The sequence below is a fragment of the Vigna radiata genome, chromosome 5, assembly GCF_000741045.1.
Source record: "Vigna radiata var. radiata cultivar VC1973A chromosome 5, Vradiata_ver6, whole genome shotgun sequence".
NCBI classification, from domain to species: domain Eukaryota; kingdom Viridiplantae; phylum Streptophyta; class Magnoliopsida; order Fabales; family Fabaceae; genus Vigna; species Vigna radiata.
The window spans coordinates 638,450-710,538 of record NC_028355.1 but is presented as its reverse complement, the minus strand read 5'-3'; the positions used below and the strand labels follow the sequence as shown (position 1 = coordinate 710,538).

General features: G+C 28.2%; 7 protein-coding genes and 1 non-coding gene across 11 annotated transcripts in view; 4 read left to right on the top strand and 4 right to left on the bottom strand.

Annotated features, from left to right (window-relative positions):
• The first annotated feature begins 13,346 nt into the window (after positions 1 to 13,346).
• On the top strand, positions 13,347 to 13,958 carry LOC106760027 (zinc finger protein 6-like). Its single transcript, XM_014643465.1, has one exon. The coding sequence runs from the start codon at positions 13,347 to 13,349 to the stop codon at positions 13,956 to 13,958; it is 612 nt and encodes a 203-aa protein (XP_014498951.1).
• Positions 13,959 to 17,343: 3,385 nt separating this feature from the next.
• On the top strand, positions 17,344 to 22,485 carry LOC106760121. 2 transcript variants are annotated; one of them, XM_014643558.2, is made up of 6 exons: positions 17,344 to 17,585; positions 18,511 to 18,730; positions 18,873 to 18,940; positions 19,028 to 20,872; positions 21,528 to 21,651; positions 21,740 to 22,485. In XM_014643558.2, the coding sequence occupies exons 2-6, from the start codon at positions 18,610 to 18,612 to the stop codon at positions 22,396 to 22,398; spliced, it is 2,817 nt and encodes a 938-aa protein (XP_014499044.1). In that variant the 5' UTR covers positions 17,344 to 17,585; positions 18,511 to 18,609; the 3' UTR covers positions 22,399 to 22,485. The 2 variants fall into 2 exon arrangements, with proteins under 2 accessions (XP_014499044.1, XP_014499043.1); XM_014643557.2 differs by having other exon boundaries at positions 18,500 to 18,730.
• A 645-nt stretch (positions 22,486 to 23,130) lies between these two features.
• On the top strand, positions 23,131 to 23,202 carry TRNAP-UGG. Its single transcript has one exon. It is a non-coding gene; the product is annotated as a tRNA-Pro (tRNA).
• Positions 23,203 to 23,263: 61 nt separating this feature from the next.
• LOC106760198 lies at positions 23,264 to 25,114 on the bottom strand. The gene is made up of 4 exons (XM_014643661.2): positions 25,003 to 25,114; positions 24,653 to 24,909; positions 23,643 to 23,868; positions 23,264 to 23,568 (listed from the first exon to the last, which is right to left on the bottom strand). The coding sequence occupies exons 1-4, from the start codon at positions 25,079 to 25,081 to the stop codon at positions 23,435 to 23,437; spliced, it is 696 nt and encodes a 231-aa protein (XP_014499147.1). The 5' UTR covers positions 25,082 to 25,114; the 3' UTR covers positions 23,264 to 23,434.
• A 6,205-nt stretch (positions 25,115 to 31,319) lies between these two features.
• Positions 31,320 to 33,699, bottom strand: LOC106760228. Of its 3 annotated transcripts, XM_022780381.1 has the most exons (7): positions 33,540 to 33,699; positions 33,234 to 33,292; positions 31,926 to 31,985; positions 31,793 to 31,840; positions 31,628 to 31,693; positions 31,468 to 31,547; positions 31,320 to 31,382 (listed from the first exon to the last, which is right to left on the bottom strand). In XM_022780381.1, the coding sequence occupies exons 2-6, from the start codon at positions 33,279 to 33,281 to the stop codon at positions 31,494 to 31,496; spliced, it is 276 nt and encodes a 91-aa protein (XP_022636102.1). In that variant the 5' UTR covers positions 33,282 to 33,292; positions 33,540 to 33,699; the 3' UTR covers positions 31,320 to 31,382; positions 31,468 to 31,493. The 3 variants fall into 3 exon arrangements, with proteins under 3 accessions (XP_022636102.1, XP_014499181.1, XP_014499182.1); XM_014643695.2 differs by having other exon boundaries at positions 31,320 to 31,547; positions 33,540 to 33,690; XM_014643696.2 differs by lacking the exon at positions 33,540 to 33,699 and adding an exon at positions 33,375 to 33,464 and having other exon boundaries at positions 31,320 to 31,547.
• A 5,907-nt stretch (positions 33,700 to 39,606) lies between these two features.
• LOC106760128 (beta-D-xylosidase 1) lies at positions 39,607 to 45,549 on the bottom strand. The gene is made up of 6 exons (XM_014643566.2): positions 45,110 to 45,549; positions 42,363 to 42,644; positions 41,573 to 41,742; positions 41,038 to 41,486; positions 40,537 to 40,950; positions 39,607 to 40,442 (listed from the first exon to the last, which is right to left on the bottom strand). The coding sequence occupies exons 1-6, from the start codon at positions 45,518 to 45,520 to the stop codon at positions 39,850 to 39,852; spliced, it is 2,319 nt and encodes a 772-aa protein (XP_014499052.1). The 5' UTR covers positions 45,521 to 45,549; the 3' UTR covers positions 39,607 to 39,849.
• A 13,903-nt stretch (positions 45,550 to 59,452) lies between these two features.
• Positions 59,453 to 61,339, bottom strand: LOC106760177 (chitinase-like protein 2). The gene is made up of 3 exons (XM_014643638.2): positions 60,646 to 61,339; positions 60,363 to 60,522; positions 59,453 to 60,268 (listed from the first exon to the last, which is right to left on the bottom strand). The coding sequence occupies exons 1-3, from the start codon at positions 61,103 to 61,105 to the stop codon at positions 59,848 to 59,850; spliced, it is 1,041 nt and encodes a 346-aa protein (XP_014499124.1). The 5' UTR covers positions 61,106 to 61,339; the 3' UTR covers positions 59,453 to 59,847.
• Positions 61,340 to 71,561: 10,222 nt separating this feature from the next.
• LOC106760125 (calmodulin-binding transcription activator 5) overlaps positions 71,562 to 72,089 on the top strand; it is a 16,546-nt gene continuing 16,018 nt past the window's right edge. Inside the window, exons 1-2 of the mRNA XM_014643563.2 lie at positions 71,562 to 71,697; positions 71,850 to 71,997. Of these exons, the coding sequence (XP_014499049.1) occupies positions 71,934 to 71,997 (64 nt within the window). The 5' untranslated portion in view covers positions 71,562 to 71,697; positions 71,850 to 71,933. The remainder of the gene's footprint in view (positions 71,698 to 71,849; positions 71,998 to 72,089) is intronic.

The window sequence follows — 72,089 nt, the reverse complement described above, 5'->3', positions numbered from 1 at the left end:
TTGTTAAACAAGTTGAGTTAGTCTTACTTGAATTTACTTAAAAGGTCATTTAAAATTTTTTAATCGATTACTCTCTGTTTGGATTTTAAATAGGTGGTCCATTTTTAACCAAACTAGTTTTAAATCCTTCTTATACCAAGGGTTGTGTTTGTTTGAATATTTATTGAAATAGATTTAAAAATTATGAAAGAAATAATAAATATTTTTAAGTTTGTAATTAATTTTTTAATAAAATAATTGTGAAAAATGATTTATAGGTTTAGAAAATCAATGTGTTTCTAGAGAATATATGTAATAGAGTTTGAAAAAATATAAAAAGATAAAACATGTACAAAAATATGAAATACACTCTTCAAAAATATAAAATATGCATACACAATCATGTAGAGTAGACTTACTAAAAATATAAATTAGTTAAGATAAGACTAGTGTAACGTGCATTGTTATATTTGTCTAATGTGAATTTATTGAAGTTGTTTAATAAGTGCATCGATAAACTTGTCTAATGTGTATTGTTAAATTCGTTAAATCAGTATATGGATAAACTTGTGTGTAATGTATATTGTAAGACTCGTCTAAATAGATAATATAAAGAATATTGTAATACATTAATATACTCATCTAATGTGTGAATAAATGAACTCATCTAACATATATTGTTAGACTCATCTAATTAGTGTATGAACAAACTTGTCTAAGTGTGTTACAAAACTCATTTCATCTGTGTATGGCCATACTCATCCAATATGTATTCTTCGACTTATAATCAATATATATATATATATATATATATATATATATATATATATATATATATATATATATAATGACCAATGTTTTTTACTATACTCATCTAATAAATGTGTTAACAAACTCGTTCAATGTGTATTATTAGACTTGCCTATTGTTTCTCACCATACTCGTTTAATTAGTGTTTGAAAAACTCATCTAACATATATTGCAAGATTTATTTAATAAGTGAATAAACAAACTTATTAATGTGTTTTAATAGATTCATCTCATTTGTGTGTAGAAAGATTCCACTAATGTATATTGTTGAAGTTGTTTAATCAATATACGAACGATTTCTCTAATGTTTATTGTTAGACTCGTCTAATCAAAATACCGATAATGTTTTACATAATAAAAATGTAAAAAATATCCAACAACAAAAATATTAATATTATAATTTAATAATGAATATGTGATTTTCTGCTAACAATGTTTTTAAGACAAAATTACTATGTTCAACTAATATTATTTCAAGAAATAAAAGTAAAATATATTTTTAAAATTTAATTTTAATAAATGATCAAGTAATTAAAAATTACAAAAGGATATAATTAAAAATAATATTATTGTCTACCGCAATGGTCGACGGTGCCATCTACTTTTGTTGGTGGCGCCGTTTTGTATTGTTACCACAACCGAAGTTTAAATTTCGACCAATAATCATATGGTTTTGATCGTTTTGATAGTTTATTTATAATAGTGGTGACTCTTCAACAATGACATCTTTATCTACTAGATGTCAAAATATATTCTTCAACGACGATTTTCAAGAAGAGATTTACATGAAGCAACCTCAAATTTGTTGTTCAGGAGGAGTCTTAGAGGTTGGTATTGCGTTTTCTATGTCATCTTCGTAAATCATTTACAATTTGGTGTCACTCGAATGCAGAAGTAGATTTTTTCGCTAAGTCTTTATGAATTATATTAATGACATGCTTGATAACGATTTATGAGGATGAGTGTTAGATATATTATGTTTATCTTATATTTATTTTTTATCTTTAGTTAATTTACTATTTTTTCTTATTTGTATTTTTGGTTTAACCCATATTTTTTCTATTTTAAATAGATAACCTTTTGTATATATTCAACACAAAAAAACTAATCTCATACATAATTTTCAGTATATTGAATAAATATAAATATTAAAAAATATTAAAGGAGTTTAGAGTATGCTAAATTATCCTTACATTGTTCACTTTTAATATTTATTTTAGTTTTTTATTGTTGATGTTTATTTAAATATTAAAAATAAATGAAATTATTTTAAGTTAAAATCAGTCTAAACTTATTTATTTTAGTATTATATATATTTTACTCACTTTAACTTAAATAAATAAATAAGATTAATATTATATTAACATTATATGTTTTCAATATTTATTTTGTTTTTTTTTTTAAGTTAATATCTGTTTGAATACATGCAAATACTAAAAATAAATAAGTTTAATTTCCATTATTTGGGATCTACTAATTCAATTTATTTTATAAAAAAAAATCAAAAATAGGTTTATATTTTGTTTTTGTTTAAAATATTTATGTTAGATCAATATTAATATGACAGTGACATAAATATTTATTTATTAAAAAATTAAAAATAATTTTATATATTTTATTTAAAAATAGTTAATTTTTTAGATTGTATTAGAATGGGTTAAGTGTATGTTAATTGTATCATCATTATCATTGAACTAATTTGTCTATCTCATTAGAAACACATGCACTATAAACTTATATATTTACCTATTTTAATGTAAAAAAAAATATATAATAGTTATTATTACATTGTAGATAGCATTTATTTGTTTTTGTAAGTAACTTTTTATTATAAATGGTTATTTTAATTTAAAAATTAGTTGAATTAAAAAACAATCAAATGAAAAAAAAATGATTAAATTAAAAAAAACAATTACTTAAAGAAAAAAAAAGATAATTATTTTAATTTAAAACTCGAAACACCGATCTGCAGATTAACCCAAAATGCGACTGCAACTATTCTTCATCTTCAATCATTAATATTGCACCTAAGTCACTGTCATTCTCAGACTTCCACCACTCATTTCTTCTTCTCTTTCATATACAACCATATATAGTGTTGCTATCTCCACCATTTCCTTTCTCTTCAGCTACCACCCTTTACTATTATCAAACACTGTTCATAATGTTTTGTCCGTAAGACACAAAAACTCTTGTTTTTTCTATCTTTACGATCATTTTCATAATTATTCAGCAATGCTATCAACTACAAATATAACTTTTTGTTCATGATGTCGTCGGCTTTTAGAACCCTAACCCCGTCGCACAATCATAGTTACAAATTTTTTATGCCAATGTAAGTGTTGAATGAAAATGTATAAGGGTTTTGCTTGTGTCAATGATTTAGTTTTATCATGCAAAAAATTCAAATATGTGTATCTACTAATACCTATTTTTGTCATTTTAATTTTATTCTAATACAAGACACTTCTAAACACGTTAAAGTTAATTTAATAAAAAATATCATATTAAATTTTATTACAAAAATAAAAATCTAATTGAGACTGTACCGGAGAGGACGTCCGGACATTCCCAACGGACAAAGAGAAAGACGTCCGGCCATAAATCGATTCTTGATAGCGCCTAGATTTCCCTGGTGATATTTCCTGGGAAGTGCGTCCGGTATGACCGAACGTCCCCATTAACGGACAATTGGTTATTTATCGATAGTCAGCAATGGGTGACCAGATCATTATTAGAACATCAGTAATGAACTAAATAGGATTAGAAACAGTTGGGCCGATGTTGGGTTGTGATTAAGAAAAGTTAATTATCGGCCCATCACAAAAACTATAAATAAAGGTCGAAGGTAACAGTAGGTAGGAACATTTATTGTGCATTTATGCTGCTTTGATAATTTTCTCTTTCTATCTCTATAAATGGAATTGGGAACTGACTTGAGCGTCACAGTACTTTTAACAGGTACTCGGCCAGTCGAGATCAGCAGGAGCAAGAGCAGTTGAAGGCCGGACGACGGAAGTGCGATTGGGGTTTGAGTAATTGTGTAGGGAGATCCCATTTATCCAACAGAGACTTTTTTTTTTTTATAAACAATATCAATCACATTATTAGTGGACTCAATTATCATCAAATGAGACATGATATTAATGAATTGTTAACTAAATAAAAAATTATAGAACTATTATTAAATGTTTGTGTCTCTTAATTTGTGTATACAATGGCTTATATATAAAAAATTGAGATGTAAAGGCTTAGGCATGACCACTTTTGTGTGACAATGAATTGTTTGGGAATGAGGAAGAGCAACATAATCTCTTTTCATGGATGTTTCATAGTACTTGTGATAGGCCAACGAAAACCGATCATTGAATTGGCTGAGGAATATGTTGTTCCCATTGTGTGCCTCATTTTCCCAACTTCTCTTTCTTCATGTTCTTTCATTTTTTTTGTTAGTGTCTTAGGTTGTTGCATTTTCTGTTTATGTGTAGTGGGGTGCTTTAATTTACACCACACAATGTTGTGCACTCCATTTAGGGTATATCACTCAGATATTTATTCTTTTCACATTGTTTGCAACAAAATTCATCCATTCATAAGCCTAAGGCTGTATTTTTTATTTACTGTGTACACTACACATTTATTATTTATTTCATTTTTAAAATCTTCATTGAAAATCACTATACTAATATAGTGTAAAATTCTTTAACTTTATACTATTTTACTCTAAGCTTATATAAGGTTATCTGTTTGAAAGAATATTTTTATTTTTCTTAGGATAGATTTTGAAGTAATAATGAAAGAAAGGACTAAGAAGTAGAAAAATAAAGATAAATTCAAAATTTATAATGTTTAAGAATTGTAAATAATACGATCAATGATAAAAAAAAGTTAAGGTCTCTTATTCCTTTAATTTATTTATTGTATAAGAGAACTAATTTATTTTCTTCTCACCTCTTTATCTTTTTTTAGTATATTTATATTAAAATGTTAGATGGTACGAAAAATTTGGTGAAATTGATGAAATCTTCTCTCTTAATTAATTTTTTATTCATAATATTTGAATTTGTGAAGTTTTTCAAATGAGTCAATTTCACTAAGACCAGCACAATATTGGGGAAATCTTTTTATATTATTCTATAATCTTTCTTATTAATTTATTAAAGAACCAAAAGTGTTAGGTTTTTAAAGTTCGTTTCATTTCATAAATAACACAAAAAGTACTTCTAATTGTAATAAAATTACAAAGAGTATTTATATATTTTCTTGTTTTAAATTGTAATAAAATTACTTTTAATCGAATCAATTTTAAATTATTAAACATGTCTATAACATATATTTAAATTTAATCTCAATTAAAAAATTTACTTAAAAATATATATGTAGAGTAGAGTTTATTCTTATAAGTTATACAATTGTATATATATAATCTTTAGTACTATTCCGTTTGACATTTTATTTTAATTTTTAGAATATGATTCAATTAAAAAAACATATATATGTTATCCTTAATTTCGATTCTTAATTCATATGAAAGTGGTCTAATCCAACATGAAAGATGGAACCCTAATTCCATTAATGGTGGTGTATTCCTCTACTATCTTCTCTATATTTCATTCTCAGTTGTGTTTTGTCATCTTATAACTACCAATCCCTTCTTGACACTCTTAATCTGTATCCGTACTTCAACTTACACAAATCTTCAACCTAAATATCATTTGAAACTGTCATCGGTCAAATTTCCAACTTCCATTGTAACATGACTTTGCAACCTTAATTGAAACCAGAAATACACATATTCTTCAACACGAGGTAGGTGAAGAGGAACATGGTATTGGCTACCACTTTAGACAACTATTTTCTTTCATTTTTTTCGGAGAAATTTCATTTAAATAGTGTATTGTTAACAAGATTGAAGAGTTATTAGTTTATTGTGGTAGTGCCAAAAAAAGAATACAATAGAAAGTAGGACCCTTTTAGATATTCCTCTCTTTGAAACAATAGTCTTTTAAGTTTTTAGCATATAAATGAAGGAAAAAAAAATAACTTTAACCTTTTAGCCATTTTCGTGTCCCTTTTCGATCTAGATTTTGTATTGTTTTATTATTTTTAATTATATAAAAGTGCAAAAAAAAAAACTAACTTTTTAACTATTTATGTGTCCCTTTTCAATCCAGATTGTAATGTTTTGTTTATTTTTAATTATATACAACTTTACTAATAAAAAAACAATTTAGAAAAATAAAAAACTGTCGGTTTTGATAAAAAAAAAAAAAAAAAAAAAAAACTAAAATGATGCTGTTATTTTAGAATGGAAGCACTGCATATAGTGTTTTTTATAAAATGCTTATTGGATGATGAAAAAGGAGGCCAATAGAAGATTATATGCTTTTGTAAGGTTGATTTTCTTCAACTAGTTTTCATCATGGAGCGTATGAATTAATGCAAAATGAAGGAAATGCATAAGCATGTTTAGTCATAACAAGAGTTTTAATTTTTGCAAATTCAAGGCCAACAATTGAAAAATTTAGATTAAGAAAAGATGTAAGAGTAAGATCAATGAGAATTTCTTTTATCACCTTTAGTATAATAATGTTAAATGTGACAGTTGATTTAGGCCTGTTAGTACACTTAAATATTAATTCTTAGCTTACTTAGTATTTTATTTTAAAATGTAACTATAATTTCAAATGTTATTATTAATGTGTTTTCATTTTTAGTGAAAAGAAACATCATAAAATGTGGATTATTAAGGAGTTAAATTCAAGGCTAAATTCCAATTTTCATAAAAGCTATTTGGTGGAAATGGGTATAGAGGATCAATGATTGAACGTAGAAATTGATGTTTAAAATTGCAGGATTTCTCTGACACCCTTAAAGTGTCTATATGATTACCTACAATTGTGAATCCAAATAAAAAAATACATATATATCTTTCAAATTTGACATGTGAGGAAAAAGAAAAAGAAAAACATATTATCATATAAGAACAAATATTATTTCCTTAAATGGTTCCTTTTTATACTTATTAAAATAGAATTTCTTCATGTGTGTGTGTTTTTCTTTATTATTTTTTATGCCCTTGAAGTTATAACTTTTTCTTTCACTGAAAACCCTATTTTAAACACAAAAGACACTAGTAGAGATAAATATGTGAAGATTTAACTTCACTATCGAAAAGATTTGGAATATTGAAAATGGAGAGACTATTATTGTGATATAAGATCTTAGCTGACAAACATAAGGAGAGATATATATTAATTATATAAAGGAAAATAATGTTTTTCTTTTTCTCGTATAGGTATGGGAACTCCACCTCTAAAAAGTGGGTGGGGACATAAAAATTATTTTTGGAATGAAATTTAAATGAAGGAATGAAAGAGGGCCATGGGGTAAAAAGAAAAAAAAATGGAAGTTATATACATTAATACAATATAAAATAAGTATTTTTAGTTAGATTGAATTACATAAAATTTGTGGATTAATAAGTTCAATAAACTAATTTGATTGTTGAAAGTTTCACATCAATTAGAAATAAGACCAATTTATAATATTTAAGTGGAATATAAATTTTATCTTACAAATCAGTTTTGTGAAATTAAATTAAGTTTAAAACCTACTTTTTAACCTTTATTGTAGTATTATACGTTTGTTAATGTACATAATAATTGTTTTAAGACATATAACATTTTACAGTAAATTAGTTTTAATTAAAAGATTAATTACAAAATATTGGGACTATAAAGTATTTATTTTGATTTTGACCATAAACAGCATTGTTCCTATGTGAAAAAACAAAAACAAAAATGGCATATATTTTATTTAGGTAGTCCCATATTCCTTATCCTTCTGTGGCCAAAATGTTTTGTCCCCCAATCACCTCCCCTTGCCTTTTTAGGAGTGGAGATAATGCTTAAGAATTATTCATTTTTCGTATGAATTTGTTGAATTAGTGCAATAAAGAGAAATAAAGAAAAGAAAGAAAGAAGACAAGAAATGATATATTTTGTCCTTGTTCACCACCTTTTCTTAGAACTTCCAAGAAACTCAATATTCACACAATCTTAGTATCAATTCATTGAATTGGAAATAATAATTATAATAATAATAAATCATTTCTTATTAAAAGAAATTTAAAAAGAAAAATTAGTACGTATATGAGTTTGTTGTTTATGTATTTTATACGATTGAATATGAGTTCAAACATGATATTTAAAAATGAAATATGTTAAATATTGTGATTAAAAAATAAAAAATGACGATAAACCTAGTTGTAGCGAAAATTGATGAGTCGCATCGATAGAGTACCTTTATTATGTCATCATATAAATGTAGACACTTTTGGTTAGGAGGAGTCGTCCCCCACATGAGGACCTAGATTTGCTTCTTAGTGCTTTCATGGAGGTGCTGCTAATTCTTCACATGCGTTTTTTTTTTTTTTTTTTTTGTCTTTGTTATCATCATCCAAAAGCAGTTTCACCTTTCGAGAGATTATCATATATCCCACAAAGTAGGGGCACATCATAAAGTATACAGGAGAATACCAACACTCTTTGCATCGACATATTTTAAAAGGGTTAAATATGTTTTTAGTCCCTATACTTTAAGGACGATTTTGGTTTTAATCTATTTTCAAATTATAGTACAATTTAGTCCTTCAACTTTAGAAAATTCTGGTTTTAGTCTTTTTACCAATTTTTTTTAAATTTATTTGTTGTTTCAAGCACGTTTTCTAGCTAACATTGAAGCAAAAATGTGTCAAACAGTGTAAACAATTCAAATACTATAATGAAACGTGTTTGAAACCACAAATAAAATTAAAAAATTGGTAAAAAAAAGACTAAAACCAGAGTTTTCTAAAATTGAAGAACTAAATTGTACCATAGTTTGAAAATGGACTAAAACCAAAATCGCCTCAAAGTATAGGGACTAAAAACATATTTAACCCTATTTTAAAATGCAAAATTTTATAATTATTTAATTTCAGTTAATAAAAAATTATGTATTCTTTTTATGTCATTGTCATTAAAAGTGTCTTAATGTCGACACTAAAATATTTTAATTAAAAAATTAATTTAAATATTAGTAATAATTTAGTGTCAATTAAGTCAATACTAATTAAAATCAACTGAAACTAATAAATTAATATTAATGATTTTACAGTTACATGTGGAAGGCTCACATTTATAGTTATTTAGTGTCAATTTTTAAGTGTTAGATTTTTTTTATTTTTTATTTCTGATAACAAATATATTGAATAAAGATATTAAGTTGTTCAGTCATAGCTCATTCCCTTTTATGGTGTTGCAAAAAATATTACGAGGGATCAAAAAAGAGCACGAGTAAGTTAATTCAATACGTTATGAGTGTGCTTCTTTCTTCTTATTACACCTTTACCCTTAGTTTATTTGTTTGTAAATTCTTATTCATATGTACCTTTTTGTGTTTGAACTTTTTTTTCTATGTTTTTATAAAAAAGGATGAAACACTAACTATTTTCCATTAATATATAATTTATTGTTAATAAAAGAAATTTAATAATAGTTTTCATATTGAATATAAACTTGTAAATATCATTAGAATTAAATATATTTTTAGTATTAAAGTGAAAATTAGAATTAATTCTTTTCTGAAATTTGGGATTAATTTAATATTCTATATTTAGAATTGTATAAATATAATTTTTTTAATTAAATTTTATTAAATTTATTTGAGGTTTTAAACAGAAAAAATTATGTTAAATAATAAAAACAATTATTATAAAATATGTTTAAAATATGAATAAACTTAATAAAATTTGGTTAAAATGATTAAATACGCAATTGTAAAGTTAATTGATAAAAAATACAAATATTTTTTAACACTAAATTATTTTTTTCTTTCAAGAACATTTTATATTTGTTACTAGGTAAATATCTAAAGGATTACGAAGAGTCAATTTTAAGAAAAAAAAAAAAAGACAAAAGATGTAATTCTAATTTGTATTTTGTTAAAAGATGATCATTGTAAATGCAATTAACTTTAAATAACCTAATAATTATCTCAGAATTTAAATGTGGAACACATATTCATTAATTTTACTCTTTTTTATTATTCTTTTTAATTCAAGTGTTTTTCTTTAGTTATCACTGGCTACTATATTGTCTTAAAAGATAATCTGGTGAGTAATGCGATTTTTTTCAAATTTAATTGCTTTTTAAATATAATTATTAATTTTATAAAAAAATATATTATTAAAAAAATACCAAATTTTATTATAAATTCATAAAGATGTTTACCATGAAATATGGTATAGGTGATTGTCTTTTTGTAAGTTTAGATCTTTAAAAAAAAAAATCCAATATTATATATATATATATATATATATATATATATATATATATATATATATACGAAGGAGATCGGCTTCGTTATAATTATAATTTTAAGATAAACCCAAAGCAACATTTAATTTTATTATTTTTTATAATATATTTGTGACTGTTTTTCCTTACTTGAAAATTTAACATTGAAAAATTTGATAACTTAATTATAAAACATGTGTAGATACAGGTTTACTATTCATACGTTTAAACTTGATATTTTTACTTTATTGAACTAGTTTAAATATATTCAAACTAATTTATACCATATTTTCATAAGTTTGCATAATTTTTCGTACTTGATTTTCAATATTTACAAAATTTTTAGAATTAGTGTTGTTATGCAATTATAACGTTATCACTATTTTGAGTCACATATTTTGAACAACATAACATATTTTCTTGATTTTTAAGGTTCTTTTAAGAAGTAAACTTCTATATTTTAACACTGCCATTAAATTTTATTTCTAATATTTCTTATATAATCATTCTTTATGGAATTGTGTGGTGTATACGAAGATAATAAAACTTGAAAAATGATGATATATGTGGGTAAAATGTTTTTATTAAACTAATATAATTGATGATTATCTTCACATCTGAACCAATATAAATTGTAATATATCTATGTATTATATAACTATTAGAAAGTCTTTTGAAATAACATGATAAATTAATTATTACTCGATTATATGGAAATACATGATATCTTAAATATTTTTCAAGATCACAATTCTTTAATTAATTTGGTGCAATATTTTGGTTAAATTAGTATAATTGTAGGTTAAAGTCTAAGTAAAAAGTGTCAAGTTGGTATATTCAATTTTAATGATATATATCTATTAACATTAAAGCTTAATAGGTAATTATCCTTTCAAGTATACATGTTTCATAAGGTTATTTTCCGACAATTCGAATATTTTTATTTCATTATAAGCACATTTAGTTTTTTTATAATTTTTATAATTAAACTATACATAAATTATTTGTGAGACATTTTTTATATAATTTTTCTAAACTTTTATTTTAACCCGTGTATAAGCTAATTTTAATTTTTTTAGAACTATTTTACCATCTTTAATTTATTTTTATGTCAAAAGTATTTATAAAAAAATATATATAAAAGTATAAAATTTTCATTTATATAGCCAAGTGACACATTGTGTAACAATTCAAATTTTGTATCTATGTTAATGTGATCTTCCTTTTTTCTTTCATTGATGCTTTGCTGCATATATCTTATATATGGATTGAGGCATTACTCTATTTTGTAAGAAATTCTTCTTATCTTTTTGTTATTCATTGGTAAAATATATACATGATTGCATGAATCAAATTAAGCTCTAATTAAATGTATACATAAAACATGACTATGATTAGGCTATAATTATTACATGACCTCATGCACACTATTTTTGTCAATTCTAATGTAAATTTATTAATTGTTTCGTTGATTGAAAAGAGTATTATATCTTTAAGCTAAATAGATATTTATCTTTTAAATTTGATACAACAATTTATCTCACTCAAATCCTAGTCAAATTAAATTTTTAAAAAACAAGTTATAGTCAAAATTCACATAATGTCTGTTTGAGGTACAAAAGTGTTATGTATTGCAATAAGATGAGATGAATTTTTATTTTTTAAAACCAATGCAATTTAAAAACATTTGACACATCTAACTCATTTAACAATGGCTATTAATTAATTGGTCATCTTAACGATTAAACACAAAATATAACTGAAATTAAGAAACACTAACTCGATGATTGAAAATCCGAATTTTACAAAAGTATATTTGGTGGATTTTATTTAATGCGAGGGTGAGAGTTTCGATAGTGACTCTTTTGTTTTATTTAGGTCTTAACTTTTGTATAGTTTATAGGAACATGCATAGTTATAAAATTAAATGTGATTACTTGATAATTAAAAAACCTAATTAATATCGTGACAACTGATTTGATCCATGGCACAACAGGCATCATAATTTCATAATTAGAGACTTAGGACTCCATTTTTCTAACATGTTTGTTTTGCATCTGATAGGAAACGAACTTTGAATATCTCTTTTTATTTTCTCTTTTGAAAAAATGTAGAGAAAATAATAAAAATAATATGAGTGTACTCTTAGAAAAGAACCATGATCCCTTTTATACAATCTCTCGATTACTTTTGTTTTAAGTTTTAATATTTTAATTTAGTTCTTAACATGATCTCTACACAATAATCTTTTTAAGACATACATGTATTTAGTTACATTAATTATTTAATTAGATTACTTTATAAAATTAACTAATAAAATATAATAATCCTAAGACATGTATTAATTATTATATATGAATGATCTAAAATTATAAATAAGTAGATAAAAAATGTGGCTGAGAAAGAAAATTTTCATGATACATATACACATATAAACTCTCTTTAAAAGAGTTTTGTTCAATGTTTATGGTTTAAGATTATAAATTACTTTTCATGAAAAATAATTTAGCCCCCATTGATTGCATATAATAAAAAGCACCGAATGTTTAACATAGTTTATATATAAAAGACTTAAATTTTAAACTTTTAACTAAATTAGAATAATTGAGTATCGGAAGTTAATACTGTTTATTTAGAAAATAGAAAATATTACCGATGATGGTGAACTAGGTTTTTGGAAATATAGGGTTTGTACACATGTGGGTTTTCTCTTTTTGCAGGGTCACATCGGAACTTTATGCGCAAGACTTATACCAATGTTGAAATTTACTGAACTCAGTGAGAGTTAGTTCTGTCCCATCGATCCTAAATATTTATCGACAAGTTTTGTACGTTATATTGGTATATTTACAAATTTAGTTTTATATATATATAGTCTTCTGCAATGAAATGAATTTGGTTTTAAGGGTTTTAACTTGCTCATGACAAGTTTACAGAACACTCAAATTTATATATTAAAGACTAATTCATCTAAAAGATGAATAATAAGCAATTTTCTTCTTTCATTGCATTGTATTACCATAAATGTGTTTGCACTAACAATGTAAAGAATCATACTAATAATGAGTTTTCTGGTTAATAGTAACAGTGTTCACTACTTTAGCAGACAAAAATGAATTAATCTCGTACGATGTTTATCTATTTTAATTATGATAAATAGGGTTATTATTGCTATATATGCAGGTGAAGAAATCCACTGAAGCATAGGAAAGCAGCATGAGTGGTGCATCAGAAAACCCTATTCATGACAGTACTGAAGGTAAGGCTTCTTCTTCTTCTTCATCAACAACGTTGAAACTCTTTGGTTTTCCATTAAACCCACCAGGTTACAGAGAGATTCACGTGGTGGCAGCAAGCACCGCCGTTTCTCCTCCTCATTGCCTTTACAAGAGATTCAAGTGCCACTTCTGCTACCGTGAATTCGCCAATTCACAAGCTCTCGGTGGCCACCAAAACGCTCACAAGAGAGAACGCCAGAAAGCTGCTCTCTCACCCTTCGGTTACTTTCGCTACCATCAACGGCTCGTACCACCGAACGGAGGATCAAGGCCGTTGGTTGGTCCACGTGACCGGGCTCAGCGACCGTGGCTCTCGTGGGACACTGATGAGAGAGGTTATCATAGGGTTGGGTTAGTGAGGCCAATGGGTGCAAGTGCAATTAGCATTGGCACAGTGAAGGAAGTACACAATATTATTGATGATGATGATGATGATGATGGTGATGGTGATGGTGATGGTAATGGTGGTGTTGATCTTAGCTTGAGTTTGGCTAACAATACAACTTTCAATTTTAGGGACAAGGAATTTGGCAGGTGTAAGAGAAGTTGAATATGGACCAAAACCTTTCCCAGTACTACTTTTGTGCTTATCACTTTCACTGCCCTTACAAGATAGGGATGTTTTGGCTTGGCTCTCCCAACAGCATGATTCATATATAGTACCTTTTCTTCTCTTTGTAGCTACTCACCTTATTATTGTTCATACTTTCTTCTTTTTATATATGTATATATTATAGGGGAATTAAGGGTATTTCATCTCAACCCTATATATATAATTGCTCTTGTATAAGGGGGTTAGGTTATCTTATGTGTTATCTGCCTTTGTTTTTGTAAATAAATAACTATCAGGTGTCGCCATCCAAAGCTTTGATTTCAGTTTTTTGTTTTTATTTGTTATAGGGAAAGAGAAAAATCTATGTATGTATGTTGGTGATGGAACAACATTTATGGTCTGGAATTCTCTAGAACAAGAGCTACCTTAAATTTCTTTGTTTCTTTCTATGTTTGAATTTTCTTCTCTATTCTTTTGTACTTTTTCAATTGGCTGCAGAGATAAGAGAGCAAGACGAGGATGATACATGTTTGGTTACTTGTGCATTTTTTACAATATTACCTTTATAATTTCAAGACCATCTTGTAATATAAGGAGATTTGTCTTTGACAATATTTTTATAATTTAATTAACAGTTAAAAGTTCTACTTTTTAGAGATACAAAATGGTTTTATTAGAGAAATTTTAGAAGAAAAAAAAACTATGAAACTAAATAATGAACCTAGAGAAATTCAAAGTAGACCCTTCCCTTATATTTGCCCTAGTTGCCAAGGCCTCTTATTTTTCTAAATATATATTGTGTTCTTCTAAAACAACGCCTTAGAATTTTTCCTCCAAATTCGGAAAACATAAACTTCATCATTCTAAACTCATATAGCTAAGCTATAATTGTTTTAATTGTTACTTTTAGAATTTTGTTTCATCCATATAAATTTTAAGATGTTTCTCACCAATCATTCTGATCTTCTCTTTCTATCTATTTTTGGTGTATATCACCACCGTCGTTGCCATTAATATACGGTGAAAGATTTACACCAGAAGTTTAAGAAAGATGGAGGAGATGGAATGTGGTCATTATGTGGGTCATGGGTATGTGAGCAATTGGGGCATGCAGTGCGAAAATATGCGTCGCCGTCGATGTACAAGTAACGCACCGCCGTCCACGGTGGTTTCTGGGTACACAAGTTATTTGAACCGGACAGAGTCCGAAATGAAGAGGCCGTGGCGCGTGGGAAAGGACAACTCTTATGAAACGGAGATAAATGGATCACTGAGAAAGATACCATGGTTGACGAAGAAAAAGTATGGGACGATGACCCATAATTGCTAATCCTCAAAGAAAGCAACACAATCAACGATTTTGCGTTGTTTTCTTTTGTAAATCACATGAATCTATCATAAAACAATTTTTGGTTCAACTCAGATAGAATAATCATAAAAAAAATCAAATAAAAGAATCTCCAACATTGAATCTAGTTAGAACAATCCTATACCAGAATCAAGTTGGAAGTGAAAACTGTTTTTTATGCTTTGGTGATTCAATTTCAAAGTTTATCACATCAGTTTTTTGTGTCCTCGTGATTTTGCCTTGTCGTTCTCTTTTCTGCTTTTCACTTTAAGTTGCGTACTTTGTTCTCGTAATTTGATTATTTTTCTTAATAAAATTTGGTTTATGTTGTATACATATGTAATAGAAAACTTTATATTAGATCTACATGTACAATATATTATTTAGGTATTTAATTTGATAAAAGAATTATTTTTATTTCTATATTAATAAATATAAATATATTTTTCTTTTCTTTTTTATATATTTTCTTGTTATCAAAAGAATTATTACGTATAAGATAATAAAAGTTCTATTTATTGTCAAAATTCGGTATTTTTTAGACTTTATAGTTTCATCTTTATCTTTATTATGGATCTTAGTTTTACAATTTATCAATAAATATTTTTATGATTAGTAACGTCACTAATATTTCATTTTTTGTTATATTTTTTTATAAATAAAGAAGAAGCAAGTTGAAAAAAAAAAAGAAGAAGTCAAAATAGACGTTGAAACTATTGAGTTATTAATAAATGCCACAGAGGTATCCACTGTAATGTCAAAATTTCATTTAAGAGAGAATGTCACCATGGGAGGTATCCAAGAAATCTGAAAATGGGAACCTAAAAATTGGCAACTTAAGAGAGAATGTCAATATATATATATATATATATATATATATATATATATATATATATATTATATTTTTATTTTTCTTTCTAATTATATTTGAAGTTAAAAGATATAAATACCCATATTCTAAAAATAATTAGACACACTTCGTCATCATAACACACCATAACTTACATCTTTTAATATCATAACACACTGTAAATCACTCAATACTATTATTAGGTAATCATCACTATTATCTATAATTAAAAAATATGAAAATACAAAGCATCAAGTTTCTGATCAATATATAAATAACATGTCAACAAATAATTTATCTTAATGTTTATCTTATATTAACATCATATCTTAATAAAATCAAATAATTTTTTTTATTAAATCTTTGGATAAAATAATATCTATAAACCTATCATAATTAATAAGACAAATACACAAGGTTATCTAAAAACTATAATCAATTGTTTTTCTTTTTAATTTTTTGCATATTATATATTAGTTGCATTTGAGAATTTGTTTATTTAAGTGTTAGAATGGACTAACTTGATTCTTTTGGTTAAAAATAGGTTGAGATTATTTGACTTGTTATATTCTAGCTGAATTATTATTCCATCTAGTTAAAAAAAAAACATGGTAAATTAACTCATACTTTTTACGTCATTTTATTATTTATTTTATTTGTGTAATGTATATATTAACATTTCTGACTGGTTAATTAACTGTAATAAAAAAATAGAGAAAATTATTAATTTTGTATATTAAAATATTTTCTTGTAATCAACAATTGCAATTTAATTTATTTGTAGATATTAATTGTTTAAATTAAAATTTTATTTGTATTCTTTAAGTAATATTTTAGAATTTTAAACTATTTTTTTATTTATATGAACCAATAGACAACACAGAACTACTAATGTGAACCCACCCACTATTTCACCTGCCTTATATTTGAAGAACACATTCCAATACGGGGATGGTACACGTGTCATTTGGCAATAGGTGAATCGATCCTCGAAATCCAGAGATTCGGTGACGTTATCAAGCTCCTTGGACCACCCTTTTCCCCGTTTGGAATTTGAAATCCCATCCCTCTCTAGAGAGACGTTATAAACTCTATCTTTTATATTTATTTATATTAATCAACGTATTTCAAAATATGCATTTTTTAAAATTTTGAAGCAAAGTTTTAAATTTACTACTTCATGCAATAAAATTCTCTTCTCTGTCTCCATTTATTAACACTTGAAACATTGTCTGTCTCTCTCTATCATCTCTCTCTCCCAATTCCCCAAAATTTTTCCGTTTGCTTGAATTTCTCTGTGATTACCCATTTCGTTGTTTCAACTAAGTCTGTCACAGTGAAACAATATAATGCTCTTGCGGTGGGTGCGTGCTTCTTCCCTTTCACTCCACTCAAATGCTTAGCTGACCAAACTCGTTGTTTCAACGTAAGTCTCCAAAGATTGCAGCTTTTCTTCATTTCTCTTAATGGGTTCTTGTCGTTGCCTTCTTCCTTTCTGATTTGCGTTTGAATTTGGCCGCTTTCTTTTCTACTTGTTTGTACTCTTATTGTCATCACGTGTGCTACTTTTAGTTTTTGGATTCTGTTCAAGTTTTTATCTTTTGAATGGCCTGAATTTGGTGTTTTTGGGCTTTCCATTCGTTGTTTGATGGGAAACACTTTTATATCTGATTCATTTTGGTGAGAGGTAATGCTTGTGTGTAATCACAGCCTCTGTATGTCTTTGTTCGAACTTTTGAATCCATCAGCAGGACTCTATAGGATTGGACTTTTGTAAAATACTTAAGATCCAAACAACCTTTGCTTTTTTCGAACAATTATCAATTATTAGGATTGCTGTTTCCACATTTGGGTTGACTTAAATTTTTTTCTCTGGATCTTTAGAATTTTCTTCTTAATTAGTTGAACCAGGCTATCGATGTCTATTTGCTATTGATTTGGACTTAATATGATTACTTTCAGGTTTAGCAACACCAACAAAGTTACGATACTATTTTGTCTAGATAAATTGGACTATTAATTGTCTGGTTGGTTCTCAAAAAGGAGATTTACATAAGCAAAATATGAACTATGCAGTGGATTTTAGGTTTGATGCACTATTATGTGATTGCTTTTCTCCAAAGGAGATCTAGAGATACAGAGAACCATACTATTCAAATCTGGTCATTGTGTTTGTTTGAAGCTTTGGTTACGATGTTCCCTGTTAATAGTCCCATATGTATGTGCCTGTTTTTTCCTTTAATATTTCACTATGTTAGCTTCGGTAAGTCTTTAATATTTTTATCATTTGACTAATTATGTTAATATTTCATGCTAATGCTTTCCTGATGTGTCATGAAGGTGTCTTTAAGTGAGAGAAATGACGTTGTGTGATCCATGTAGCTGGTCTCATCTAGTGGGATGAGGCTTTGTTGTTGTGTGTTGAAGGTGTACTACATTCTGCTTTGAAAATGGGAGTTGAAAAAGAAGGGACGAAAGGTGGAGGAGGTTATGTTGGTGGTTTTTTCCAGTTGTTTGACTGGACGTCGAAGTCCCGTAAGAAATTATTTTCGGCCAAGCCAGATTTGCCTGGTAATATTACTGTATTCATAGAACATACTGGCGTTTTTATTTCTCTTTTCAACTTTTTTTGGAATTAGTTACACCAAAAGTTTATGGTTCTAGTCATTTTTGTGTTTAACTGTTGGTGATTTTCTTTCTGAATTATCTGCAGAGACTTTAAAACAGGGAAGAAGAGTCGATTACAATGTGGCAATGCCAATGACACAGTCCTCCTATCTGGTATTATATGTCCTGCAAATTCATCTGTTTTTTCTATGTATATGTTTATGTTATGAAATTTGTGGTTACTTTGTTTAATTCTCACAGGTTGATGAAGATGAAAGTGGTGTTGGGGCAAGTCTAAGAGGAAGTTGTGATCATAGTTATGCTTCATCTGTTACAGATGATGAAACATTTGGTACAAGGGCTCCTAGTGTTGTTGCCAGGCTTATGGGATTAGATTCCTTGCCTTCTTCAAGTTTTGCTGATCCTTATGCTACCCCATATTTTGATACCCGGTCCCTTCAAGATGCTCAGTACTTCAAGAAAAATTTTGGTCACCAGCATGACCATCAGACCCCATGTTCTGGAAAGCTGGTTGAAAAGGTTGCGGGCTCATCTAGGAGCTTCATTGAGCCAAAGCCGCAAAAGGCCATTACCAGGCCAATTGAAAAGTTCCAAACAGAAGTGTTGCCTCCAAAATCAGCTAAATCAATTCCTGTTACACACCATAAACTTTTGTCCCCCATCAAGAGTCCCAGCTTTGTTCCCACCAATAATGCTGCATATATAATGGAGGCTGCGGCAAGAATTATTGAGCCTGGTTCCCAAGCTAGTACCAGGGCTAAGACACCTTCGGTAGCTTCATCAGCACCACTGAGAGTGAGAGAACTAAAAGATAAGGTGGAGGCTTCACAAAAGGGACCTCTAATTGGGCCATCCTCCATGACCTCTAGAACTCGAGATCTAAAAGAGAAAAGGGAACTTCCTCAAAGAACGGCCAGGCTTTCCGTATCTTGTCAAAGATCGGTCGAGTCAAATGCTGCCAAGTATCTCAAAGGACAATCTTTGAACAGAAGCTGGAATGGATCTGTGGATATGTCCATCAAATCTCCTACACACGAGGAAGAAGTTTCTTCTTTGAAGAATAATAAGGGGAAGTCCATTTCGCTTGCAATCCAAGCAAAAGTGAATGTTCAAAGAAGGGAAGGTTTGAGTGCGACTGGTGGAAGAAGTATGACGACCCAGAAAGAGAATCCTGACTTGAAATCCAACCAACCAATGAAAGGAAGCGTGCAGAAAAATTTTCACAAGAAATCTTCTACTCAGAATTCATCTGGTGCTCTCAGACAGAATAATCTGAAACAGAATTATTCTACTGACAAAGACAAATTACCATCAAAGCCATTGACGACCAATTCCCACAGTAGAAAAGTTCTGACTGGGGATTCCCCTTACGGACGTCATAGAAGCTCCAGTAATAAATCCATTGCAAAATCTAAAGTTGGATCCAGAAAGTCAGCTATGGAGGTGACTGATAGTGAAAAGGAAGTTTTATACACCAGCACAAACAATTTTCCTAGAAAGAAAAGGTCTACAGACAAGGACTGGAATGATAGGGTTGTGGACAATTTGTTCATTGAAAAAACTCAAAACACTGCTAAGTCTAACCTAGTGAGTAATAAACAAAATAGTTGGGCTGAAGATGTAAAAAAGAAAGACATGGATGTAGTTTCATTCACATTCACCACACCATTAACTAGGAGCAATCCAGGTTTTGAGACATCTGGACAAGCTGCCCAAAATACTAATGGTCTTTCCCTGGATCAACGCATTAAAAGGGTGTTGCTTGACCCAGACAGTACAAAGTCCCCAATAGGATACAATTTGATTGGTGGTGGTGATGCCTTGGGTGTCCTTTTGGAACAGAAATTGAGAGAATTGACATGTATGGAAACAATTTGTCATGACTCTTCTAAAGTGAGGCAGCCTGCCATTACTCCTTCTGTATCAGATGATCAAGTAACCGGATTGAATGTAGTTAACCTCAATCCAAGGTTCCAACAGAAAAAAGACCAAGATGTATTCTTTACAGGCAAGTTAAGCAACAACTATGATTCAGACATCTCCTTCAGGGGTCTTCCTGAATTATCATTCAAGCAGAACTCATGGGTATGTGACAAATTTCTTTTTAATTCTTGTTACTTTTCTTTTGTTGTGTTTCTCGTTCAAGCATGTTAATTAGGACAGTATAGGATCACTTGTTAAAGGGCCAAACAAAAATAATAAGTTAGGCTTGTTTGCTTATAAAAGAAACAGAAGATATAGATTCATTGCCTGTTTGCCAAGAAAATTAATTTTCGTAGGAAATATAGTTACAGGTAAACATAAAACAAAAATGCAAAAATGCATTTCACTTCGAAGTCAATATACTTAAAAGAACTGAAGTACATTGTAGCTGAGAAATGCAGTTTTGCGCGATTAAATTGAAATGACATTCAATTTCTTTGGTCTCCTTTGGTGCTTGGTTGCTTGAAATGATCGTTCGTCTCTTATGGTTATATGTTGCAGCTGGTTTCGGTACTTTTAGCCAACTTAGATGCGTGATTAAATCTTATGATAAACAACTGACTTTTATAATGCGAAAAAGTTATTTTTTGAGGCAATTAATTCAATACCAATTTTGTAATGATAAAATAAAATGGTAAAAATTACAAGTCCAATTGCATTGAATATCAGTATTAATCACCCACCATTCTACTTACTGATGGAATATTCCTTATGATTTCTGCATATTGAGTAGGTGATTAACTCAAGTTGTTTACAGATTGATGAGATGGAACCACAGTTACTCAATTGCAGACACCCAAGTCCAATCTCTGTTCTCGAGCCTTCTTTTTCAATTGAAAGTTGTGAATCTTCATTGAGCACAGATGTTACTAGTACAGAAGGTAGTTTTATGCAAAATATGGCATTTAATTACCTATTTTGAAATTAATTATTTCATGACTCAGGAATGCTAATACTATCAACTTTCAGGAAGCAAGTTGTGGTCATCTGTTCAAGCTCAAGAAGTTCAAGGCTTGAATTTTTCGAGGAAGTTCTATGCTTGTGAAACTGATGCTGAGTTATCCGATTCTGCTTCTTCAACCTCAGCTGGGAACATGATGAAACACACAAGTACGGTCACAAGGTTTGGTAGTAGCTCAAGGACGTGGGAGTTGGATTATGTGAAAGATATATTGAGTAATGTTGAGTTGATGTATATGGATTTTTCCCTTGGCCAAGCTAGTGAGGTTATAAACTCTCATCTATTCAAACAGTTGGAAGGCCGGAAGGGAGGGTTTAAGTGTGATGAGGAGTCTAGGATAAGAAGGAAAGTTACATTTGATTGTGTGAGTGAATGTTTGGACTTGAGATGCAGGCGTTATGTAGGTGGAGGATTCAAAATGTGGACCAAGGGGCTTGAAATGGTGAAAAGAAAAGAATGGTTGGCAGAAGATGTGTACAAGGAGATCTCATGTTGGAGAGGAATGGGAGACTCAATGGTGGATGAGCTTGTGGACAAGGACATGAGCAGCCAGTATGGAAGATGGCTAGATTATGAGGTTGATGCCTCTGAACTCGGATCAGAGGTTGTGGACCAAATATTTAATTCTTTGGTTGATGATGTTGTCTCTGAAATCTTGCAATTGTAAACATCTTGATGATTTGATTTTGAGGCTGTTTGAATATGAAATGTTGTCTTCATATTAATTCATTTATAGAAGAAGTAGCTTGCATTATCAAGTCTTTATTATTATTGATAGTTTGGATGATGAAACTGCTGCTTTTTCCATGGCATTGCACATGGTTTGATATGTTTGAGCTAAAACTGAATGAAATATAACCTAATGTGTGTGGCTTAAATGGGTTCATACAATGTAAGCAAACTCTAATACTTACACAACCCTAGCTTGGTTTTAGTTTGCTTTTACAAAATGGTGAAAAGAGAAAAATACGTTTTCACAAAGTAAAAGTGAATCTAATCTAAGCTTGTTTGTAAAATAATCTGTTGAAACACATACAAAACTTTATTAATTTTATGACACTTTACAAATAATTAATGCAATCTACACGACTTTCTCATTCATTCACCCTCCACTTCTTTGAAACTCCAAATTTCTGATTGAATAACAAAACCTCTCTCCTTGGCCACTACCAAACTAACCTAAACCTTACCTTGGTTGTACAAGCATATCAATTTCTAGGGGACAAAAATGTTTCCAAATTTTTGGTTTTTTAATTTACACTTCAAAATCAAATTTTCATTAAAGGTCAGGCAATATTTTTTAATATAAAAAGTGATAAATAGTACTTCAGAACTGATAATATTATAGATAAAATGGTATGAAGATAATATAATGGATAGTACTAATCATATCAAGCGTGGGCATTTGGTCTAGTGGTATGATTCTCGCTTTGGGTGCGAGAGGTCCCGAGTTCGATTCTCGGAATGCCCCTTGAATGTTTTGCTTTCAATTTTATGTTTTGAATTTTGTATTATTTCTAGATACGAAACAGTTCATACGATTATATATCATTAATCTGTTCCACACACATATTAGATACAACTCCATATACGTATATAAATACCTACTATTTTCCCATGTATAGGTTATTATACTACATATCACATGAGTGATTAATTACACATAAAACTGAGAAGCATAGATAACTGTTATGAGCATCATATTATGTGAAATTTGGAGGTAATAGAGCTCGTCCCATTGCGATAACAGCAAGTCCCATTACAGCATGGCTAGCAGTAGCCTTTGGAGAAGCTTTGTTTTCTTCATTCTGAATGTGCTCTGCCACATTGAAGTTTCCTGCATCACCAAAAGGTTACATGAACTTATACTAGACATGAAGTTGTTTTAATCTGCAATCTTAGTATATGTACCTCTCTGAGAGCCATAGCTACATGCAGCTTCGATTGTGTTTCTGATGTCGTGGATGGTTGCTTTGTTGTAGAATATGAAGTTGCTGAAAACGTTATTCAGACAATTGAGGACCAAGTTGGTCTCTGACAGACATGGTCCTTGGCAGAACATATCAGTTTTCTCTTTAGGCACGTTCAGGATTCCTTTCTCGTTCAATCTGCATGATTCTTCACACCTGCTATAAATCTGATACCCCTCACTCAAATATCAAACTCTATCCCATCTTTCAAAAAATATTCACTACATGCATGCACTCCAAAATATTTCACACTTTTTAATCTTTGAATTTTAAATTTATAAACATTGAAAAGGAAAAATTATACATAATTAAGATTATTTATTGATCCATTTCAAATTATAAATTAAAAAACTAATATTAATTATTCATAAATAACATTTAAAAAAAATATTATTTATTGTCATCTTTTTTAAATAAACACTATCTATTATTCTTCTGATTTAAAAAAAAACATTATATATTAAGTACTGTCTGTGGTTAATTCTGTCGTAATAATGGATATTTAAGTTTTTCTTTTTTTAATTTACTAGAAAGAATTAATAATATATACCCAATTGTACCTCAAATGAATTATTTGAGACGGCTAATTAATAACTTTTTTGAGTTACTAATATATTATTATTTCAGATGTTTTTATTAGCCATTTCTTTGTGATTATTTAAAATTAATTAAAAATAATAGAATTAGGAATGAAGTAATTGGGTAAGAGTCTCTTGACAAAATTTTATAATTTAAATTTAATTATAAAGTATTTTTTTTTTCATGACAGTGTTTTACTTACATTTTTCATAGTCAATACTCTAATGAAAAGTATCTCACCTAGGCGTGAAAGGAATATGTATAAATAAGAATAGAAGAAAAAATTATTAAAAAAAAAAAAAGAGTATAAAAATTGAATTTTTTTTAAAAATGCCTCCTTGAAAAAACGTAAAATTCAGTTTAGGCACTCACATATCTATCATTGAAACATTGCAAGGCTTTTGAAAAAAATTGAGTAGGATCACCAACCCCACCACCACCGGCTCCAAACTCACCACCACCACCAACTCCGACCCCACCACCACCAATACCACCGCCATCACCACCGATCCCGCCTCCACCACTACCGATCTCACCTCCACCACTCCCGATCCCACCACCGGTATCGCCGAATCCACCACCGATCTCACCACCATTCTCTCCCTCCGACCCGTCCTCATCAGCATATACTGTGTCAATTATGGGTTAATACGTGAAACGCAACAAAAAAAAAAAAAAAAAAAAACAAAACACAGTTTCATCTAATCTTGTTAATGGCGTACCAAAGTTTTTCCCAAACACACAAACATAAAGAAGAAGAAAAGCTAAAACCCAACGCTTGACAGTGATTCCGAATGCCATCGTCCAAACCAAAATTTGACGTTGGAAAATAATTGAATTTGAGCAGACTATATAGTAATGCAAAGTTACCATGGTTGCACATAACTACAAGAAACAGTTAATTAGTTGACAGCATTACCAACCACTAAAATTCACTTTTTTCTTAATCAAACTTTATTAATAAACTGAAGTTGTGCATCATCATTATTCCATGTGTTTTTCTAATCACACTTAACCTCCAACTGGATAAACGGCTCAACATAATTAAGAACATAGCAAATAAACATAAAAAAAAATTACATTATTATGTATTCGGTGTAAGCTCTTTCTAACAGAGAAATCCAAGAGATTTCACACCAATAAGTTAACAATAAATTTATAAATTATTAAGACATAATTTTCAATTTAAAATTTTAATATTCATAATTCTATTTATATATCAATCATTTTATTCATTTTCATTTAATATATCACTTTCAAAACATTTTAAATTCCTACAAATACAATAAAGGATTTATATATTTGTGAATTCTCTAATATTTGATGGCACAATAAATTTAAAAAAACAAATAGAATTTTTAAAAAGTGAACTACTTTAAGAAGTGAATTTTCAGTTTGATTCAATTCTTTTAACTTGTAAGATAAAGTTTGTATCCACTCAAATATTATAAAATTGTCTTATTTTTAGTCAATGAGAAACTTTTAACACATCTTTCTTACATTAAAATATATACATTTCAAACGTAAGACTAAACATTAATGAATAGTCTGATACGCATGAAATAATATGTTCAACAAACAATAGGGAGTGTCACAATAGGCCAAACAAACAATAAATCTTACTAGAATAGACTTTAACGCATAACTCTAAAATCATGTTAAGAAATTAATTTTAAATCTAACTCAATTTTATAAAACTAACTTATAAGATAAAGTTTGTATCCATTTAAATACTATGAAAACACTTTATCTATAGTAATGTTGAGACTTCTAACATACTATTATTAATATAGTTTTGTTAAATTATTTCATAAATAAAATTGATATAATTTAGAAATTTCACATCATGATGAAGATATTAAGTGATATAAATGAGAAGAAAGTTTTGATGATAGAGGAAAAGTAGTCAAAGGGTTTGATGGCAGTCGCGATTAAAATTAATGGAAGACATGACTAAAAATATGAGGACAGGGTAGCAGTTGTATTGCAAGCCACCAACTTTTCTCTTCTTCTGTCTCATAAATCAAACCTAAAATTTGTTTTACTTGTGTTGTAATACTTTTCTTACAACCTTAAGTAACATTTGTTGCCGTCAAAAAACAAATACACGTTTTTTTCTTTTCTCTTTTACTTTTGAGAATTTCTTTTGTTCCATATCTTACCGATAGTATCAATACTTAATGAATTAAAAGTAATCCAACTAATTTATCATTAATATTTTCTTTTTCATTTACATTCTTAATTTTTTTAAATTTGCTTTCTTAAAAATTTTCGGATTTTCTTATTCAAATTTAGTCTACAAAATTTAATTTTTATTTTTTAAAATATAATATAATTTTTAAAATTTTTAATATTATTTTTATGAAGGGATTTGAAATCTCACCATTAAAAAAATTATGTTTTTTTTTTTGTGAATGCACCTTATATGGGACATTCTTTTAAAAAAAGATTATAGAAGTAATGACATAAGACTACATGTGAAAAGATATAAAATTAGGAGTAGTCCATTTAATTGTTTAAGTGTAAGGTCTAAAGCTAATCTAAGAAAGAAGCCAAGCTACTTAGTAACTAATTATAGATCCTATAGAAAGGTTAGCTACGTACAAAGGTAGGCATTTCAATTTTAATATTGAATTCTGTGTTGACAAACTCCTCATTGTATTTCTATTTCTCTTCAAAAGTACAAAGTCCTAAAAATTAACTAAGATTAACAAAACATAAATAAAGAGACTTCGGCCTACATATGAAGTTAAATAGCTAATATTGTATTAGACTTTTGTTGAATATTTTATAACTATTTCTATGTTTGTGTAAACAGGATTTGTTATCACATAATTAGTTAGAAAACTCTATAAATAATTTGTTGTATGAATTTAATTAATTAAATTGTTAGAGTAACTTAAATTTGATGTACAATTTATTAACTTGTTTACATAATTTTAATTTGAGTGAAATTCTTTCTAACTTTGATTTTTTGTTAAACACTAACATAAAAAACGTATACAACTTTGAAGCTGAACACCAACGTTGAAGCCTCTAAGGTAACTCTCCATCCACAACGACGAGGCCCCTAAGCTGAGGTTGTTTTTTCTACTTTGATCGTGTGCTTTCGCTCAACACTTTGTTAACAACTTTGATTTTCAATGAAAAATTAGTTTTGGATGAAAATATATTTCATTTTAGTTATATGATGATTGGATGTGATGACTTTCATTATATTTTGTATTTTCCTTATTTGATTTTTTATCTTGGTCAATCTTTTTTAGCAATTTTAGGAACTTTTTTAAATTTTTTAATGGGATTTTTTAAATGTTTTGTTATTTTTATGTTGCTTTATGTGTTTTGATATGGATATTTAGATAAGAAATATTCTAGATGTCCGATTAATTTTTAATTAGGTTCATTATTAGTTTTTTTTTTAAGATTTTGGTGATTCATTAAATTGTATTTTAGTTATAATTAGATATTTGATCAATTTTAGATTAATTAGACGTTTTATTATTATTAGGTGTACTGTTATCTTGTATTAAGATTTCTTATAAGTTTAGTTAAAATGGAGAGAAACTTAGTTTTTCTTTGAGATTTAGTATAAATTATTAAATATTAATAGTTTGTATTAAATATTGAATTATCTTATATGATAATTTATAAAATTTATTATTCATTATTTGTTATAAAGTGTACATTAAAGTTTATACATAAATTTGATAAAATTTTAATTGAGATCCTTTTATATTGTTCCTCGAATACATACTTGATTGTGGTTATGAGTTATCATTTTTATTTTACGTACTTCAAATATCAAATGCAAAATGTTGTCAAAATTTTATTAAATTTATGATTTTAGACTTCTTTTTGTATGTATTAGCAAATTATGAAAAATATTCTTTTGAATAGGTTGGACTTGACTTTGTGGGAGTTCAAAATTTGATAATGATGGAGTTTGTTATGAATGTAGTGGAGTTAAGAATATTAGACCTCGTGTAAAGTCTCATTCTACATTTTGTTAAAAATGATGTTATCGAGGGGATTTTAGGAGCCTGAATGATAAATATCTCAATCATACAACAATTATGGTGCATGTAAGTTTTTCCATTGTCTTTCACATATAAAACTTAAAATTCCTACATTTAGTTTATACTTAATTGTCTTGTTAGGTCACACAAACATGCATAGGATTTATGGAACCTTGGACCCTTCAAATATTTGGAAAAACAAAAAAATCATATTCAAGCATATATGCATACATGGATGTTTGAGTCACAAATAGATATGTACCTTAAGTCATACATTGATGGGTAGGTGTTACTGAATGTAATATTTTATGAAATAATGCTAATTATTTGAATAACTATTTGTGATTTACGGTAGGTCCCATTAGCAACTAATGATCATCATTCCAAGACAATGGGTATTTGCATGATTTTGTTCCATGCATAGAAAGGTGAAAAGTTGTTTGAAATCCATGCTACAAATGTGATTACTTTTTTCATATCATCTATTTAGTTTATATTAATACTATCCTATGTTTTCAATTTAATTAGAGTTGTGGGTAAGTCCATATCCCAACCAATTTAAGTAATATATCCAAATGTTGAGATTCTTTCATCTTAAAGTTATTAATTTCGGCATGTCAAATTATGATCTTGATATATGATTATTTTCTTTGTCATGTTTAGTATAACAAACAGAAATATTCATTTGAGTGTGACTTTTATGTCATGAATTGGATGAAAATCATTATTCGAGCATGAATTAGAAATGATTAGATAGAGGTAATAATATATACCTTTCACATATTAGATATCATATCAAACTTTATACATTAATATAATTATATGTATCAGTTTTTCAATTCTTTAAGAATTCATCGCCTATATCTAACAGAAGATTAAAGCAAATAAGAAAAGAATGTGCAACCTTTCTACTCAAACAATATAGTTAGATTTAGGTTTAACATTAGTCAATTTTATTGAATACGCTTTACTATACTTTTGAGTTATGAAATGAATATATTGTGTACAATAGTTTTAGTTTTGAGATATATATATATATATATATATATATATATATGTGTGTGTGTTTTTTCTTTGGGAATTTTTCTAATTTCCAGGTTTTAGTCATTTGTAAATATAAACAAAACTTAAAAAAAAAAATGGTATTAAGGAGTGCATTAGTCGACGTCTTTTAACCTCTATTAAGATAATACCCAATGCCAAATGTTGTCCATTTATGGTGCAAAATGAGAAGCAATTGATGTCGTCCATTTTCCGATGCGAAATTTACATATACCCTTTGATTGGTCTAATGTTAATAGACGTCAACTTTTGCCTTTTGACGTCAATTTATCGTTTCCCGCAATAACGTCGAATTCGGCCAAACATCAAAAGTTGAAAATAACGGACATTAAAAACCTTTTTTGTGTTAATGAAAAACTAAACTTTTAGCCTGACTAATGGCTCTGATGGGCCCAACAAACAACAAATCTTTCAATAACTAATAACACATTAAATCCTACAAACAACAAATTTGGTTAGGATATACTCTAACTCAAGATATACTCTAACCCATGACTTTTATACTATGTTAATAAATGGTTCAATCCTACAAAAACTAACTTATAAAATAAAGTTTGCATTCACTATTATAGTGTAAATTCGTCTTATTTCTAATTAATATGGAATTTCTTATCGATATTAATTGAAAGTGATATATTTTCTTGTTAACTTCTGAATCATTTAATGACTGAGGGGTTATGTTTGATGCTTCTTTCCTTTTTTTTTTTTTTTTTTTTGTGTTCCGTATATTTTAATTTCTTGTTGAACTGTCTTTGATACCATATAGATACAACGTTAGGATTGATCTCGCATAAAGATAATTTCTTTGTGGAGGTTGTGGGAAGATGAGAAAAAGAAAGCTTGAGTTAGTAAATATATATAAAGTATGTTATCCAAAGGGAAGTGTGAGAGTCTTGTTGAAAAGCTAGATGCTTAATTTAAGGCATTTAGGCAAATGGATCCAAAGTGGATGTTTCTTGTTGAGAAAGGAGCAGTTATGTATTATATCTTACAGGGAGTGTTTGCGTTTGTGATGGACAATCACAGGAGGAATCCTTAAACTTCCTCTAACATGGTTGAGGGACCTATGACATGATATATATTTGTGATGGGTCCAAAGGTTGTATCATCAATTATTGGGAGATAAACATGTTGGTGTAGCCCCACATAGCTGATTGCTGTCACATAATGTTTATGGATGAAACAGAGATTGAGGAAGAGATTCCTTGTGTATGAAGATGAGTTATTGGTTGATCTGAGAAACTTGGCTTCACTTTCTCTATGCAATGAAAGCTCAGATGACTGATCAGTACGGAAATTGGACATTTCACATGCTCAATCAAACTTCTTTCATAAATCAAAAACAATGTACCAAACTTTTCAGGAAATTTAGATGACAGATTCTTACAAAAATTTAAATGCATAAAATGATTTTAGCTTTGTCTAAGGTCAGCTTATCTTCTCGCAAAACTTTATTGTTGAGTTCCATATTAAGTTGTTAGCCTTTTCATGGAAACTTTTGATTGATAGATTGCATAAAAGGATGAACAGGTCAAAATGAGATTTGCTAGAGATTAGATTAGTGTTAGATCTTCTAATTTCTATTCTTGTGTTGGCTTTTTACTTTTTGGTTGAAGTAGATGGACTTGGTCTTGTGTTTGTAATAATTTGTATAGTTATATTATAGCACGTATTAGACTTACATTAAAAGGTTATGATTGTAATTAAAGTATGATTTAAGGACTTAAGTAATTAAGTTTAAGGATTTATTTAAACTTAGTTTTACTGATGGATAATTAAGTGAACAATTTTCTCTCATTGTCATGTTATGTTGAGATTTGATCCTGTTCTATCTGCAATTCGTAATGCACTCAACAGACCGAAAGGAAGAAGCAAAAGGGAATCGAAATGAAATTTTTATTAAACTTCTAATTAATAGAAAACATGAAGTAAATTGTAATATACATAGATAAGGAACATCATTAGTTTTTGCAACACTGAAATTGACTGAGCAATCGTTGTTCCACTTATTAAATCTATTCTCCCTGCATTTCAAAGGACTTTAAATTATTTATTACACATTCATGATGCAAATGCTGCAAAAAATTACTGCAGTTGGAGCAGCATTACATATTAGAGTTATTCACGAAATCATCTCAACCAGATGTGCATGCAGGTCGTCTTGGAGGGAGTTGCTGGTGTGGAGTTCTCTGTTAGAAAAAAAACAAAAGAAAATTAGTTCATTAAAACTCCAAAACTTAATGCTTAGTACTAAAATTCCAAAACATACTTGTAGTTTTGGTCGCAGTGTCTCAACTGCTGCTGTAGATTGTTGATTCACTCCAGCAGCACCTTGCTGTTGAGATTAGATACAAAGATTGATTATTTAGTTTAATTGCTTTTTTACAATATGAGAAGTAATTTCTCAGTTTTAAGATGTGAAATTCAAATATACCTTGCACAATGCCCAGTCTGCTGAATCAAAAAAGGCTCTTTCATTATCCTTTTAAACCCAAAAAGAAGCAATTAAACCAATGATGTGTTATATGAAAAAGAAAATGAAGTTAATGTTTCTAGCATTGGCTTACTTTCGATATCAAAGGCTTCTTCTTTGGGACAAGTGTACCATACTTCCCCCCAGATGTTGTCTGATATTAAAATTTGTTAAATCAAACCAAAAGAAAAGAAAAGAAAAGGAAGAGAATGTGATGTTAAAAAATAGATAGTTAATGACCAAAACGAAACACTGTAAAGGTAACAGATGTTATATTTTGAATCTTGGGGCCATATCTCACCAACCACCAAATGGAATTGTCTTCAATAAGAAAAATCATGCTATCAGAAAAGGTATCCGTTGTACATCAGTCAATGTTGGTGTAGTGGAAAATTATTTAGCCAAAGATGTTGTGCAGTTGGACCCTTCTTTAATTTGAATCTTGAAAACATAACAAAGCAATCCAACAAGCTAAAATTACCTATTTGTCAACCAATACTAAAAAAAATAAAAAATAAAACACGTTTGACCAATTCTATCACTTACCTAATTACACCATTAAATTTGAAAGAATCTCTTGAGCTAAACTCAGTTCAGAAAGAAAAGCCTTTCACGTGAGTGGGGAAAGAGAATATTCCAGAATACCTTAATTATGTTCTGTTTTTATTTTCCAATGATGGCCAGAGAAGGTCATGTTTGGGAGAAAACGAAGTTCACATGATTTGCTTGACAGCCCAAAAGCGAGTTAGGCTTGTTTTGTTTTGCACAGTGAGTTTTGTAAGCATCAATTTTGGTAGGGACACCTTAAAACCTAGAACAGAGTAACCGACAATTTTGGAACACCACCAAAAATATCTTCACCCTAAATTCTCTTTACTTCATTTCGAATCTCACTTTGAATTTGTTCAATGTTCTCTACCACGCGTGATGATTTTGTTTGGTATTTCTGTAACCCAATCGAAAAATTAAGAAAAAAAAAAAAAACAGAACACCGAGGTACCCATATGATACACGGCACAAAAGTACATGGTACAACCATGATGATGAAGAAGGAGTACTTGGGTACAACGTAATGTACACCAAGGAAAATAAATAGACACGTGCAGTTCAATTCCGTCACCGAATCAGAAATAGACACTTAGATTTTCCGTCTGATTCTCTTCTCCGGTTTTTGGTGTTATTTGCATTACTTGTGGTAGCCCTGTTCCAGTTTTTCAAATCGCAATGTCGTTCCAAACACATAGCATTCACATTATTCAGCACCATGAAACCACGCAACTTTTATCCTATTTCTAACTCCTATATCATTATATTATTCTGAAGAAAAGAAATGAAGACCCTTTTGAATAAAAATATTAAAAAAAATGGAAATTGACGGTTGGAGTTTGGTTGTGTTACGTACCTCAGCATCTTGGGCAGTGAAATAGTCTTCCTTGTCACACCCTGACATTTTTTGTTTACCTATTCAACAAACCCAATTGGTGAGTAAAATACCAGAAAGTAATATTCAAAGTTAGACTATTATTCATCTGCAAAATGTAACCTTTGATTTGTGTGAAAGGAAAAGAAGAAAAACAGAGAAAGCATAGAACAGAAACAGAAACAGAGCAGTCTCTCAATCAAGCAAGGAAGAACTAGTTGCAAGCAAATGGAATAATGGAATACTCAATTATATAAAAAGAGAAAAAAAAAAAAAATAGATAATTACCTTGTGGTAAGAGGAAGGTAGAGATGCAAGAAGGAGAAAGTGAGAGAAAGTGTTAAAGAGAAGAAAGTATAGAGGTTTGAGTGAGAGGGTTAGATAAGAATATGCATCCATTTATACGAAGAGAGGAAAAGAAATAAGAATAAAAGTAATAATAATAATAATATAATAATAATGATAATAATTACTTAAATTTGGAACCTTTATATTACTATCCATTGATATGAAAGGGTTTACGTGGGCGTTTTGCAGTGGCTAGTTGGCACGTGTTTTATTTTGTTGAAGATTTATAATTTTTGTAGAGTGGGGGAAGACAGAAAAGAGAGACCAGATCCAAGGAAATTATTGTTGGTGTGACTAGGTTTTAGAAATGGTGAAGAAGAAGAAGAAGATGATGTTGTTATGATGTAGTTTGAGAAGTTAGAATATCAGCATCGTTTGGTCCATCTGATACCCCAAACGTACAATTTTCTCATGTGCTACTAATCTTCATTACCGACACTTTCTCACTTACAATTTCATCTTATGTTATTATATCTTTAAAATCCTTTCCCTTTTTCACTCAAAAACCCTAATTTTCCAATGTGAGATCTTAAGCAATAATAATCTTCAAAATTTAACGTTAATTTCACTTATAAATAGTAAACTGGATTTTGATCAATCAGTTCTACAGCTAGGTTTCAGAGTTGACTCTCACACATTGATAACCCAATTATATCAAGATATAATTTTATTAATTTTAACACTTAAATTATAGTTCTATATTGTTTTAAGGCTGTGGTTGACAAAATTAACTTAAATGTTATTTAGGATATGTAAATTAGTGGAAGTTTGAAAAATTTTGGTTAATAAATATAGTGGACATGTTTAATTATTAAAAAAATAAGTATGTAAGCTAGTTCTTTTAATCAGAGTTTGAGTAACTTATGAAAGTAAAATAATTTAAATGTATTTTTATTTTTTTAATAAATTTAGTAATTTTGTGTTTAATCTTTAATAGTTTTTATTTGTAGGTATTTGTTACTTGACCTGATTATCTTACTATGCATTATTCATATGATGGTATATAACATTTTGATTGTTATGATGAATATATTTAAAAAATATATATGTAATAATTTAAGAATCACTGAAAGATTAAAAATTATTTAATAAAAATAATTTAAAAGGAAAATTAACAGTAAAACCATATTTTGAATCTGAAAGTCGATTCCGAGGTATGTATGCTCCTTGATTTCGAAAACCTTACCTACGAAAATGTTAAAGTAATTTTAGAAATTATTTATATTGCCCCTTAAAATTAGTAAGACTATTTAGAATAAAAATTTATTATTTATTTAATATATTGATTTTTATAGAAACCATCTTTAAAAATACTATTTTTAGCTCTAGGAAATGTTCTTCGCTTTTAGTATCTTTAAGTGTAATGAAAATATCAGAAATACCTCATTCTTTTTATAGGAAATACTTGTATGTTAAAATTTGTTAATTTTTGGATACTTTATTTTTAATTTAATATTAACTTTAAATAACATTCAAATTAGAAGTATATTTAAGGTAATTATTACTAATTTTTAATTATGTTTGTGAAAACCAAATTAGAAGTGTAATTAAGATGGTTATAATTAATTTTTAATAATAGCTGTGATGAGTAAATTAGTAGTGTATCGAAAGTTTTAATATTTTTCTTTTCCGATTATAATAACAGCTAAATTTGATGAGGATGTTAATATTACCAAAATTGATACACTAACTTTATTTATTTTAAAAATTTAAATTATTTACCATTTTGTTTCGATAAACTTTATTTAAAGGATTGGATTTATTGTAATGTAAATGCTTTGTTTCACTTTGATAAGAATTTACTGTTTTTCAGCTGATACATTTTAACAATGTGTATCAGATTATAGTACACAAAAATACCTTCATATATTATATATTATGGATTCTAAAAGTTTTAAACTCAAGGATATTTAAATAATTTTCATTCTCAAAACTAAAAAACAAAACCCAAACCCTTAGTCACCTCTCTCATTCCTCTCAATCCTTTTTCTTTTATCTCTCTCACTCCAATCTTTTCTCTATCATCCTACGATAAATCCAACTGAAAAAAAAATTAGAAATAATCGTCATTAAACAATTTACCTTTGTAAAGAGTTGAGTCATTGACATATTCGTCTTCAGGCAAAGATTCATTTAAGATCTCTTCAATTTCATCATCTTCACTGACCTTTCTAATTTCATCATCTGGATATATTGAATCGTCATCTCTTAAAAAACCTTCAGGCCAATTACCAATTTTTTCTAATGTCATTATGTTTGTGAAAATTAGATAAAATTAGATAAGACAAATTATAAAATGAAAAGTCATTATAAAATCATTTTTTGTAACAAATTGTTTAATAACGAGTGTTTCTGATTTTTTTCCAGGCGAATTACCAATTCCTTCATATGTCATTATGCTTGTGAAAATTAGATAAAATTAGATAAGAAAAAAATTATAAAATAAAAACTCATTATAAAATCATTTTTTTGTTATAAGAAATTGCTTAAGAGCCAGTGTTTCTGATTTTTTTTAATTAGGACTACAATAGAGATGACAGAGAAAAGGTTGGAGTGAGAGAAATGAAAGAGAAATGATTGAAATGAATGAGAGATGTGAGTAAGAGTTTGATGGTTTCTTTTTTCTATTTTTTAGTTTTGAGAATGAAAATTATTTAAATATCCTTGGTTTTAAAACTTAGAGTTAGAATCCATAATATACGAGGATATTTTTGTCTACTATAATTCGCTACACACGTTGTTAAAATGTACCAACTGAAAAATAGGCGTACGCGTAGATATATATTATCTTGGTTTACTATTTGTTTCAACTTTATTAATAAATCACCTTATCATTCTATAATTATTATGCGTCTATAATTATTATGCATGTAATGTTTAATTAAAAAGACTATATTTATTAATTATTAAAATTTAGAAATCAAAATATATAAAAATTTGAAACAAAATTATATTTCAATTTTACACTTGACTCTAGATACTACAAATATTCAATTATATATATATATATATATATATATATATATATATATATATATATATAATAATAATAATAATAATAATAATAAGTTTTACCGTAAGAAATCTTTATTAATTAATTTATCAATATTAATATATATTACAAGACTTTATTATATTGATTAAGGTAAAGCTCGTAAAATAGTGTTCTTAAATATGACCATATTTATGTTACAAATAGATTAACAATATATCTCTTAATCAATAATACAATAAAATAATTAATTATAATAATAATATTTTAATATCGTCTTAAATTAGAGTACGTAGATCTTTATATCTAACTTGGTTAAAAGAGACTCAATTTGTGTTTTATTCTTTTTTTTTTTTTTTAAATTACTAATGGTTATACTTTAGTAGGAAGGTATGAGAGATAAATGATGTCAATTGCATTATGAAGAAAAATGATAGTTTTGTTGAAAATCTTACACCATCAACTAGAAATAAGATCAATTCATGTGGATACAAACTATTTTTGTAAGATTGAGTTAAGTTTAAAGTTTACTTAACATAGTACCAAAGCTAAGCTAAAGTCTATCCTAACGAAATTTATTATTTGTTGGACATATTGTTACCTACTATTTGGCTGTTGTCAGATTACTCATTAATGTTCAGTCTCATGCTCGATATATATACCTCGATGTGAGGGAAGTGTGTCGAAAGTTCCACTTCAACTAAAGATAAAGTCGTTTTTCCATTTCAATGTTAGTATTTAATCTTTATGCTTAATGTTTATTCTGATTTGACGTTTTTGAGATGTTGAAAAATGTCATTCGAACTTAAAAATGAATTTTAATTAACATATATCAATTCAAATTTTTTTTAAATTTTATATATATATATATATATATATAGACACGTGTGTGTGTGAATTTTTTAATTTGTAATTTGCATTTGTCTAAATCTAATAAAATTTCTCTTGATTTGTAAATTCATTAACTTAACAGCTTATTTTATAATTAAAAAAATATAGTTTTTTTCAAATTAATTTTTTATATTATTTCTTATTTAAAAATATAAATATATGATAATATAAAAAGCTTAGATCATTAATTTGTGCAATTATTAAATTATAATGAAGTAATTCAAGGTGATTTTAATTTATTTGGAGCAATACGTTAATTAATCAATTAAAAAATATTAATATATTATACGATTAAAGATATATATATATATTATATATATATATATATATGTATATATATAGTATTTATCTTTTGAAAAAAAATGGTCTTTTTTAAAAAAGGAGTAGCTGTTTTAAAATAGGGTATGATAAATTATTAACGTAATTTGTTTTATATTAACATATATATTTGGTTTTCTATACATTATTTAATACGTTTCAAAACAATATAATATATAATATTTATTAGGGTACTCAATAACAGGTTGAATCCACCAATACTAATTTTAAGCTACATGTGTTATTAATGGGATAAAGACTGTTACAATCAATCATGATACCGTTCAATACAAAATTTAATGTTGCCAGAATTATTGAAATTAGTATAATTTATTGCAATGTAATACTATTTTTTTTATCAGTTCAACAGATAAAATGATATCACAATATGTTGAACTTAAGGTCATTTTTCACATTTTGTAAATTTATAGCAAAATAATAAAAACAACATTATTTTTTTTTACATGTAATTTTTTAATAATATATCGAAATTCAATTTAAAAGAAAAATAATAAATAAGGGTATCCTATGTACACAGATTTTCGTTTTAATATAATAAATATTTAAAAGAAATATGTTTTATTACCTTTTATTTGTCCTTCGGCTTCAAGGGCTACCCTCACAGTCGGCCTTGGCCCATTTGATTAAAATACATAAACAATATTTATCTTTTCTTTTTTAACTGTGTTAAGGTGATATTAAATTCTTTTAATTGTTTGAATAATTTATATATATGTACATTTTAAATATTGTCAATTGAATCCAACTTTTAATATTGGATTATCAATACAATTATGAACTAAAAATTTCAGATAAAAAAAGACATTTCTAATTTGTAATAATCTAATGACATGTTAAACTTGTAAATTTTTACTTTTAATTTTTTGTTAAACTGAAAGTGTTAAAGGCCCCATGAAGAAGCTATTTTTTATAGAGATAATAATTTCAGCAAAAGATCCACCAGCTAAGCCTAAGATCCTATCACCACCTAATAATTATTTTTCGTGTTCAATAACAGTCACCCCAATTAATATCTCATTCATCTACTTCAAACCTTCTGTTACCATTATTAATTAATTTCACCCTAACACATTAATTATATCATCTAAAAACTATATTAATTTTACGATATATAGTTTTTTAAATATCATCATTTCTGTCCTTTTTTTTTCTTCCTATTATTTTTAATGATATAAAAAATATGCAAATATTCTTTTTATTTTCTTTTGTGTTGAGAGTTGTAAATGTACAACGAGGAAGAATATATATGATAAAAGTGTAAAATTATTGGACGGTGGATTTAATCCGTACGAAATTATTGTCCTACTTCTGTAGTCCTATCCTTATCCCCTGTTCTTAATAAATTGCAAATGCATATCTCTCACCATTTATAGATATCCATGTGACTCTGATTTTTTACCAAATTACTGTGTTTTTACAGAGAATAACCTCTTTTAAGTTACAGTTCTTTAATGTATGAACTTCTTTTATTGGTTTAGTTCATTTTCTTAACTAAGAGTTATTGTAGATTCTCTTACCTCTCTCTCTCTCTCTCTCTTCACAAACAGACAAAAGAATTGACCTAAAAATTAATATTTTTTCCATTTTGTTTTATTTCTCAAGAGAAATTGGTTTGGTTTACTGTGAGTCGTCATATATATACATTCATTAGTCCAATTCAACTGCTTAAACAACGAAAACAGGTTGATTCAACTTGGTTCAAATTTCTAAATAAGTGGTTTACAAACTTTGTTTCATATGTATGATACGTTTCAAACATGATTGAATGAGAAAAGAGATAGAAAAAGAAACAAGAGAAGTTGAACTTTGTTTAAATCCCTTTTGCACATATGAAGTATGAATAATGATACATGGTTTACAAATTACAGTTGTCACCTATATATCCTTATTTTACATTTTCATTTTACAGATTATAGTAACATCTTTCTTTCTGTTTACTCTTCATATCATGTTTTTGCTATTTGCAAAACTTGGCTGCAGCTGTCAAATTTGCTTGACAGATGATTACTTAATGGCAGAACCAATGTTTCAGTTCTTGATTTGTTGAACGGTTTGGACAGAAATAGAATGTTTGATATCACCAATGTGGAGTTCATGTTCACCAGATGGGATTCTTCGAATCCCGAACTGGTCGACGACGGACAGATGTTTGCAGACATGAACACCAACCTTCAGACGCTGGTTCGACCCAGCAGGAACATGGGTCTTATGAAAGTTCACCAGTTGTTTGATCTGAGACCATTTTCCAGGTGGTGGTTTCGAGAATACAAGAAGGGTGTGGGTGCCATCCATGGAGCCTTCGTTTTTGACGTCCACGTGGAATTCCATCTCCAATGTATCATCACAACTGGCGTGGCTCACCCTCACTGCTTCGCTTGAAAGGCTTGAGTTTGTCAAGGCTAAGGGCACTGACACGGACACCTCTTTTGGAGCAATGGCTAAGCTGTGGCTGAATCTCGAGTAACTTAACCCATGTCCGAATGGGAACACCACAGGTCCTTTGTAGAATCTGTAGGTTCTTCCTGGGTACCCTGTTGCTGAGTTTGGACGCATGTCCATCACTGTCATCGGTACTTTAGTCAAATACTTTTCCGGGTACCATGTCATCGGTAATCTTCCTCCTGCGTCACATAACCAGAATCGAATATTCTACCTTTATATCCAGGCGGCATGTAAAATAAACAGATGAAAAAGACGATGTGGGACTAAATTTACCTGGGTTAGTTTGACCAAAGATAACGTCAGCTATGGCAGTTCCCCCGGCTTGACCAGGATAACCAACCCACAAAATGGCACTGATCTTTGGGTCATTTACCGCAAACGTGACATCAACTGGGCCACCTGACATGATAACCAAGATGACTGGGCCTCTGGCGGCCCTAGCCACCCTTGCAACGAGCTCTTGTTGAAGGCCTGGTAAGAGAAGCCCAAGTCTATCTCTGGTTTCTGCTTCTATGGACTGGTCAAGGCCCATTACCAACACAGTGGCGTCAACTTGCTTAGCTACGGTCTCTGCTGCTCCAAATAGTTCGTTTCCCCTACAAGCCACATTCCTGCATCCAACTTGATGAGAAGTCTTCACATACCTGGCAATCCCTTGCAAAGGACTGGTATAACCACACGCCACACCTATCACAAAACATCATTCTACATCAACATTTTTCTCACAATAAATACGATATTAGTTATTATTAACTTTTTAAGTTCTTAACAGACCAGCGTAGTTCCCTATCATTGTAACGGTGGCGTCCGAATTGGGTCCAATGACTCCTACGGTGCGGATTCGCGCAGGAGATAGTGGTAAGGAGTTTCTTTTGTTTTGTAACAATACTATGCTCTCTCTGGCTGCTTGAAGGGCCAGCTGTTGATGGGCCTGGGTGCACACGTCTCTTGGGCCCAAGTTTCCGTATGGATGGACCGAAGGTTCGCCGTCGAACATGCCCAATCTCATTTGGACCGTGATAAGGTTGGCCAAGGCAAGGTTAAGATCGTTTTCGGAAATGAGTCCCTTCCTAATGGCAGCATCGGTGTGGATCGCCAAGAATGGGCCACAGTCCAAGTCCAGGCCCGCTTTTATGGCCTCCGCTGCCGCCTCCTCGGGTGTTCTTGTGTAGTGTTGGTTGTCGTAGAAAACTCCAACAGAGTCACAGTCCGAGACTATGTACCTATTTTTTTGTGTATGAGTCAGAAAATTGTTTATTTGTTAAATCAAAAGCCCAAAAGCCCAATTGAGTATATTAGACTGACTAACCCATTGAGCCGCCATTGTCCGCGTATGGTGTTGCGAAGGAGATCAGGGTCAGCACACGTGGGCTTCCCATTCACCTGATTGTAAGAACACATCACACTCGCAACTTGTCCTTCCAACACGCAGGCTTTAAATGGCACGTCGTAAGTGTCCTCCAGATCCTGTTTGCTTACCTGCACGTGCGGCAACAACAGCCCACAAGAGCAATTCAATTTGGGCCCATGCTTTTATACGGGCTTTAAAGCCCGCCTTTTTCATTTACTCAGAGTAATTTATATAGGTTGTTTTTGGTTTGTTAATATTATTGGCAGTTTTTTTATTAAAGTCACGTCACGTCACACCATAATGAATGTGGGTTATGGCAATTGTGTGTAAGTGGTGATTGGGTAGTTCGAGTGGCATGGCATGGGTGTCACTTATCCAACTAATTTGCAAGTGGGCGCAAGTCATTGTCTCAACAACTTGCATGAGTTCCAATTCAGCCAAATTTGGTTGTATTTTTTTCTTCCATCATACAAAACAACTAATTTTAATCGAAAGGACAAACATCATCGACAGGTAGATCCACCTTATTAATATACACACATTTAGCCTTGCTTCCTCGGCAACATAGATACATAGACATAACATAGCCATAACATGGCTGTATATATTTATCCAACAATTTTGTTTTCTCAAATTAGTTTAACCTCAAACAATCACAAAAACAACAAATAAAAAAACAATATATAATAAGTTGTAAAAACAGTTTGACATATAATGAAAGAAATAACACTATTAATAATAATAATACCTTGGCATTGAAATGAAACCTGTCTACACCATTCCAGTTGTCAAGGTCATAGGCAGTGTAGTGTTTACAACAAGCAGCGACCTTGAGGCGGTTTCCGGCGCCGTCGCCTTGGAGTCCTTGGACATAGCTGGCGGCGTATTTTGCGGCCAGGGTTGGGTCTTCGCCGGGAGTCTCTTGGCCGCGGCCCCACCGTGGGTCGCGAAAAATGTTGACATTGGGACTCCAATACGTCAAACCAGCCTGTCCACCGTTGTACATTGCTCTTGCTTCATCAGACACCACCTGCATATATATCCATGAATGATTAATTAGGTACATTTTGTTTCTCGGCAGTAGGTCCATATGCATGATTACTTAGCCACATCTTTTTTTAGTAAATTCTTAAATTAATTGAATATGCAACATATGACTTCTTCGTTAAAATTTTCATACAACTATGTATGAATTCTTGGAAAACGTATCTATTTAGGTATAACAAATTTCGTATTGAATATAAATACAAATTTGTTCATGTATTTTAAATGTCAAGGACTTATTTTTATACGAGTATCTCAATCAAACACATCGTTTTCAATTTTGAAGGTTATTCATTAAAAAATTTTAGACCCTCTATATATATTTGGTACATGTAATTAATTAAAAGACCAAAATAAAATAATAATTATATAGAATTTTATCATAATATAAAAAAAGAGATATTTAATTAGTTCATTTATAATAAAATAAAAAAATATAGAGATTTTTTTTTTTTACCATTGTCTCTTAAATCTGGCTCTACCATTGTGATTCTGCCTAGTTTCTTCAATATATATACTCTTTTTATTCTTTTTTTCCTGAAAAGAAAAATCTTTATCTCTCGGTTTATTCTGTCTCTTATCCAAACTACCAACCGGAATAATAAAAAGTTTCTTTTGACAGTAAGGGTGTGTTCACTTGAGGGTGACAGGAGGTGATTGGGGGAGAGTGATTGAGTGAATTTGAGGGTAATTTTTTTTTGCTGTTTATTTGAGTGAATTTGGAGGTAAACGAGAGTGAATTTTGAAATATTTTTTTTTAATCTGTCATATAAACTAAATCCTACACCAATTCTCACAAATTGTTTTTCAAAATTTACTCTCATTTACCTCCAAATTCACTCAAATAAACAGTAAAAAAAAATTACCCTCAAATTCACTCAATAACTCTCCCCCAATCACCTCCTATCACCCTCAAGTGAACACACCATAAGAGACAAACAAAACACCCTATTTTTGACATTTTCTGGAATCTAAATGTCACTAAGGGTAAGTAAAAATTCAATTCAGCATCCAATGGTTTTCCTTTTCATCATCACTCATCTAAAAGTGAAGAACTTCGCTTAACCAATAATACCTTAATATAACAACTTTGGCTATATGTAATTGGCTATTACTTGCTCTCGTTGTTACAACAATAATCGCAACTTTTTTCATGCTCATTAAAATCATTAGCCATGTATAGCCATGGACCTAACGAGAATGAAAAGCAGAAAGACGTTTAGTTTTGGCAAGGGGTTGGTGTGGTGTGGGCAACATCAAAGACCTACTATGTTCTTCCAATTATTTAAAAAGACGATCAATTTTCATGCAAATTAAGATAATTAATTTTGATGGGAAAGAAATTTCAACAACTGTTAAAACAAACTGAGGTCTGAGTTAGAATCCTTAACATATTTAACAAAACTATAAGATTAAAGTATGAAAAGGATCTACTAATCACCAGCAAAGTGAGATTAATTATTATTCTAATCTAAACCGATGAATATTTAACTAATGACTTAAAGAGGGACTGAAGACAAGGACAACCGAAACCACCATCAATTGTTGCTTTCGTAGTTAATGAATCAATGGCGTAATGGACTTCTTTTACCGTCTTGTTGCTGACAATTTAGGTTGATGAATTTTCAACGTTATCATCATTTTCTTTACCATATTGTCAGATTGCACATATATTCATATTAAAATGCATGCAAGCCACATGGTGGTTGGGACACAATTCGTCAGCTACCATGTAAACTAGCCAAAACTGGTGAGTGTATACTAAAGTAGTAGCAGATTCTTAATCATATATATATACGCATTCAGAAAAATAAAATAAAACTTTTTTGGAATATCCAGTCACTTTTTATATCTACATGTCCAACAAAAACTTTTTCATTCGTTCTTCAGATGTTTAGTAACTAAACAGTAGTAAAATGTATGACCCTATTAGATTATTTTATTACCGAGTCAAAACTTAAAAGTACATTCAAAAGTCAAAAATTCAAAACTTATGAAAGTAACCAAAGAAATATATAGTGTATTTTTATACCATTATTACACGCAATAAGATGTGGGAATTTATATACCCTCTTGAAAAACAAAAAATAATTTCATCGAACTAAAGTTATCACACTATAAATAGAAACATATAATGACGATGGTGATGATGATATGTAGAAGGCACTTTTACCTAACTGGGAAGTGTGTGGTGTTATATTGGAATTGTAATAAAGGCATGCATGCAAATGCGATATGTAAGGTATTAATTAAGGATATAAAAGGTGATGGATAAATGGGTGAATTTATCATGAATGGCCGAAAAGGAGAATAAAGGAATCTACTTTTAGTGTTATTTATTAGAGAACCGAAATGAATATTGAAAAAGTTGAGGTTATAATATAAGTTTCGTGGGAGAGATATGATAGAATAAAGAGGAGCATAATGAATGAGAGTATAAAGAGATCTGACCCGTCCGATTTGGCGCCAGAGAGATTGATTGAAGGAAGCAGCGGTTGTGATGACTTGGGGGAACATGGTGGCGCCAGGGAAGGCCCCACCGAACTTAGTGCCGGGGCCCACATTGGAGACGCCGTGAAGCGCCTCGGACCACCACTCGTAGCCTTGGATACCGAGCCTGGGCACGGCGATGGCGTTGTTGACCACGAGCCTGATTTTCTCCGGCAATGTGAGTCTGGCTATGAGGTCCTGAACCCTGACATGGATGGGGACGTTAGTGTTGCAGAACTTGAACCCCCTTGTGAGTCCGTTCCTAGGGTCGCATGCAAAGGGCGCCCTCCCTTGGGCTGGGCTTGTGAAGGACAGTGCAACGCAGAGCACCAGCGCAATGGCTAGTAATTTGGTGTGGTGCCGAGAAGCCATGGAAGAATGAGGGAGTGAAGAGCGAGAGTGAGTGGGGTGGGATATATATAGAGTGAGTTGCGTCTTTTGCAGGGTTTGATTTCGATGTGGGGACAAGAGAGAAAATAAAAGTTTGATGATTGCGTTTCCACGTCGATTAATTATATAACCGTAATAAGGTTGATGAGAAGAGAGAGTGAGTCAGTGTAACACGCAGTTAGGCTCAGTGGGTGGTGGCTGGGTTGGTCCCATTTACTATAGTGTGGTTGTAGATGCTAAAACACATTCATTAAAATATATTACACGCCATAACATACAAACATGGAAGATAAAGTAAGAAAAACAACACAATAATTTAAAGAAAAAAACAGAGAGAGCTATAGAGTTGCATTTAATCGTGTTTTAGAATCGAGTTTTGGACACTCACGGACGAAAGAATCTCTCACTTTCTTACTTTATCGTTAGCTCAAAATTTCCATATTCATTTTTGTTTTCGTTCTTTCATTCGCTGTTATGCTGTTCTGAGTTTTGTCAAATACATTAGAAAAGAAAAGTGCACAAGTCCAAATATGTGATGGTTTGCGAAGGTTCTGTCTGCACAGCAGCTACAGAAGACCGTTCAAATTGAAAACTCTGTACTTATGATTCACGAATAAACGCTTTCACTTTCATCCCCGTGATGTTTCTGCAATTGACTAAAGCACCATAAAAAGAATATCAAAGCCCCGTGACAACATTTGAAGAAAATATGTGTGTGTTTTGTCGTGTTTTTACGTCTACTTATTTTTTCTCTGTGTATTTTTCTTATCTATCTGCATGCCAATGTTGATTGCATTTTGGTCCAATATGGTTCTATTCATTATTCTACAGAGTTGGGTGAGTCCTTACTTACCCCAGAAAATTGTAATAGAAAATTATTATTGATTTCTTGTTAAATATATAAATAAATATTAATGCATGTACATGAAACTCTATGCCAAGTTGTAAGGGTCCCACGTGCTTTTGAGAAGTGCATATATAGATAGGCTCGTAGGCATTCTTTGTGTTAGTGATTGGATAAGGAAATGCTATCCATCTATAATTAGTGTATATATATATATATTTTATAAAGTGCAATAGGAATAATTGAGAATAAATTGTAGGGTTGTATGAATTTCATTAAAAAAACTTTCCAAATATATAAAAATTGAAAGCATTGACCAAATAAATAATTTGAAATTATCTGCAAACAGCACGTCCCATTGGGTTTCATTTTTTGTGAATTATGTGATAGCCAACCAACTGCGCATGTGAGGTTCTCAAGCAAGATTCCAAGTTCCACATGCCACCACTGTCTCAATACAATAACAAAAAGATTAAGAGCATGCAATGCAAATTCTTGAGGTTAAATTTTTATTTTTCAAAAAGATTACGATCATCCTAGTTGAACATTCTAATTATTGTATTTATCATATTGGATCGAAAATCTGCTGCATTAATTACAGAATCACTAATTCGTGCTTGAATGTGGGGAAAAAAATAATCATTTTTAAAGGGAAAAAATCTGGAAAAAAGCAAGGAGGGTACGTAATGATCTGGTCTTCTTTTGTTCAGTAAATTAGGGTAAACCCTTTTATGTCCAAACAAATAACCATACACGATATAATATATATAGTTTTTTCTTGCTTTACGTCTTGTAAAATTATAAGAAAATCAGTTTGTTTGGTTGTTTAAACTTAAAAAAAAAAAAAACAAACAAAGCACTTTTTTTTAGCTAATATATGTACTATTCTCTGGAATAAATATTTTTACACACATAGGATAGAATAACTAACTAACCAAAGAACTTTCACTTTAAGCACGTTATAATTTTAATATTTTTCAGGCATTTTTAAAATTAGCATTTTAATATTTACAAATGCATAGGATAAAGGTTTGTATACAAATATATTTAATAATTTAAAATATAGTTGTTTTATCATATGTATTCTTTCAATCATGAAACTTTTAGTAAATTTTTATTTCATTCAAATTTTAAGAAAGTAGTGTAATTGTAACAATGATATGTTAATGAGGACAATATTTTCCTGAACATAAATAAACGAAAATAAATTAGATATAAACTAAAAATAGTTACAAAAACTCATAATACCAACAATTGATATAATTTAATTTGAAATAAAAAAAATGATTGTTAATTACAATTCACAACAAATATGATATTTTTACTAAAACAAAGGCATTCCCAACAAAATATTGTTAAAGTTGATATTCAAGATATATAGTATATTCAGTAATAATTTCAAGACATTATATACTAATTTCACTCAATGAGCTGTGTATATAATACAAAGAGAAAAAAAAAATGAAAAGAATGAGTTATTTAAAGGAGTGTAAAAAAAAAAGACTGAATACGTTGAAATTCTCACCCTCTCAGAAATGGGTGGCGTGATTTTTTATAATTATTTATAAACATGGTTTTAATATAAAAAATATGTTTTTAACAAAACGTTCGGTAATGTTAAATTTCTTTATTAGTGAAAAATATAGAACGTAAGTACCAAACTCTTCATGCAGGATCTGATGCCAAACCAACCTACAATTAAAATAATATAAATAGATATTATTATTACAACAATGACATGACAGAAGAGATACAGTCCATTAATTAGAAATAGGTGTCACTCCGATCCAACTTTAAAAATTCATGGAACAGATTTTTCGTCTCATCTATTCCATAATTCTGAATTAAGAACACATATGATCTGTTTTTTTAGATAGAAAAACACAAATGTTTGAATAATTTGGTGAGTGAAAAAATATATATTTTAATATATAAGTCATTATTTTGTGCCTTTTTCTGGTATGAGCAATATTAGTTTTTGATCCAATATAAGAATTAGGTAATATTCTCTTTCCATTATAACAGAAAAAGAATTTTGAAAGGTGATTACACTATGGAACACTTACGTCTAAAGAAATTATTGTATTGATGAGTGGGTAAATGATGACTATATAAAGTTCAACAAATGATGAATGAATAATCACCATAAGTTTAGAAAGGAAAGCTTAATTTTGAAGCATAGAAAAAAGCAATTATGGTAAACTCTTTTTGTAGTTGAACATTTGTCATGGCTATAGTTTTTAGTTAGAGTTATAATCATGCATGTTGTGTAACACCCATCAACCAAAAAAGGGTACGACGCACCATTATTAAAAGCCATAAAATGTTTTGCCATTTTCATATATTGTCTACTTTCTAATACTAATATGATATGCGTATTGTCAGATATATAGAATACTGAGAGAAGTTACTATATTTATAAGTGGAAAGAGTAATTATGTGCAAGTAAAATTAACTCAGATTTGTTTCTTTTATATGCATTTTTTTTAGTATCGTTTCAAAACTTGTACTTCGAAAAAAGGGCATTATAAAGTAAAATACGAAAAGAAAAAGAGATTGATAGTGCCTTAGTTATGAATAGTTTTAACCGGATAAAAAACTCTTCATTGAAAAATTTTATGGCGTTAAAATATTTACAAAATTTCTGTGGATCATGATTAGTTGATAGACTTTTTTTAAGAAAAAATTATTCATTTTAAATAAAAAAATACAATTAATATTTAATTTTTATTACAAATCTAAGTATTTTTAATTTATCAAAAAATTATATACAAACATTCTAAATATTAATATAGATTTTTGGAGAAATTTCAATAAATTTTGTGATTGTTTATATAGGAAATAGGATGTTGAAATTTTTTACTAACTATATTTATTTTTCTTGATGGACTAAATATATTTTAAAAATATATAAAATAATCATTTAGTTTTGTTATGTAAAAAATTTATTTAAAATTGATTCAAAACTTAATACGACATTTTGAAAGTTTAAAATAATGAATTTATGAATAATAAATTTATGGATTTGTTTATTATATGTTATTATTTTTTCTTATTTTATTATATAACTTAATTTTATACTTAAATTTTACCAATTACTTATTTTCTTTAATAATAAATATATATTTAGTAAATATAAAAAAAATTAGTGTGAGTTTTATTAAAATTAATTTAATACTTTCACATTTTGACTATATTTTTTATATTATTTTTGAAATTTTATCACAATGTACAATTTTATTAAATTTTATAAATGCAAGTAAAATGAACATTTATCAATAATCAAGCAAAATATTTGAAAAAGTTTGCTGAATAAATTATAATAGTTTTATAAATAAAATAAGGTTTAATCACTAATTAAGAGGGATGAATTAATCCTTTCGAAATCTAATCATAAATCTTTTTGAAAATATTTTCTCAAGCACGTAATGAGAAAGTGATTTTTTTTTTCATGTATAAACAATAAGGTTAAATATATAGATAGAGAAATTGCCCACGAACACTTTTTTTTTTTTTAGATTAGGTTTGATTTCTATAATTTTATATCCAATTTCAATCATTCACTTTAGAATGACTATTTTCACTATTTAGAAATGTTCATATTACAACTACAACATGCGTGTGAAACATATCATCACATTCACAAATAATTTAATTAACAATATGCTGTACAACCCTTAATATGTATTACAATACCTTTGTAGTTTACTATAAATAAACTTGTACGAAATAATTATAATTCAACATTACAATGATAAATCACAAACATGTTGAGCACCGAGTTACCCATAGAAATACCAATACATAGTCTCAAAGTAACAGCTTCTAAAAGTAAAGTTATTTTTCAAGATATATCAAAAAATTATATATATTAGTAAACCAAATATATTTTTAGAATAGAACAAAATTTTCCTTAAGTAAATATGTTTTTCTTTAACACAAGACAACATTTTTACTTTGTTTGCCATTTTGCATTGTTTTGGTTCTTCGATTCCTCTTTAGTGTTGTTGTTAAAAGGCATGGATTATAGTAAGTTCATTAATGTGAAAGTGTAACTTTTTATTGTTCTACTAACTTACTTCAACGTTTATAAAATAACCAAATACATATGTAGTGTACCAGGTGGACTACTGGGAGGTTTGGACGGAGCATGTGGCTTGCTTGCAAAGACATGAACGGTTGAGATAATGGCTATCTCAAGTACGTACGGTAGGAGTCCGTCATCCCCACAAGGAATATAGGACATCCAGCATTCGCGGTCAGCATTAAAGTAAATCGTGAGAATTAAGGTAAATAACGATTAGTGGTAGCGGGCCGTGATTGGGCCAAGATTAAGAGATCGCTAATTACGAGTCCACACCAGAAAACTATAAATACAGGTGAAAGGTAAGGAATAAGGTAGAGTATTTACTGTGCATTTATTGCACATTTATTATTGATCAGAGATTAACCGTTCGGTCCAAAACTGACTTAGACATCGAAGTGTCATTGTCAGGTGTCTCCTCAAACGGATGGCTTATAGAAAAATAGACGAACGACACAGAAGAAAAAGAAAATTGTGAAGGTGTTAATGACTCGACCTCACAATTGAAACATATAATATTATACATTTCCGTATTGATAAAAAAGATATCAATTTCACAAAATGCATAAGTTATTGTTTTTTCTCATAAGGAGCTTTAGGCAATGTATGAAAACATAAGATTAAACGTTTTATTTTACATTTGTTGTATGCACTCTTAAATAAATGTTACACATGGGATCCAACTTTGTTTATAATTTTTCTAAAATTTGCATTTAAATGACATACACATTTGAACGTTTTTCTTATAACCAAATACCATCCAACACTTACGTATTATACTTATGTATTGATATCATCAACTCTTACTTAAGAATGGAATTGTAATTAGGCTAGTTCGATACAACTTTTAACTTATAAGAATTTGGTGATAAGCTTATTCATACAAATAATGAATTTAAAAAAATAAAACAAAAAAAACAACGTGCATTGTCTCTGTCTGTTTCCTTCTTAATTACTCAAAAAACTAAAACTCATAGTCACCTGAAGTTACTTTATGTAGGGGTGGGACCATATTGTTTAACAGAATTTACAGAGACTATGCAACCATTTGATTAGATGGCACTAGAAGACAACCATTCTCCATTTTCTTAAGTCATTTTTGTGTCTTTCACTCCTCAAATATTTGAATATGCAAGAAATTATCCAATAATGTTGAAAAAATTTATATAAGATTTTAAGATATGTTCAAACCATAATATATAACTATACAAATTAGTTTTATTAGTTTTATAAGGCTAGGTTCATATATTTTAATTTAGACGAATGTAATAATATATCATAGATGCGAAAATACATCTAACCATCTAAAATATTTTTATTAATGAGTATATTGTATCACTTGTTAATGATGTACTTGTATTAATACCTCGGTGTCATTTCTACGACTAATAAGAAACTTGTGCACTTAAATTAAATAATGAATTATAAATTATAATAAATATGCAGTAATTAAATACTTTGAAATTACACATTTATAAATTATTCTATTTTAATTTAATAGACTTTTATATGTTAATGATATATACATATTTAATAAATGTGAAAATACATCTAACCACGTAAACATGTGATCAGAATTATTATTCACAGATAACTATACATTAATGACAAGGTGTTCTGCTGTCCCTACAAATATAGATTCTAAAAAATAGATAACAAAAATATAAACAAAATTCCAGGTTCCAACTTGTTTATCATCTGAATTAAATTGTAATCGTGTTTTCTTTGATTCGTCTTAGTTTACTTTGTTAAAATTTCTCTAGTTTTTATGTGTTTTTAAAGGAAGAAATCTCGGATAAAATTCAAGTATCTAATCAGTGAGGTAGAAGGAAGCTTGGTGAAGGAAATCGGTTGCCAACTTAGTAAGCAATTTAGTCCAAACATAAAAGAATAAATAATAAAAAAAAAAATGTGTTTCTATATTATGTGGCTCACTTTTGTTTTTATTTTAATATATGAACCTTATTTCCAGGGAAGATACGTAAGAATGGGTAAGCAAATTAAATGAAAGCAAGTTTTTCTCTCTACTTTCTAATAAATATGGACAGAATTCATTGTCAAATATTCATGTCGTGTGGTGGCATGCATGTGTATATAATATATGTTTACTACATAATTACATAATTAGTGTAGATTTTCCAATATTAAAAGTTGAATTTAAAGTTTAAATTTAATCTAATAAAATTTATTAACATACGTATTTTTATTTATGTTATAATTTAAATCATATTCATAATTAATATAGATTTTTTTTATACAAATCTTTTTATATTCATTTATGACTTTTCAACGTATAAAATTAAATATTTATAGAAGCTTCAGATTCGTGTGAGAAGAAATATCAAAGTAAAACGATTACAATCATCTTTATCAATATTAGAAAATGTCGCTTGTCATTATAAGTAGATTTATCATAAGGTCCATAAGCATCAAAATGTCATGTATCAAATAATGACTGGAACACATTGTTGAGTGAAGCATAAGATGATCTTTTAATTTAGCAAAGATACAAATTTAAAATTGAAAGGAAAAAGCTTATGTGAAATATCAAATAGAATGTCATTATTCAAAAGTCGAAGTATAATTAGTATTATAAGAATAATTACTATTTGTACTAGTATTATAGGAAATAAAATTATAATTATTTTATAAAAAAAATAAGAAAACAATATATACAATCTTTTAATCAGATTATCACCAGTAATTTTCACCGAGTGAAACATCTGGATAAAAAAATTAAGAAAGGTGATTGACAAGTTACTACAAGTCAATAAAACATGATAAACAACAAAATTGATTTAAGGTTTGCATAAAATACATTATCGAGCGTAAAGAAAATTAAACAACCACTAATACAAAAATAACATATTGATTGAATAATATAAGGACGTAATCGATGACATATTTGTAATGACATAATATTGAAAACATTCAAAGAACCAATTATCTGATACTAAAACCTAGATCAATTCATTTATCTTTAAACAAAAAGTTAAATCATATCAACTATTTATAGCATTTAGAGTAAACATATTTATACCACTAGAACTAATCTACCATAAGAAGTTAGAGTTTTCATCCACGAGAAAAACCAAAAAAGTTATTAAAATAAATGCAAAAAATTAACTTCTAATACCATATTAAGAGGGGGAAAAACAGTTCATAAGATGTGTAATTTAAAAAAATTGATTTATGAAATTAAGAAAAAAAAGAAGATATAAAAATTCTTGGGGTGGCTTACAACATCACGTATGAATGCTATCATAGAGACTTGAGTAGTACAATTTTGGTTTAAACCCTTTTTTGGTCCTTAAATTAAGTTTTGATGTTCAGTTTAGTCTCCACTTTTAAAAATGTTAACCTTTAGTCCCTATGATATGAAAAATGTATCAAAACAGTCATCATGACAGTACTTAATGAACAACAAATCACAAATTTTCATACCTAGGTATCCAATATTTTGTGATTTGTGAACGGAAGGTGTTATGAACAACAAATCACTTAATGAAAAACTTATGATTTGTTAACGAATAGGAGTGATTTGATACATTTTTCATATCATAAGGACTAAAGGTTGACATTTTTAAAAGCTGGAATTAAACTGAACATCAAAACTTAACTTAGGAACAAAAAAAGGTTTAAACCTCAAATTTTTTCATGCAATACGAAAGAGAAGGAAAGCAAGGGAGAAAACGGATAAATTGTTGAGGTGGAAAAGGAAATGGGCCTAAGCAGACCCAACTGGGTCATAAATAAAAAAGGGCCCACAAATCCTATCCATTGACAGTGTGGATTTTGACTAACATTTCTGGATTAGAACAAAGATTAGCTATTGAGTGTGCACCATGGAAGCCGAATCACGAACACAAAGCTATATCTGTTACATTCTACAAACAACAAACATGGTTGCTCAATAATCTGGTATACCTTCTTATCCTTAAATCTCTACAAGGAGACGTGAAGACATTGTTTTTCATCAAATTCAAGCTTTTCTTGCAACATCATGTTAACATTTTAAGGAACAATAGTTTATTCATTGTAACATGCTTTTGAGTTATCTCTTGAGTTGACTTTTCAAAAGTTGTAAAATTACCTAATAATATATAAATTATTATTTTCGTTTTATATAATATCCAATTGTGGGTCCTTTGAGTTTGAGAATATTGCAAGTAACATCTTCATGGGCAATCAAATCATGGCAGTTATAAGAGATAGAAATCATATGAATAACCAATTTGGAAACAACCTTTGCGTTATCCAGAGACATGCTTTCATTTTATTCTACGCCACTTCGTTTTTCAAATAGCATCTCAATTATTCATATCTTCTTATAAAGTTATCGTTATTCAAAGAGTTCAGATGTGGATGCCAACCTAATTATTTGCACTAGGATATTATTTAAAATGATTTCTAATTTTTCCTTTTAAAGGTTAAATTATTTATTCTGGCCTCTATAATTTGCTATTTAATAATCTCACTAATTCAAAATTATTCATTTTTAATATTTTTCATTTTTGTGATTTGAAATCTCTTGAAACATATTGAAACACTTAAAATAGACATGTAATTAAAATGATACAACAAGAGTAATATCTATTGTTGGTATAAGTATGGAGAATTTGTTGTCAGAATAAAGCCCCTGAAGAGGTAGTGGCAGACCAAACATAAACTCTTTTATTTTTTTATTTTTATTTTATTTTTGAAGTTATCCACTACGATGAATGTCATATTTCTATGTCTCTCTTTTGGATTATTATCTTCTTCTTTTTTTCTGAATTTTATATGCTTTTATTTGTATCATATATATCTATTTATTATAATTGCTAGTCATATAAAGCTCAATAAATAAATGATGAAAAAGTGATAAAAAAACTGGTTTGTTCATGAGCATCATCAATGCTTTAGGGAAGTTAGTTGCTCCTAAAATTCTACTTCTTTGTTGGCATCTAACTTGTTTGGTAAATTTATCTTTCAAATTTTGAAAAATTGCACATCAATGATAATGAGTAAATTATTTATGTAAGAAGAGGTTTCGTATATAATTTAGTTTTAATATTTTAAAGTAGATTGAACCCAGTCTTTTCTGCTTGTTCTTATCTTAAACAGGAGTATTATTTTTTTTTTCTTACAAATTCTTTGACTAGATGTTTGCTTACTGTAATAATTTATAAAATTATTTGTTTTTATGAGAAAAATAATTATGTTACAATTTAGAATTTATATATATACCTAAAATATGTGAAATGATAAATTCGATAAACTTTATTACAATAAAGTTATCTCAAAAAGAGAACGTTAAATTTACTTTAATTCATAATATTTTAAGATATAATTTATTGATAAAATATTCAATTGATGCAATATACTTTAACATGTTTCTCAATACGATAATCATAATTGGAGCATTGGAAAATAATAAAATGAATCATCATATGTACGAAATGAACTTGATTGGCCCTACAACTTTTTTCTAAATTTATATATATCTATGGCTATTCTTTTTCACACAAATTTGCTGTTATGATGGGAACTAGACATTTAATGTTAATGATTTAGGTTGTGTGTATGTCTTGCACCTATATGATTTAATGGAGATCTTTGAAGAAAATTTTAATTGCAAAAGTATAACACCTAATTTTTACTATTCCTTTCATTAACTTAATTAACATTATTTAAAATATTAAATAAGTATTAATTAAGACTAACTTAATTAACATTATTTAAAAGTATTAAATAAATATTAATTAGACTATGTTCCGACTACATTAATCTCACATGGGTTAAGAGTTAAAGCCTAAGAGAGTTTAAAATAACTTTATCCATGTTTTATCCTTTCATAATTTTTTCAGAACAAAATCATAACGGAGTTTCACATTTCAAAACAGACATCTTAAATCTTACTCGGTAGACTTAGGATTGGAACAATAACGTCTATCGGGAGATGCTAAATGATCTTAGTGAGATTTTAAGTTTTAGTCTTGTTAATGGAAAGATCATAGGTCATGCACTAATGTGAAACCGTTTGATTTCTTCAAACTGACATTAGATATTTACAGAAGAGACAACCTTATAGTAAATGTAGGTATTTCACATGGTAGTAGAAATAATATCATGTCGGTCATAAGAACATTCAATGGTGTTAAACCACAACTATTGTGTTCAATAAAATTTCTTAAGCATCTCATAGAAATAAGATTATGTTTGAACACAAACAATACTCTCAATTTTTCAATTGTGTGTTGTAGGATTGAGCGTCGAAGAATCTTTTACAAAATCAATCACCATACATTTAAGATATTGTCCGTTTTGATCTGTTAAGTGATATCGTAATATGAACTATTAAATGTGATAGGAATTTATTTAATTATATAATTGTATATCTTTTAACTATTAATTTGATCAACATAAAACTAAAAATGTTATGACATATTTTTAGATTCTTCCAACTTCTTTCTTTTGCCCGTATAATTAAACATTTAACGGTATAAGCTATTATTAACCATAAATAACTTTATGTAAAATTTTGAAACTTTAAAATAAAGTATTATTGCTTAATTGATATGATGATTAATACATAAGGAACAGTTTAATTTGGAACAAAGATACATCTAATACTAATCATCACTCACTAAATTATTATTCTACTTTGCACTTGTCGTATGTAACCTAATATAATAATAGGGGATTAAATTGGTTAACAAAATGGTTAAATCATTTATCTCAAACTTGGTCAATGCCTTAAACATACTTCAATAAAACTTATCTCAAACTTTGTTTGGCTTGAAAGATGGAAATCTGAGATCATTTAAATTGAGTGAAAACAATAAAAATAAATAAATGTATTTATTATTATTACTTTAATTTGTATTTATCATCTCAACATCATTTATTATTATTATAATTATGTGGATGATTTTCGCTTCTTTCTTTTCATTTATAAAAAAGAAGTGCAATTTATCTCTTGTATTCGTAAATCACATTTTTCTTGTCTTTTACAAAAACATGACCACTTCAGTCTTTTTGAACTTTCTTCCACTCTCTATTTTTGGTGTTTTGAAATAAAATTGAAGTTTGACTAAATGAAGAAGGACAAAGAACTTAAATTATGACTATTTCAAAATTTAAAAGCTATATATATAACATAAAAACACAAACTTTAAATCATGTTAACACCCACATACACAACAACAATGAGAATGTATCCTTTGTTTTACACTCTCATCATAGCCACCACTTTTCTTCAAGTTAACTCCATCTAATGAACTTCAACTTAAAGCTTCTTACTTCTTCAAGCTTTTCATTTTCTCTTCATTTCCTTCACAAGGTCAGTCTTTTTCTCTCTCAATTCCTTCTCTTTCTGCTTTCTTTTTAGGTTAAAATAAAAGCTTTGTTAGACGTGTTGGTGGGATTAGTTTCTGTATATCTTCAACAATCCAAAGCTTCAACTTTTGGTAAAAGAAGCTTCATCAAAAAAGGTCCATGGAGTCTTTGAAACTTAAGTTGAAAAAAATTACATTACAAAAATCCAATGCAAACTACCTTTGAAAAACTTAAGTTGAAAAATATGTTAAGTAAAGGCAACCTATTTCATTTTTATGGAATTAAATCATGAATATGTAATAATTAGAATGATTTATTAAGAGTCGTATTAAATAAAGTACTAACAAAATAAGTAAAATATTTTTTCATCTTCTTTAAAAATCCTCCTTTTCTTTTTTTTTCTTCTCTCTTTCCTTTTTTAATCGAAGGCTTAAATATTATTTTTTTTAAATGGATTTCTTATGCAGATTGTTCCTTTTATTCATTGCTTTTTTGAACCATGGATAATTTTTATATCTTTTAGACGATTGAAAAACGCTTTAATATGTGTTAATGCCTGAAGTTCTAGTTGTTTTTATTCAATACTTTTCAACAATAATTACGGCTTATACTTTATTGAAGGTAATTGAATTCTTTTTACGAACACAGTAAAGAACACATTAAATTGTCGAGATTTGTTTAGCAACCTCCTTCACATGATTATAATTCAACATAACTTTTGTTTAAGAGATTAAAAAAAATGAAGATAAATTTATAAGTATATTAAAAACATATATGACTTCTCAAATAGATGCAATAATATGTTGAATGATAACAACTACATGACTATTTGATATCACTGCATTTCTTCATCCACCCCATCGAAACAAGTTACTCGAATATTTTTTCTTTTTTTACCGTAATAGGAAGGGTTGGTTTCTGCCCCAAAAGTATTTTCTGGAACTGTTTCTGTGGTTCAAAAAACAAATTCAGGAAATGTGATGGTGCAGAAAGAAAAATAATAGGGTGCAGAAAGCAATTCCTTTGTTTTTATCGCTTAACGCATGAAATACAAAAATTGAAAGGGCCGTGCAGAGCTGATTTCGGGACCCAATAAGACAGCATATTGGGCTTGAAGAACGCAACATCTTCAACTAGTCCTTCGTGTTACCAATTGCCTGTGGGCAGTTTCTTCCTGTACTCTCATATAATAAGATTTTCAATTTACTCTTAAATAGTATGATTCAAAAATATTTTTTGACTTTCGAATTATATAATGTAAAAATAAAATAAAAATTCAAATTGCGTAATTAAAATTATTTTTTCTCATAAACACTTTTTGGATTGCATAATCAAAAAGAAAAAAAATTACTTTTGAATTATATAATCCGAAAGTCTTTTTTTAAAAAAAAAAAATTCAAATTGCAAAATTCATACGTATTTTTATTTTTGGATCACAATCAGAAATTCAAAACGATTACGGATTGTCCATAAGTATTATTTTAGAAAAAAAAAATTGAATTGTGCAATTGGAAGTAATTTTTTTATTTCCAAATTATAAAGAAAGTCATTTTTTATTTTAAAATTGTTAGAAAACCTAATCTCAGGAGAGAGAGGGGTAGTGAATGAAAACTATTTTCTCATTACTTATGACATTCATTAGTGTCTTATATAACAGTTATAATACTAAAAACAAAAATACAGAACATTACTGTTAACAGACCCACAACATATCAAAATGAGTAATGATACAACAGATTATTCGTGTGAAGTTTGGTATGATTTTGATTGCACAACATCCAAATATCAACAAAATTGTTACAATCTTTGATGATCAAATATTCAATTGTATACATTATACCAAAATATATTCAAATTATACAAAAGAAAGGAGACATCAAAAGGCCAGATATATATATATGTATGCAAAGTAAGAATCTATACAGAATTAACTGAGTGCCCACTCCAAACTTGTTTCAGTCTCATCACTTGAAGGCCAAAAGTAGTTGAAATATGTTGTCTACTTGCCTCCTTTATTAAGAATGTTTAGCAGGATCGAAGAATGGAGAGAGGAAGGAAAGATCAATTTGTGGCAGAAGATGGTGAACCAGAGGGCTTAAAAGCCTTTTGTTCAGCACAGGAGAGAACTTCATTAGGCCCAGCTTCTTCTCTGCCAACACCCATGAGATCAAGGTAATAAAGATAGTGAGAAATGATGTTGTTCATCGCCTCATTATCAGGTCCTTGCCCACAAGTTTGGTCCCCATAGAGCAAATTTATAGTGGCACCAAATCCAGGTACCCTTTTCGACAATGTGTCGTTCTTGCTGGGTTTCCAATTCCCAACAAACACATCATGGGGTGAAGGTAGGTGCTTCTCAGGTGGGCTCATCCACTGCCACAATGCAGCCTGGAAGGCTAGGGTTGCATTTTGTTCTATGTATTCTGGATGGTTCAACAGATCCACCTTCAAGGCTTCCCCAGCTTTTCCATAGTTGTAGTTCCTGTTATCATACGACAAAAACAAAAGGTGTTTTTTTTATCATGACTATTGCTCGAGTTTTGGTAAAATCTTTGTTTAAAATGCTTCTGACTAACCAGTAAAGTGGGATGGCACCACGACCATAGTATGCTGCACCAGGAGTGCAAGGGTATGTCAATTTGTAGTATTCGTCGCAGTAGAATTTATCAGGACTCAATTCCTTGTTGTAGCATAAACCCCAGGCTAAGGGTCCCCCAGTAGCCACCCCATAACCACCTGAAACATTATTCCAACAATGCTTACCACACAACTTCATGGTCTTAAACAATTTGAAAAGCGATCATATATTCATATCAAATGTGGTAATCATGATTCATATGTGAAAGAAAAGTGACTCACAAGAGGTTTTGCTGCCAACATGGCCAAGGAAAGCGGCGACCTCCTTCTGGCCACTGGTGGTTCCTCCGGTGGTGCCAAAGCCGAGAGGCTGATACTGTGCTGCAGCAGTGATAAAAGAACGGTAGTCCCAGAATCCAACGGCATGTGCCACCGGCGAATTGCGCTTTGCAAAGAGGTTCTCAAACTGGTAGGTCTGGAAGTAGTCAGAGATGGTATCGTTGCAGCAATAAGCAGACCAACCCTTGCACTCCCACCCTTTGTCACACACCTTCTTCCCCTTCACTGTCTTCACCAATGGCTTCACCGATGATTGTCCATTCCCAACCACAAACATGGCTGCAACACACACCACAAAAACCCATGTTGGGCTCATCTTTCTCTCTTTCTTTTGCCTTGAACAATGCTTTGCTGTGTGGCGTGTTTGTTTGGTTTTTAGAGATACTATATAGAGATGTTGCATGCAGGAAGAGGGTGAAGTGAAAGGAATGGAAAGCGAGTGTGTAACTTATTAGGAGGAAGTGATTTTTCAGAGTTGGAATAAATGGAGCTTTTGCTTCCATTTTCATTCACGTTTGAGTAGAAGGGAAGAAAACTCAGATGGTAGAGCTTCCTTCCATCTAATTAATGTAGAAATAATCAAAACCTACTGCCATAATAGTCATGGACTTTGCTCAGATTGTGGGATTTTTTCATATTTAGTGTGTTTATCTTTTGCTCTTGATTGTTCAGATTACTATAAATAGCTTGTTTCTGAGATTGCATGTATTCTTGTTCAATTAGGATATTGTGTATTAATATGTGTAAAAATTTAAGTATAAGTTACGGCACTATATATACACTTCTTTTAGTAAGATAGGAATATTTTTTAGGTTAAATATATTTTTGTTTGGGATGATCATATTTTAACAACATTTTTGATAATAGAACACGTGTCATCATTTTATTAGTCTATTTGAATTTACGTTTTAAAAAATATTTAAAACAGACCAATTATAAATTATCAGGTATATATTGTCAAAAAGTTGTTAAAAATATATATATATATATATATATATATATATATATATATATATATATGGATATAAAAGAAAAAGTTTCTTTTAACATTATTTTTTTAACAACTTTGTTGGGTAATCATAAATTTTCACCTACCTTCTAAACTAACAACTCACCTTACTAACGTAATAATGAAAATAAATAAATTTAAATATTTAAAACTTTTATTCTTTTTCTTCTTATTATTATTATGAGATAAAATAAGTGATTAAGTGATTTTCTTAAGAGAATTATCAAAAATATGATTTTCCTATTTTCTTTGTCGGGAAGTTGAATTCATAGAATCTTTTACAGATTTAGAAAAATTACTAAAATAAATGTGTTTTAAATAAAAGTTTATTTAAGTTTTAAGTCTTTAAATTTTAAATGAAAACTTTAATTAATAGAAAAAATCATGTTAAAAAATATAATTTCAAAACAAAATTTTGTTTTGAAATATGACTTTGTTCTTCTTCTTTTTATTATTAAGGAGTCGTGGTTTAAATTTAACTGTGCTTTATTAATTATTATTTTTAAAGAATAGAACCGGTGTTTTAAAAAGTAATTATTTTTTTTTATAAAAAACTAAAATTTAGATTTAAATATATTTTTAATTCTTGAAAATTTTATGAAGTTTGCATTTAGTCTTGAGTAAAAATATTTATTGACTTGTGATTACTAAAATATTTACAGATTTTGTGTTTGATTTCTAAGATGTGTTAGTTTATTTTTATTCGACTACCATTACTGTTTACTGTTAAATATATAATCTTTAAAATACTTTTAAAATTTTCTTTTTATTTTTGATCTTTTTATCATGATATGTTTTATACGATGACTTATCATTTCAGTACAAATATTATATATTACCAAACGTAAAATACAAAATAACAATAATGATAAAGTTATTACAAAGCTCAAAATTTTTAAATTTTTCATGCCAATGTACTTAAGTCTGAAATTTATTTATCACATTTTTGCTTTGGATATTCCACCTTATTTTTTCTTTTAATCTTTCAATTTAAACGAACTTTTTTATGAAGAAAATATTAGAAAATGGGTTTAAAAACCTAATTCAACTTTACAAAATAAAGTGAGGTTTGCACCTCACTTATGTATTATAATTTTAATTTGGCTTTATCTCTAGTCGATCTAAATGTACACTTAAAATTCGTTAGGATACACTCTAATCATGGCTCTGATACCATATTAGAATATTAGAAGATGAGTTTTAAAGCCTAACTCAACCTTACAAAACTGGTTTGTAAGATAAGGTTTGCACTCCACTTATATATTATAATTTGACCTTATTTCTAGTCGATGTGAAACTTCCAACCGAACAAAAATTACATTGGATTATGGCTAATTTTTTTCTTGTTTATATTTTTTTGTTGACTAGTGAAAAGAGAGCTTCACGAAAGTATTGCTATCTAAACCAAAACACAAAATTAAAGAACATTATCAAAAGACTTAATCAAAACAGGGTCATACTTCTAGCTACCACAAACACGAGTAAACAGGTAGTTGAAAAAGTTAACTATAAAGAATAAATATTATTTGTCTAAGATTGATGATTATGATGTATTTTTTAAAATTAACTTCAGATTCCACCAACATGTCAGAACATGTTTCAACAAAGAATCAAGATCAAATCTATTAATTACTAACAAAAAACTGCATATTAATTCTATACCAAACTCCAAAGTAAACCTAATTTGGGTAAAACTGCCATAACTTTTTTCAGTTATTTAGATAATATTAAAAATCAAAGTTTAAATCAACTTTCTTTTTCACTTTTTTCACCCTTTTGTTATTGACCATGGAAATCTTACTCGGAACATTTAATATGTGTTTTCCTTTTCCCTCTTATTTATTAGCGATTATTTTCATCTGAAAAGTTCCTGTTTAATGTGTAGATTTATTACATTTATAAATAAACTGCTTTAATATTATTTATTTAAGAATAATTTTAAAATGTTAAGAACAATATATTAAATGTATATTAATACAAAATAAATAAAATTAAAGATACTAATAACACGAGCCCTAACACACAGTTATCTGCTTGTATGGATTTAGACGGAACGTTTTCCCACTCACATAATTTTGTTTATTGAAAAATACCTCTAACGGTTTCTTTTCTAATTTTGATTATCTGTTGAATTTTTTGGTATTGTTTTTCTGTAAGTGTGAATTTTCTATTAATTTCTTTTTTGTTGTTCAATATTAAAGATTAAAAATATACTGATATTGATATATTATAATTTTTTAATATATTTTAAAATATTAAAATTATTGTTGATTAGTATATTTTTAAAACACGTTAGAAAAATGAATTTTGATTCTCTATTGATTTTTGTGTTCTCTTTTTCTATTATCTTTTTTTTTTCTCTTTTGCTTCTCAAATAATTGTACCTATAAATCATCTCTATATCTCAGTTACTGTTGTGGATACTGTTGGATTTGACTGCTTAACTAATTACATATTTGAAGTTTGAAATATATAACTATTTTTTTCTGATTAACTAGAGAGTTCCTTCAGTTGATGGGCCAACAAAACTAAATTCTACATTTACGGAAAGCGAGTCTGATTTGACACAACACTAATCACTCATTACAAATCTTAATTCATATTAATATTCATAGTTCATATTTGTCTATATTATATTATTTCTTAATCATTCAATTACTTCATTCAGTGAAAGTACGTTATTTGATTAAGAATGTAAAAATATTTTAAGATTTACTGTAAGATGAATAGTACAATAACCAATGGTTTACTTTAATATCAAACCATTGGTTTCATTCCTTCGTATCTTTCAACAATAAATTATTTCGTTCAATTTTACAATTTTGTCATCAAGTTTGATTGATGTATAAAATTATGTTATAGTATATCTAACTTTTATTACAATTATCTCATCAAGTTTCATATTATGAATGATGTATAAAATTATATTATAATATATTTAACTTTTATTACAATTATCTCATCGATCAATCTATTATAATGAAAGATTTTTATTCGTTATAATAAGTCGTTATTTTATATTATTTTTTTATTAGTGTATATAACTCATTCAATATTTGTGACTTTCATCACTTGAATAATCTTATTTTACTTAAATAAAATATTCTAGAGAAGATATAATTATCTTGATATTTATATTGCTCAAGTATCAAACTATGGATTGAGGAAATAGCACTATCATTGTATTAACTAGTTGGACATTCAATTGATAATGCTTTATACATTAATTTAGTGTCATATAATTGAACAACTAACTCAATATTAATTGAATGTAAAACTAGTATATACAAAATAGCAATAAAGCATAAAAAAGATTAAAAATACACCAAAATTTCTCAAAAATTTATTTATTACCATTTTACTTATTCATACTACACATTTTAAAAGGCATGGAGTGACGATAATCACATGTCATAAAAGTTGCATATACCAACTTGACGTCAGTTATAAGGATTTTTAACCAAAATATTACACCAGTTTAACAAAAAAATTACAATTTGGAAAACAAAACATTGTGTCCAATACCAAAAATACATTTAAAACCAAACTATCTAAGATGTATTTTTAATTTAGAATCACACCATTAATTCAATAAACTAAATCTCCAACTCACATTTTAGAAACTTAATTTCAAATAAAAGTTCAAGTTTGTTCCATAACATAACTTGTAGATAATTTGGTATGCAAAAAAATGTAATGTGATATCTCCTAAATCCCAGAATGCAAAAAAAAAAAATGTAAAAAAATAAAAAGAAAAAAAAAAACTTTCAAAATACAAACTCATTAATGAATTTTATTTCATCTTTGTCATCCTTGTCATGTTGTAATATATTATTGAAAAGAACAATGATATCATGACACACTTTTACATTCATTATGACACACTTTTACATTCATTTGACATGGAGTATAAACAAAAAATGATCATAAAAATATAAAGTTTTTTATTTTTTCAAGAAAAAAAAGTAAAAAATAGAAAATGATAGTATCAAATAAATGTAAAAAAGTTAAGTGTATCAAATAATATTTTTTTATTGAAAGTATTGGATGATCAGTCCACTTGAAAAAAAATTGAACATTTAAAATAACAGAGAAATATATTTTTTTTCAATAATTTAATGTTTTATTTTATTTTTTGACAAAGAGAATATTTTTATTTTTCATTTAATTGAAATTTATTTTCTTAAACTTGAAACAAAAGTATTCTTACCGAAGGCACTTTCTAAGTTAGTTAAAGTGGTCAAAATATGCTGAGAAAATATAGTAGTAACATTTTGGAACAGAGCAATACATTAAATATAGAATATGCATTTTTTATAATAAGAACTGAGGTTTTATAATAATTAGGATTTAAATATTTTACTAACCACTCATTTTATAATTTCTTTAAATTATGCAGCATTTTGAAAAGTTGAATTTGAGGTCAAAGAGGTTTTCTATAAAGTTTTAAAATTTTTAGTTACAACGATGTATTTATTAAATATTTTATAAATTTATTTAATACATTTTAACATAGTTTAACATTTTTTATTTTTATTTAATTTTTTTTTTCAAAATATTATCGAGAAATAATATAAAATTTCCAAACATTTTATCTCCTATAAATTCTTAAGTTAATATTATACGACACATTATTTCTAAATTATATTTTAGTTATTTTTATCAATATTAAGATGTTTTTCAAAATTTTAAATTAAACCTATATATATATATATATATATATATATATATATATATATATTAAAACATTTATTTATTTTATTATCATCAATGAAATTCATGTGTTGATTAAATTCAAATTATATATCATGTTTTCTTAAACTAATAAAATGGCTTCAAATTAAATTTAAATTCATTTTTACCACGCAACTTTTAGTTTAAAAAGAACTATATAATTAAAGAACTATATATAAGTAAATGAAAATTATCAACCACCTTATACTTTATTTTTTAATTTTAATTTAATTTGAGGAAAAGATAAAAAGAAATGAGAAAGGACTTGTGAATGACAAATGAAAGGGAACGAAATGTTCTTTTGCAATATGAACACTTTAAATAGAAGTTGAAGAAGTCAAATCTGGACCTACAATTTCTATTTCCATGGAAGGATGCAATGAATATCAACATCTTTGGAGTTGAGATGTATCTATCACACTTAAGCTTTTCATTCAATTTTCTCTTTCTAAACTATAATAATATATAAATATATATATATATATAATATCTAGACAACATTTTTTTTATATCATTTAAATATTATCTACTAATTCGCGATCATTAAATATATACAGAGATAAATATGTTTTTAGTCTCTATAATTGGGATGATTTTGGTTTTAGTTCCTCTTTCAAATTAAGGTACAACTTAGTCAATTTTAGAAAATTCTGATTTTAGTCATTTTTATCAAAATTTTTTAACTTTATTTGTTGTTTCAAGCACATTTTCATTATAGCATTTGGATTGTTTTGACACATTTTTATTTCAATATTAACTGAGAAACGCACAGTAAATAAAGTTAAAAATATTTAGTAAAAATGACTAAAATCAGAATTTTCTAAAATTAAATAATTAAATTGTACCTTAATATGAGAGAGACTAAAATCAAAATCGCCCAAAAATATATCTACTAAAAACATATTTAACATATATATATATATATATATATATATTTATATTTATATATAAATTTTAATCAATAAAACAAAACAACCAAACCAGGTGAGAGTTTGGTTTCTACTTTTCTTTCTGTCTAGTTATTGCACAAATTTAAGTAACTATCGCCCTGTACGATGTCGATCTGACATACATATGTGGTCGATCTGACATACAATTATGTTTCACATTTCCAACATTCTATGGAAAAAAAATATAAATATTTCTAAAACTAAAAATTGAACAAACTTATGAATAATGAAAAGCTAAAACATCAAAATTAAGTGAACAAATTTAGATAAAAACTACGGGTTTAGCAAAATAAGAAAATTTAGATAAAAACTACGGGTTTAGCAAAATAAGAAAATTAAAATTGCATAAAAAATTTTAAAGATTTAAAATAATAGTTCTACAAAATATAAAGACCAAATTGCATAATTCAAAATCAAAATTGCATATTTTATTCAATTTTCATTAAATATTTTAGTGAATCTTTTAATAATAGAAATTGTCTCGCCAACTTAATAATAATTCTCCATAATAACTAGTTTTTTCGTATTGTAATATAATTAATTAGATGAAGTTTATCCTATTTAATCATACAACTACATTTAAATATAATAAACACTGAAATAATATCTAAAATATTGAAATTGTTTTAATAGAGCATATGTATCCTTTATAAATTATTTAAAAGAGTTTAATAAAATGTTAAAATTTAAAGGAATATCAATCCAACATGTCTTTGGTTAAATGAGAGAAAATTGTTATGATATTTTCCTCACTCGTAATAATATATTGTCACTTGAGCAATAAATATTCATCTCTAAAAAAATAATTGGTGCAATTTATTTCTTACACAAATTATAAGTAATTGCTTAAGTGATTAATATTGTTGTTAAATCAAAATTCAAATCCTTATATTTCTACACTAACTATTTTTTTTTTCTTAAAATATACATGTAAATATCATCATACCCAAAAGAATTTCAAGAGAAATAAATTAAATAATTCAATTCAAAATAATCTCATATAAATTATTCTTCAAAGCAAAACTTAATTTCTTTTACTCAGATTTATCTTAAACCTTGTAAATGTAATTCAAAACAAATTTCATACTTCAAAATAAGTTACTTAAGTATAATCTAATTCTAGATACCATAGACATTCAACTTAGTCCGTAGAATAAGATTACAATTCAATCAATCCAACACACATATAATTCAATAAAATAAGTTAAAATCAAGTATTTCAATCAAACTTCATTTCACTCATGAATAACAATTAAATTCCATTTAAAATAACACGTTAACTCTATAATATAACATGTTTAGTTGAAATTTAAAACACTTTTGCATATATTTTCAAAAGACAGATTAGTAGACAATATAAGGAGATCATGTTTTAATTGAAAAACAAAGTTCAAAATATTATCATAAAAGCTTGTGCAATAATAACTAGACAGATAAATGTGAAATAGTAAAAATAACAAAAAACGTAGGTTTGTATTGATTAAATCCAACTAATGTTTAAAAAAAAAATCTTAAAAAATTCTATTAATTCATCCTTCTACTCCAAAATTTAAAATAATATAAATCTTTTCTTATTATATGTTTATTTTATTAGCCATATCCCATGTAATTATATATTCTCATGCATGATACAAGGGCATGTCTAGTAGATACTTACAGAAGTTATTTTTAAACCTTTTATTCAGTAAAAATGTCAAAGATTGAAAAGTTAACATTTTCATAACTGTAAACTCAGATGGAAATTAATACGTATTCAATTGGTTGTGGTCAAAAGTGTTACATTTACACCGGTAAAATTATCATTAACTTGTGGACAATTTTTGAATAATGTAATTAGGAAATTATGATTTAATAAACTCTAACCTAAGATGATTAAACTGAAGAATGTGAAAAAAAATGTTGAACCATACTCTGTCCAGTTTTTTTTATTAAGGATATCTATAAAATATTATCTGTACTGTTTTTTTAAAAAAAATTAAAAAATAAATAGAAAGTGAGAAATGAAGACATTATATAAAATTAAAGATTAAACTACAAATTCGGTAAAATTAAATGTTGAACTAATTAATACCTAAAATCCGAAAAAGTTGAACCATATTTGCTCATTTGTGTCTGGTTTTCTATTGAATTTCCAAAACACACGCAATATATTTTTTGTTTTATTTTGTGTTTACATGGGACATATTATATATATATATATATATATATATATATATATATATATATAAGATTTTGCATGCGACATAATGATTTGATGACAAGAACGTGCCACCACCACCGTCATTTTTGGGCTTTGCGTTGCCGGAATCTGTATTGTAACCACCCACGCGTTGCTAAGTGCAGAATGTTTTCTTACGCGCTTCTAAAATTTTGTTATCTTTTATGTATAGTTTGACTTCGAAAATGCTTTTCCTAAAACAATAGTATTTTTATAGTTAATCATTTTAAATACTTTGTTTTTATAGAATGATTCAAAGAATTAAGGGAGAGAGAGTACTCCTCAACCATGTTGAGATTTGCTTAACAATGATTATTATATACATTTGAAAAGTCCTTTCTATTATTATTATTATTATTCAATGTATGATACTAAAAACTAATAAAATTATTGTAATTATAATTATAAAATTAAATATAAATAATTTTTATATAAATATTTTATATTTATTTTGTACTTAAATTTTTAATTAGAAAATAGTTAAGTTTTAAAAAAAAATCAAATGAAAAAAATGATTAAATTTAAGGAAACGATCATTTAAAGGATAACATTGATAAGATTGTTATTTTAATTTAAAAAACTTTTATTTAGAGGATAAAATGGGAAAAAATGTGAACATCAAAAAGAGAAATCTCCTATAAATATAAATTATTATTTAATTATGTCTTGTTCCTATGCTTTTATTATTTTTAATAATTATCTTGATAATTATATTGCAAGTAATGGTTTATTTAGTATAAAATATAGGAGTTTAAAATTTTAAAGATTAAAAAGTGAGAAAGGTTAGCTAGAAATTAAAATGTGAGACTCTAATGTATTAGGCAAAACTATAAATGAGTCCATTCTTAGAAAATATAGGATAAGTTATTAACTTTACCTATTAAATTGCTTCATCATGTTTAATATTAACATTTAATTTATAAGTTTAATAATTTTAAAAATATTATTAGATATTTATATTATTGAATAAAAGATCAGTTTCTATTTTTTTTAATTTTGATTTTTAATTTAAGAAATATTCATAGCATAATAAATGGTGGATTGGAAAGACTAGACACGTGTGAAATTGTAACGGGCTTACCAGCAGGGTCCTTTGCATATAATAAAAGTTTTAGTCAACAACTTAAGAGTTTTAGTCAACATCATGTTGGAAAATTCACACACATTCCAAAATGTAGAATATAAATATAATTTTTTATGCATTTTATTAAGAAAATATCATATCAAATTTGTTCCAAACAATTTTAGAAAGGGTTAAATATGTTTTTAGTCCCTATATTTTGGGGCGATTTTGGTTTTAGTCTTTATTTCAAACTAAGGTACAATTTAACCTTTCAACTTTAGAAAACTCTAGTTTTAGTCCTTTTTACCAAATTTTTTTTAACTTTATTTGCTATTTCAAGCACATTTAATTATAGCATTTGGATTGTTTATACTGTTTGACACATTTTTGCTTCAATGCTAATTGAGAAATGCGTTTGAAACAACAAATAAAGTTAAAAAACTTTGGTAAAAAAGACTAAAATCAGAGTTTTCCAAAGTTGAAGGACTAAATTATACGTTAGTTTGAAAGAGGGACTAAAACCAAAATCGTCCCAAAATATAGAGACTAAAAACATATTTAACCCTTTTTAAAAACATGCTAAATCTCATGTTCCTCAAACATAAGGTATAAAAACGTAAGGAAGATAATGAATTTTTTTATAAACAAAACAAAATATCCTACTTTAAATAAATTTTTACGATTTATTTAAATTGTTTATATTAATTCATAATCTTTTACATAATTAGACAATTTCCCTTTTCATTTTTAATTAAATAATCAAAGCCATTTCACTTTTTTTTTGCTTCCTTAGAACCTTTTCCTTTTGTTTTATTTTTTTTTAAATCATTTAATCATAGCCGAGCAAAGATGAATCTTTAAAAGATAAAAGATGGATATTATTGTCAGAGAAATAAAATAAGTCGACAATAAAGAAAATAGAAAGTACGAAAAAGGAACAGAGGAAAGCAGTGTCATTATTATTCAGCTCCCAGCTGCGTTTTTCTTTCTTCCGATTCTAACATACCCATCTTCCAATCAGGTAAAATTTCTCACCTTTTCTTCTTTTCTTCTCTCCCCATTTGACTTTGACCATTTTCGTTTTCTGTTCACAACTTATGGTTTCCAATATATTATCTATCTTGTTTACTCTTCTCTTTTGTCTGATCATGTGTTTGCTGACTGCTTGCTAAGGTTGTCGGTGATGCAATTGTTGGTTTTGTGGTGAGAGAAGGAGGTGTTGGGGGCGAAAATTTGCACTTGGTTTGTCTTTTTCTGATGGCACACGACTTAACGGGGCAGCTTGTGGGTTCAGAGATACATGGGTTTCACACCTTGCAGGGTACTTGCATTCTTCTCCTCTTACCTCTCTATTTGATTATGCTCATGTTTGGCTGAACCTACACTTTTATTAAGTTTCAATTTATTTTTTGA

Bases quoted from the DNA above. Each gene is read 5' to 3' on its own strand.
- LOC106760228 (XM_022780381.1), bottom strand. From the start codon at position 33,281: ATGTCAGGGTGTGACAAGGAAGACTATTTCACTGCCCAAGATGCTGAG. The intron at 31,841-31,925 runs GTAAGCCAATGC...TGGGTTTAAAAG, and splicing joins AGAAGCCTTTGATATCGAAA to GATAATGAAAGAGCCTTTTT. The intron at 31,694-31,792 runs GTATATTTGAAT...TAATCTCAACAG, and splicing joins CAGACTGGGCATTGTGCAAG to CAAGGTGCTGCTGGAGTGAA.
- LOC106760198 (XM_014643661.2), bottom strand. From the start codon at position 25,081: ATGGCATTCGGAATCACTGTCAAGCGTTGGGTTTTAGCTTTTCTTCTT. The intron at 23,869-24,652 runs GTGAGTGCCTAA...GAGGGGTATCAG, and splicing joins AATGTTTCAATGATAGATAT to ATTTATAGCAGGTGTGAAGA. The intron at 23,569-23,642 runs GTACATATACTA...TTGGTGATGCAG, and splicing joins TAGCTATGGCTCTCAGAGAG to GAAACTTCAATGTGGCAGAG.
- LOC106760128 (XM_014643566.2), bottom strand. From the start codon at position 45,520: ATGGCTTCTCGGCACCACACCAAATTACTAGCCATTGCGCTGGTGCTC. The intron at 42,645-45,109 runs GTCAGATCTCTT...ATATATATGCAG, and splicing joins TCTGGCGCCAAATCGGACGG to GTGGTGTCTGATGAAGCAAG. The intron at 40,951-41,037 runs GTCTGTTAAGAA...GTTTTGTGATAG, and splicing joins AATGATAGGGAACTACGCTG to GTGTGGCGTGTGGTTATACC.
- LOC106760027 (XM_014643465.1), top strand. From the start codon at position 13,347: ATGAGTGGTGCATCAGAAAACCCTATTCATGACAGTACTGAAGGTAAG.
- LOC106760121 (XM_014643558.2), top strand. From the start codon at position 18,610: ATGGGAGTTGAAAAAGAAGGGACGAAAGGTGGAGGAGGTTATGTTGGT. The intron at 18,941-19,027 runs GTATTATATGTC...TAATTCTCACAG, and splicing joins TGACACAGTCCTCCTATCTG to GTTGATGAAGATGAAAGTGG. The intron at 21,652-21,739 runs GTAGTTTTATGC...ATCAACTTTCAG, and splicing joins AGATGTTACTAGTACAGAAG to GAAGCAAGTTGTGGTCATCT.
- LOC106760177 (XM_014643638.2), bottom strand. From the start codon at position 61,105: ATGCAACATCTCTATATAGTATCTCTAAAAACCAAACAAACACGCCAC. The intron at 60,523-60,645 runs GTGAGTCACTTT...ATAATGTTTCAG, and splicing joins TGTTGGCAGCAAAACCTCTT to GTGGTTATGGGGTGGCTACT. The intron at 60,269-60,362 runs GTTAGTCAGAAG...GTATGATAACAG, and splicing joins GGTGCCATCCCACTTTACTG to GAACTACAACTATGGAAAAG.